This window comes from Wyeomyia smithii, chromosome 3 (genome assembly GCF_029784165.1).
Source record: "Wyeomyia smithii strain HCP4-BCI-WySm-NY-G18 chromosome 3, ASM2978416v1, whole genome shotgun sequence".
Classification (NCBI taxonomy): domain Eukaryota; kingdom Metazoa; phylum Arthropoda; class Insecta; order Diptera; family Culicidae; genus Wyeomyia; species Wyeomyia smithii.
In genome coordinates, this window is record NC_073696.1 from 171,056,035 (window position 1) to 171,128,123 (window position 72,089).

The 72,089-nt window shown below is 38.4% G+C and overlaps 2 protein-coding genes and 1 long non-coding RNA gene across 3 annotated transcripts; all 3 read right to left on the reverse strand.

Moving 5' to 3' along the window:
• Window positions 1–2,619: 2,619 nt before the first annotated feature.
• LOC129728842 (ras guanine nucleotide exchange factor R-like) lies at window positions 2,620–4,743 on the reverse strand. The gene is made up of 2 exons (XM_055687307.1): window positions 3,860–4,743; window positions 2,620–3,820 (listed from the first exon to the last, which is right to left on the reverse strand). The coding sequence occupies exons 1-2, from the start codon at window positions 4,741–4,743 to the stop codon at window positions 2,620–2,622; spliced, it is 2,085 nt and encodes a 694-aa protein (XP_055543282.1).
• A 6,499-nt stretch (window positions 4,744–11,242) lies between these two features.
• LOC129732181 (uncharacterized) lies at window positions 11,243–16,040 on the reverse strand. Its single transcript, XR_008729197.1, has 2 exons — window positions 12,068–16,040; window positions 11,243–12,009 (listed from the first exon to the last, which is right to left on the reverse strand). It is a non-coding gene; the product is annotated as an uncharacterized LOC129732181 (long non-coding RNA).
• Window positions 16,041–26,504: 10,464 nt separating this feature from the next.
• On the reverse strand, window positions 26,505–60,438 carry LOC129732180 (dolichol kinase). Its single transcript, XM_055692767.1, has 4 exons — window positions 60,256–60,438; window positions 27,648–28,134; window positions 27,197–27,586; window positions 26,505–27,143 (listed from the first exon to the last, which is right to left on the reverse strand). Exons 1-4 carry the CDS (start codon window positions 60,318–60,320, stop codon window positions 26,649–26,651), a joined length of 1,437 nt encoding a protein of 478 aa, XP_055548742.1. The 5' UTR covers window positions 60,321–60,438; the 3' UTR covers window positions 26,505–26,648.
• Between the last annotated feature and the right edge of the window lie 11,651 nt (window positions 60,439–72,089).

Genomic DNA, 72,089 nt, shown 5'->3' on the forward strand with positions numbered 1-72,089 from the left:
AGTCTCTTTGGTCCTCATCTAAGAGCGATCTAACACACGTAATCAGCGTGCGATTCGTTCTCTCTGCAGCATTACACATCGGTGTGTAGAATGCTGTTCTCATGCGGATAATGTTGTACCTCTTTAGCAGTGACTGAAATACATGAGAGAGGAACTGTGAGCCTGAATCGGAGACTATGATCCTTGGCGTTGAGAAGCGATGAAATACGTACTGTTCCAGGAAAGTAGACATCTGCTGTGCATTCGCTGAGCGAAAAGGCTCCGTGATGACAAACTTAGTCACCCAATCGACGATGACCAGGAGAACGGTATTTCCCCTTTTCGAGCGAGTCAGAGGGCCGATGTAATCAATCGAGATCAGTTCCCATGGTAGTTGTGCTGGTTTTGTGCTTCCTAAGGTTGGTGTTAGCGTGGCATTAGAAGCTTTGCTGGCTTTACATACCTCGCAAGATTGCACGTATTTACGCACGTCTTTCGCCATCTGAGGCCAGTAACAATCTCGCTGTATGCGATTGAGTGTGCGTTCTGCACCAAGATGCGCTGCTGTCGGGATGTCATGATTGCGATGCATTATGTCTCGCCGTTGATGCGTTGGGATCACTTTTTTCCATCGATGACATTTACCTCCCGATTCGTCCTTTGCCGTGCAGTTTTTATAGAGTTGCTCTCTTATCACCTTGAAATCTGGAAAACTATCGGGGTTCGCCTTGACATCTTCCGCCAGTTTATTATACCATACATCTGAATGGGCTGGAATTGATGAATCGATCATATCTATTATCTCCACTCGACTCAGACAATCCGGTACGACGTTTGAACTTCCTTTGCGATATTTTATGTCGAATGAATAAGCGTTCAAGCGAAGAATCCATCTAGCTAGAAGCGGCGTAGGATTTTTCATGGTTTTCAAATACGTTAGACTCGAGTGGTCGCAGTAAACAGTGAAGTGCGTGCCCTCTAAGTATCCTCGAAACTTTTCGATTGATCGAATGACTGCGAGACACTCTCGTTGCGTTACAGAATATTTTCGTTCGGACGAAGAGAGCTTCTGCGAAAAGTAGCAGATTACTTTCTCATCTCCTTCGACGTCTTGGGTGAGTACGCCTCCAATCGCAACGTCACTTGCGTCGCACGCAATCGCGAAGGGTTTCGAATAGTCCGGGGTCGCCAGGACCGGCGCCGAGATGAGATGGCTCTTTAGTGTCTGAAATGCCTTTTCGCATTCTTGTGTCCATCGGAATTTGATCTTGGCTTTCGTGAGTTCTGTGAGTGGTGCTGCGATTCGCGAGAAGTCCTTAATGAAACGGCGGTACCAGCCACACATGCCGATAAAACGTTGGACTTCTTTCTTTGTTGTAGGGGACGGAAACTTGCTGATTGCTTCTATCTTCTCCTCGTCCACGTGCCAACCTGTCTCGTCCAGAACGTAACCCAAATATTTCAGGCTTTTTCTGCCGAACACGGATTTTTCCGCATTGATTGTCAGCCCTGCCCTCTCCAACCGTTTTGCAATTTCCTCCAGAAGATCCAAATGTTCCTGTAGTGTTTTGGTAGCAAGCACCAGGTCGTCAAGGTACACGAAAACCTTCGGTTCGAGGTCAATGAAAAGGTGACTCATGACCCGCGAAAGAGCTTGACTGGCCGTTGATAGTCCAAATGGGACCACGGTGAATTGAAAATGTCCACGTTGCGGAATTGTGAAAGCGGTTTTCTGTTTAGATCCTTCTTCTAACGGTATTGGCCAAAACGCAGACTCCAAATCAATTGAGGATAGAAAGGTCGATCCACTTAGATTATTCATAATAGAGGCTATATGTGGAATCGGATAAGCCTCCTGCACTATGACTGAATTTAATTTTCTTGCGTCTAAGCATAGTCGCATGGAGCCATCCTTTTTCTTGACTGCCACTGTAGCACTATTCCACGGACAGCAAACCGCATTTTCGATGACGCCTAACTCTAACATCCTGTCCACTTCTTTGATCAAATTGTCCAACACGAATTTGGACATCGGGTAATGTTTCTGCTTGAACGGGGTCGCGCTTCCTGTGTCAATTTTGTGGTAGTACAGGCTCGTCCTTCCTAATTTGCCTTTTCGCTGTGAAGTCGGAAACTTCTGAATTACTTCCTTTAACCGCTGCTTTTCATGCTCTGACAAGGACTCTTTGATCGATTGCTCGGAATTTAAGTTTGCCGTAACACCGCACACGGTTGCTTTTACGCCGAAGTGCGACCAGAAGTCCATCCCTAAAATGCAGATGGAAGGCATCGTTTCAACAAAAAGCACGGGTAGAACACGGCTCCTGTTATTGTAGAAAATGGGCACTTGGGCGAAAAACGATACTGAGTGGGCTGAGTCGTCTGCTGTTTTTACTTCCCCCTTGACGGGAAATTGCTTCAATCCTAATTCGTCTGCTATTTTGCACATTGCACCTCCCATCAGACTGCAGGTAGCGCCGCTGTCCAGGAGCCCACGTATCTGTCGACCTAAGATGCTGATGAATGCGTATGGACGATTGTCGCTGTTGTGCGGATTTATTACGATCGATTCTACTTTACTGAAAGCTGGTATACTTAAGAGTGAAGGGATGTCGGTTTGGATGGAAGAGACCCCGCCCTTCATTGAGGGTTCTCCCAACTGCGGTTTCCCGGATGCTGCGGACCATTTGTCGAATCTAGCTGTCTCCATCTCGAGATACATGCTTCGCAATTGCGAGTAGTGCAACCTTTTCTTCCACAACTGTAGCAGAAAAGGTAATGTTTCGGGTTGGGACAATTTGGATAAGTGTGACCAGGTTTTTCACACTGCCAACATATGATGCTTGGTGTCCATTCCCTTGTACGTTGCTCTCCACTAGTTGGTGGATGTGGATTCATTGCGGGCCTTTCTCTAGAGTTATTCTGTAAACGCAGTGCGTTCACTTCCTCCACATTGTTAGAATCTACCTCATTACGTAGAGCAATATCGTGTTGAAGCATTTCGCGTTCTAGAATGTCCTGCGGGCTCAAATTTTCTTCTAGTTCCGAGCTGAGTTCCATTGAGTTGATTTGTGCTGTGTAATGCGGTTGCCGGTTGAACGATGGCCGGTTAGGAATGTCCATCCTGTTTGTCCCCGGACGCTGTTCTGGTTTGTTCCAAAGTGAACGATAAGTTGTAGCAGATCTACCTCGCATGGAGTAAGATCGCGACACTTCGAAGTCTTTACAGACTGTGACCAATTCTCTAACTGTGCTAACTCTGGAGGCTGCTGCTATGGGGGTGTAGTCTGAATTTAGGTGAGATTTTACGATAAATAGTCTTTCTGTCTCTGAAATTGCTGGCTCTACAATTTCGAAGGCGGCTACTAGGTCCCTGTAAAACGTGGTGAATGATTCGTTTGGGCCTTGAAACCGCAGATATAAGTCTTGCTTGATGATCTCGGAATAATTTGGTGGTAGAAATTCCTGTTTAATTTCCGATTTGAACACCTCCCAATTGGTTAGGTGCAAGTAAGATCGTGTGTACCATTGAAGAGCTCTCCCCTTCAGCAAATGCTTGATAGAACGCAGGAGGGTTTGCTCCTCAATTCCTTCGGTGTCCGCGTATGTGTTTACTTGGTTTAGGAATTCGCCCAATTGTATGATATTGGGTTGACCCGCATATTCGAAAGGCCATTTGTGTACTGGTTGTGTAAACCTATCCGAACTTTGTGCTTGTCCACTAGAGCGTGGTGTGTTTGGTCTATGTTGTGTTCGCAAGAAACGCATAAAATCATTCCTGAGATCATGAGGTAGCTGATCTACTCCTGGAATTGAATGCAATAGCCCTGGTTCCTGTTGCCTATTCAAATCTAACGAATGATTCGCTGTATCGCCTAACTGACTGAAATTTTGCTGCTGTTGTTGTAGATGTCCCATCTGGTTTTCCAGCTGTTGCCGCTTTGCTCTTTCTTGTTGCAAAAGATGCTGCAGCTCCTGTTGCTGCAGTTGCAACTGTTGTACTTGCTGTTGATGCATCTGCTCCTGTTGATTCTGCCACTGTTCCCACTGATGACTATCGTGCTGTTGTTGCTGTTGCCGTGAGAGCAACTGTTGCTCTTGTTGCAATTGCAACTGCAATTGGTGCAGTTTTCGCCTTTCGTCTTCGAGTTGATGCTGAAGCTGTTGGTTTGCCTCACGCTGTTGCTGCATCAGAATTTGTTCTGCCGTTTGCTGCTGCGGTGGCTCCTGATTTTGAATCTGTTCCTTCGTTTGTTGGGATTCCTTCATACTTGATTGCAGTTGAGGATTCTCCAGTTTTTGTAACGTTTCCGCGTCACCCGCAACGTCACCCGCATCGCCTTTTACCTCTGAGTTTGTGGTTGGCTGATTCATCAAAAAGTCTTGAATTCTTGCTAACGTTTGCTTGATTTTAGCCAACGATTTGTTTGCATTTGCTACGATCAAGCTATCGGTAATTAGGGAGAGACGAAGCTGATAGTGCATTAATCTCGATCGGCACATCTTCAATTGTTCTGCATTGTTTTGCCTGATGGCCATTTCGACGTTTAACAGAATATTTTGTAACCTTGCTTGGCATTGGTAAATATTATCTACGTCGGACATAATGTGACTAGAAGTTGTCGGCAAGGAAACCGACTTGTTTTTCAAAACTTGACGCAGCCGTGTTAGTTTTCCTAATTTGTCCTGTCCTTTTGTCTCCTTTAATCCTCGTATCCTCCACTCAAAGTCCAGCTCATCGTCTGCCAAGTGCTCGAGCTCCATGGCTAACTAGCGATTGCTATTTCGAGTCTTTACTCACTAATCACTTCCTCGATCACTTGCTACCCCCTAACGCATTTACCGTTATGTCATATAGTCTTCAACTTATGTGGGTTTTTAGGTTGGGCGCCAATGTTGCTCTCTCTATCTAACGTTACATTAAAATCAGTTGGCCCTCTGGCAATCTGTCCAACTACGCAGGGGCTATTCCGTGCCAGGATACAATAGTAGATTTCGGTAAGGGAACTAGGAGGAATTAACGAACTCAACTGAATTAAAACGATAAGACTCACAAAACAATGCGATAAGGGAGTGAAGCATAACATAAGAAAATCAAGTTACATTGCTAACTTAACTCTATTGGCATACATACATTTTGCCACCCTTTACAAAGCTCACATCTTTAACTTATTCATATCGGTGGGGGCCCCTTGATGTTGACTTTACTGTACTTCACATGCTGCCACCGGTGCGCTAGATCCCTTTCTGTCTTGCCTAATCGGCAAGCATTGCGACGATCGTGTAGTCTGCTCCTTCGTGTCCTTGCGGTCTCGCTATCGCACGTATGGTTGGCGGGAACGAAATGCAGTAAATTCGGCTCAATCGGTCTTGCCTTTGCCGTCCCTAGATGCTATCACTACGCTCAGAGAGTCTCGTTGCTGTGGCACGACCGAAGCACCTAAGCCTGTAAATCAAAGGCCCTCTAGGAGGCCATGTGACGTCATTCATTTGCTACAGAAACGCTGCAATTTATATGATGTACCTTTCGAAGGCCTTTGGGTGTCTTGTGTTTACTCTTTCGATACTTAAATCCAACGCAGCCGAGTCTCGTTGTGGCTTAATCTGTCGTCGGAGATCACTAGCTTATGCCGTATAACTCTACACGAAAGAATTGAGGTTATGTTCTCGCCTAGGTCGTAGTTATGAGAGTTTCCTTGTTTCTTGGAATTCGCAACTCTCGTAGCAAATCTATCTCTCCAAACTATACGGATGTTACGTGCAAGTCTTGCGATAGCTCATAGGGAACTTGGTGTATTGATTGGAATGAAGTCAAACGTGCTCGCGTTGCATGCGGTTATCCGAGAACAGATCGGGTGGTCCCTTTGCGATTAAAAGGCACCAAATTAGCTTCTATTGCATGGGCATTTGAGTGTTTTACCTTTTGTTTGCGGGCTTTTGGTGTAACCTGCCAAATCGTGATATGCGATGCGACAAACCTTCTATCTCGAGCACTTCAGATCGGCTTCTTAAGGACGACCATAAACCACCTTCACTCTATGACTGTACCGTGCAATTGTCTGAGCCAAGCTTTGTTCCCGAGGATTATCGTTGCAGAGCGAGAGCGGGCAAGCGGGATTCATGTTGTGTTTAGAGACTTCTAGCGAGAGACTGGTCATTATACTCGCTTCGATTTGGTAGCGATGTGAGTGCATGCAATTCGTAGAGCTTGCACTCGAAGAAAATTTACGGTATTTTAGTCGGCAAAATCTCGAAGTTGTAACATAGTTTCGACTGTATGGGGTATCGTTAAACCATATGGATTATCATCCGTTTATGGTTATTGATTATGCGGGATGGAGATTGAAAAAAACCGCACATACCTGCGAATCAAAACAAATCATCGTTTTGCTGACAAATCTGGTATCTTTGCTGACAACCGAAAGTGACAACCTTACAGAACACTAAAAAAGGATCCCAAGAGGTTCGTTTCTAGGGGTTTCGAAATGCGTCGTAACCTGAGAATACTCCGAAGTAATCAATGTCATTTTTTTCGAGTAATCAAAGATAACCAACAACAATCAACGACAAATAAACTCAAGTACGAGTAGTAAAAATTTATTTTATTTTTTAATCATTTTTCGGGTTTCTTGCATGCATTTGAATGTCGTTCCATTATGACATAAGAGCGCTTTTTAGATGGATTAGGGCCCAACTAACAAACCCCCGACTAAGGAGCAACCGGTAAGCGAATCACCATTGTATATCAATAGTGCCTTACCTCTAGCGTTCGTTCATATATGGAAACATTTGTATAATACATAACGCGCTCAGGGGAGAGGTGGAGGAAAGGTATCCAGCGAAGTGTTACACTGCATAAGACCACCATGCAAATTTGCGTTACTTATTTGATGGGGGTTTTGAAAATTGCCAAATTTCACGTTACGTAATATACGAATATTCTTTAAGAGGACTCTTAACGAGATGGTAATTAGAGACTTGAAACAAAAGATGCGACGCTCACTTTATGTAACTCGTGTTAATAATCTGATTATTTTCACAGTTAAAAGGAGTAGATTACTGAAAAACAATAAAGGAACAGTTCTACAATCATCTATGCCGGTATCTGAGTCAGCTGTTTTGAAGAATGCTAGGGGCAAGACACTGCGTAACCCAATAGGTGATTAGTAATCCTAACAAAAAGAAACAACCGGTGTCATCTTGCAACCTGGATAGCTCAACCCAACGCGTGAAAGTCCTTCACTAGTTGGGCTACGAATTTAGTGCAACGAGCAAAATTTGATTGTATTATTGTTTCTAAGTGTTTATCGTTGCATTTTCAGACACTCCTCTAGTTACATCAAAACTCTTTGAAGTCATATTATCGTTGTTGTGATGTTGGTGTATAGAAACATAGTAAAATGGTATGTCAAAAGTACAACCGGCTATATTGCAAAAAAAAATGCCAAAGACTAAAGTTGTTTATTAAAACAACCGATGACCAAAATTCATCGCATCTTATAATATACTATTTCGATGCATTCAAATTAGAAAAATCCTGTCACAGATATCACAGAACGGAAGGTCATCTGTGATACGAAAACTGCTAAGTGCTCAGTGAATTTTGCAGCGCTCCCTAGGGGTGGAAAGAACGCTTTTTACACGGAAAATAAACAAAATTTATACTACTTTTATCGAAATCAATCAAACACACTGGTATAAATCTGTCGGCGAAAACACTACAGGTTAACCCTGCTAAGCATCTGTAAGAAGAAAAACACATTATTTCTAGGGGCTTGACAACTTTATTTCATGAAAAATATTTCGGTAATGGTTGATATATATATTAATATCTATCATTTATTTATCACATTAACTTCCCAACCATAGCGTATAGGACATGGTGAAACAGTTTGATCAACAAGTAGGCACGAGCGGGGAAGCGTTTTTTTATTTTGTACGGTTGAAGACGAGGCATCACCAAGCGACAGCAAATAACTTTTTCTACTTGTTAATAGATTCTTACTAACTAAGCAAATGAATCGCAAATTCATGTGTTTCAAGTTGTGAACTGCTTCTAAAATGAATGAATATCAGTAGCAAGGTATGTAGCTTTACCGGATTTTTCTAATTTGAATGCATCGAAATAGTATATTATAAGATGCGATGAATTTTGGTCATCGGTTGTTTTAATAAACAACTTTAGTCTTTGGCATTTTTTTTTTGCAATATAGCCGGTTGTACTTTTGACATACCATTTTACTATGTTTCTATACACCAACATCACAACAACGATAATATGACTTCAAAGAGTTTTGATGTAACTAGAGGAGTGTCTGAAAATGCAACGATAAACACTTAGAAACAATAATACAATCAAATTTTGCTCGTTGCACTAAATTCGTAGCCCAACTAGTGAAGGACTTTCACGCGTTGGGTTGAGCTATTCAGGTTGCAAGATGACACCGGTTGTTTCTTTTTGTTAGGATTACTAATCACCTATTGGGTTACGCAGTGTCTTGCCCCTAGCATTCTTCAAAACAGCTGACTCAGATACCGGCATAGATGATTGTAGAACTGTTCCTTTATTGTTTTTCAGTAATCTACTCCTTTTAACTGTGAAAATAATCAGATTATTAACACGAGTTACATAAAGTGAGCGTCGCATCTTTTGTTTCAAGTCTCTAATTACCATCTCGTTAAGAGTCCTCTTAAAGAATATTCGTATATTACGTAACGTGAAATTTGGCAATTTTCAAAACCCCCATCAAATAAGTAACGCAAATTTGCATGGTGGTCTTATGCAGTGTAACACTTCGCTGGATACCTTTTCTCCACCTCTCCCCTGAGCGCGTTATGTATTATACAAATGTTTCCATATATGAACGAACGCTAGAGGTAAGGCACTATTGATATACAATGGTGATTCGCTTACCGGTTGCTCCTTAGTCGGGGGTTTGTTAGTTGGGCCCTAATCCATCTAAAAAGCGCTCTTATGTTATAATGGAACGACATTCAAATGCATGCAAGAAACCCGAAAAATGATTAAAAAATAAAATAAATTTTTACTACTCGTACTTGAGTTTATTTGTCATTGATTGTTGGTGGTTATCTTTGATTACTCGAAAAAAATGACATTGATTACTTCGGAGTATTCTCAGGTTACGACGCATTTCGAAACCCCTAGAAACGAACCTCTTGGGATCCTTTTTTAGTGTTCTGTAAGGTTGTCACTTTCGGTTGTCAGCAAAGATACCAGATTTGTCAGCAAAACGATGATTTGTTTTGATTCGCAGGTATGTGCGGTTTTTTTCAATCTCCATCCCGCATAATCAATAACCATAAACGGATGATAATCCATATGGTTTAACGATACCCCATACAGTCGAAACTATATCCCGAACTAGTTGTTAGGCACGTTTTATGGTTATTGATTATGCGGAAGGTTAACTACACTTTTTTTTCCTATGACTTTCTCAAAATGTGTGCAGTTTTTACAGATTTCTGCCTGCTCGAGCGCATTTTTTCGAATCACGATTAGATTTTTATCAGATTTAAAAAAAGGACTGCACAATGAAACCGGTACCTCTTACAATCGCATTATTCGTTGCTCTAGAAGCTAACCTGATTTTAATTAACCTTATTCAGCTTATTTTTGTTTAAATGGCATGTCGTATGTCCCATCAATGAGAAGAAAATCTATATTCTCCAGAATGGACTAGAGTCAATCGACAAAACATTTAATATAATCTTATAAGAGGATGAAAATAGTTTATAAATTTCATTTTCGAATAAAAATGTGATTCATTTATCATAAATATTCTGGAAATTTGCGTTAAAAAATCCATCTGTGCCATGATTTTTAAAAACTCAAAGTACTTTCTTTAGTTGAAAAAAAAAATACTCACGAGCTGCATTTTAAATTTTAACAATTTTCAAAAATAGCTGTCTATGACACATGGTACAATTGTAAATGGAATTGCAACATTAACGTTTTAAAACGCACGATTTTTCAATAACATTGATTGTTGTTCGTGTTTCAAATCAACATTTGTCGATTACAATACCTTCGTTACACTATTGTAATATGACAAACTCCACAAATGTGAATAATTGCGAATTTTCACCCAAAACGTTTTTGCATCGAACGTAATAGATTGTATTAAACGGGTTAAACTGTTGAAATAACCGTCAATTCAAAACATCGAATAAATTATGCCACATTATACCACTGGCAAAGCGGCATAAACGTACACGACAAATATATATTGCCCGAGAGCACAGAAAATTCAATTGTCATTTTTCAGTCCTTTTTGTGTGCACTTTCTGTTCGATCATATACCTGAAGTTGACCTTCCGTTCTGTGATATTGACCTAAATTTGTTTGCTTGATCCAGTTGAGTGTATAAACTCGTTACGACAAGTTACTCCTGATGCGAATCCTACTGACACCGGTGCATTGGTAATGTTGGCAGAAAACAAGATTTTTTGCATTTAAATCGACATACTCAACTTTGAACAGCTATAGCTCTTTTTAGGGACATCCTAGCTCTTCAGTGTCTTCTGCAAAGTTGTTCGGCATCTAAAATACTATACTTTAACATAATTAGAGCATTTTTAAAAAGTGGGTTTTCCCATATAAATTTTCATACAAATTTGAAATGCAAAGCGCCAAGCGGAGACAAAACCAATCGACTCCCGGTAAGTTTAGGATTGTGTGGGGCCCCAAAAGGACCAAAAAAACTTGGTTCTGGAAAATCGAACATTTTTCTCCACCTTAAATCCTCTCATTAACAGGAATTCTAAACTTTGTTTAAAGAACAAACTTTTGATTTACAAACAAATTTTTAGACCAGTAATGCTTTATGCTGTACCGATCTGGTCAAGTTGCTGTTCAACAAGGAAGAAAACGCTCCAAGGATTCAGAATAAAATTCTGAAAATGATTTTGAAGCGTCCTCCTTGGTTTGGTACACTCGAATTACATAGACTTACTGGTGTTGAACCATTAGAAGCTATGTCAAATAAAATTATTAACAATTTTCGACAAAAATCGTTGCAATCCTCAATTGCTACGATAAGCTCTCTTCATAGCCAATAAGTTAGCATTTAAGTTAGTTGTAAGTTTACTTCCCCTTTTCTGACAAGTAGGTTTAAATCCCTACGAATGATAAGTCCTAATTGTGAAAGCAAACAAATCCTAACAATTAAAATTACAAATTCCTAACAGTGTTGAGAAGACACCATTTGTGATTGGACACACATACTCATTAATTTTTATTCCGTTTTCGTTTTTAATTTTTATTCCGAAATTTTACTGGCATATTTGTGACCATTATTTATGTCACTCACTGCATGTTTGGGACATGTTCGAATTGAGTGAAAATAATCAATGTCCAATTTATTTTCGCTTCTCAAGATTTTACCCCTTTTCGCCACAGAAATAATTTCTGGTTATACAAGTAAAATAAATGAAAGAAAATATTTATTTTATGTTCGTTAATATCAAATTGAGTATTTTTTCTGTGATTCGATTATCCGGAAAACTCGATTATCTGGAATGAAAACTTGTTTGATGTTCCGGATGATCGAGTCCGACCTGTATTGCTATCATTATTATAATCATTAACATTATTATTATTATTATTATTATTATTATTATTATTATTATTATTATTATTATTATTATCGTTATTATTATTATTATTATTATTATTATTATTATTATTAACCCTTAAATTAGGACGCACGGTGATTTCATTTGATGACAGTGACAAAGATTAATGAAATTCTACCTCCAAGATGAAACATAAAAAAATATATAGCTTGGCCAAATTTAATATCTCATGTAAAAACCAAAAAAAAAATTACAAACAGAAAAAGCAAAAAATACACACACAATATGATTTGTATCATAGTAGTCTTAACGACTGCCGAACGAACTTGGCCATTTGTAGACATTTTGGCCGACAGACATCATGCGGCCTTTGGAACAACAGTTCCTTGGCAAATTCGGATCCACTATTATTACAATTCCTCTTACAGATATTGTCTGCAATGGATAGAACCCCTTAGTGCGACGGGTTATAGGAAGATATTCCGCTACCCACCGTTTCCACTATAGATTAGCAGGAGCCTGCGCGGTGACCTGTAACGATACTGGGCATCGTGGTTTCGAACCATCTGACGCATCCAATCAAAATGATTTGGGGTAAGCGCTGAGCAAGTAGGGGAGAACCGTACAAGACGCACCAGTTGGGTAAGATGGCCCATGCTATTAATTCCCCAAAATACTTACACATGTGGCTTTTTATGACAAAATTCTTCGCTTTTCTCATAAAAACCCAGCTTCTCTACAAATCTCATATAAAAAAGTGTGCCATAATGTCTAAAACTCAAAAAAACTACTGGACCAACTATAGTGCTGTCAAATTTTTTCTATTCGTTGTTCTCGTTCTGGTTGTCAAGTCACATTCTCGGTTCCGTTTGAAGACTAAGTTCCTACGAAAACATGGAGGACTTTCTCCAACAACTTCGTAAGTATATAACAAAATTTGTAAATATTTTAGGCATCAAACCATCACATAATTTGCCTCTACTTCCGAGCATCTGTTGCATGCTACGTAAATAGTTTACACCGCCTTGTTAATGGACACACCCGGAAGATCTTCGGCTTTGAAACTTTGAGCACAACTGACATGAAGGTTAATTGATTTTCACCCTGACAAATTCGGTGCGGCGAGCGTCGATTTTTGATTTTTTTTTTATATTTAATAGGTAAAATTTTTAATAACATTTGAATAAAAATATTTTTTTATCAAAACAATGTTACATCATATTTCTGGTTTACTTAAAGTAATTAAAAGTGAACAAAAACAATTATCACAGATCTTTCGGTATTGTCTTACACAACTTACAGATTTGATCGGTGGTTTTGGCAATTAATTGCATTTGCCGTTTTCACAAACTAGGTCGGTAATAATGACAGAAAGCAACAAAAATTTGATTACTGATCGATCGGTAGTGGTTTATTTTACCGAACGTTTTACCGAGCGCTCAGCTGTTGAAAAGTCGGTGGAAAAAAGATGAATTCGGTGATTCAAAATAAGTGTGTACAATAAATAGATCCTACAACCATCCTACACGTTCAACACACTCAATCAGGTAATAAATGTTCGGTACTTATTATCACAATTTCGATCGGTAAGTTTGAGAAAATAAAGAGTTGTTTGTAAAATTGATATAACACGGACCTGAAAGCTGCTTTTGATCGTGTTGATCATGGATTACTTTGTGCAAAATGCGACAAGCTTGGAGCTTCAACTGGACTGGTAAAATGGCTCAGTTCTTATCTACGCAACCGACAGATCGCGGTACAGTTGGGAACGTCGCAATCCGCTTGGTTCAGCAACAATTCTGGTGTTCCTCAAGGCAGCATTCTTGGGCCGCTGCTTTTCTCTTTGTACATTAATGATGTAACTAAAGTTCTACCACCTGGCACACGACTATTGTACGCTGATGATACTAAAATATTTCAAATTGTTGAGAATTATGATGATTGCTGTAGACTTCAAACGTTACTCGATGCTTTCAACGACTGGTGCCTACGCAACTATATGATGCTGAGCATTCCCAAATGTACCGTGATCAGCTTCCAGCGCAAAAAACAGCCGTTGCTTTTTGACTATCGTATCGCTGGCACTTATTTACATCGTAGCGACGTTGTCACTGATTTGGGTGTTTTTTTTGGACACCAGTATGTCATTTAGGCAGCATTATTCTGCGATCATCAATAAAGCCAATCGTCAACTTGGTTTAATATTTAGGATTGGAAAGGAGTTTCACGATCCTGGTACTATGCGCACACTCTACTGCTCTCTGGTACGCTCAGTTTTAGAAACTGCCTGCGTTGTTTGGGACCCGTACAACGATTTTCGGATACAGCGAATCGAGCGCATTCAAAAGCTCTTTATCCGAAGGATTTGTCGCAGATTGCCATGGAGGAACCCTGATAATTTGCCGCCATACGAAAACCTTTGCCTGCTGGTGGGGATAAAACCCCTTGAAGAACGTCGTAAGGACATACTGGCCAGAAATGTGCACAAAATCCTCACTGGTTGCTATGACTGCCCCGCTATCTTGACAATGCTTCAGCTGCAATGCCCTCTTCGTCCACAACGTCATCAGCGATTACTGCAGACCAACGCACACCGCACGAATTATGGCCAGCATGAACCTGTTCGTCGGATGGCTTTGGTTTATAATCGTCAAAATGTTAATTTTAATTTCTAGTATAGTTAATTAATGTGCATTGTTTGTTTCGACTTTATCTATGTTATCTGTATCAAATTTTTGTAATATCTCTGTAGATGTTTTTGTTTTTTAAAAAAGATGCTGGGTTTTTATGCCGCCTTAATAGTCGCCTACCAGTGACTTTCAAGGTGGCTTTTCCCAGCCATACACTCGATTATTCATTAAGACTGCTAGTCGGATGGATTTATTTCAATAAATAAATAAATAAAAAACTTTACATATTTTCTGTATTCAGCAAATGATTTTACCGAAAACTGTTATATTTTCTACTGAACTTCGGTAAATTAAACTTTTACCGAATATTTGTAAAAAACTACTGGACCAACTATAGAGCTGTCGAATTTTTTTATTCGTTCTCGTTCTGGTTGTCAAATCACATTCTCGGTTCCGTTTGAACATTGAAGTTCCTACGAAAACATGGAGGACTTTCTCCAACAACTTCAGCTAAAAGATGTTCGCATAGTACAAATTTTTCGTAAGTTTGTAAATATTTTAGGCATCAAACCATCACATAATATGCCTCTACTTCCGAGCATCTGTCGCATGCTACGTAAATAGTTTACACCGCCTTGTTAATGGACACACCCGGAAGATTTTCGGTTTTGAAACTATGAGCACAACTGGCATGAAGGTTAATTGATTTTCACCCTGACAAATTCGGTGCGGCGAGCGTCGATTTCTGATTTTTTTTTATTTTTAATAGGTAAAATTTTTGATATTTGAATAAAAATATTTTTTTATCAAAACAATGTTACATCATATTTCTGGTTTACCTAAATAATTAAAAGTGAACAGATATCACAGATCTTTCGGTATTGTCTTACACAACTTACAGATTTGATCGGTGGTTTTGGCAACTAATTGCATTTGCCGTTTTCACAAATTAGGTCGGTAATAATGACAGAAAGCAACAAAAAATTTATTACTGATCGATCGGTAGTGGTTTATATTACCGAACGTTTTACCGAGCGCTCAGCTGTTGAAAAGTCGGTGAAAAAAAGACGAATTCGGTGATTTGATATAAGTGTGAATGTCGCTTTGAAATGATTTGAAGCGCTGTAAATCGCGAAAATGCTTAACTGGTGCGTTTTGTACATTCCTCCCCTAACATCGATCGCACTAACCTATAGGGATGGGCGATACTTGTATCGACAAAGTATCGAGTATTTCGGCATCGATACTCGTTGCCAGCGATGAGTAGCGGTATCGATACTTTGCCAACGATACTTTGAAACGATACCGATACCACGAATGCCTTCTATTGGGGAAAGGCGACACCAATATCGATACCAATAGTATCGATACTTCGGCCAAAAGCATCGAGTATTTAGGAATACTTTCTATACCGATACCACGATACTTGGTACCGTTTTGTGCAAAAGTATTCGAGTACTCAGGTATCGATACTCAGACAGTATCGCCCATCCCTACTAACCTAGCTGCTAAAAAACTACACAAAACATTCGCCGATCTGAGATCGCCTGCAGCATCTCACCACACAAATGAAAAAGCATTCGTGCATCTAGAATTGAAGGACTGCAGGCATGTCGCGTAGACGCTGTCAAAAAGCCACTCCAGCAACCCTACAAGGTGATAGCGAGGAATGACAAATGTTTCGATGTTTTGATTTCGTATTTGTATTTGTGAGGTATAGAAGGGGGCCAAGGGCCGGGTCACTGGTGTTATGAGGCACCATTTATGCTATACCAGTGATAAGAGGATTGGCATCCCAGCCTCAGTAACCAGCTGGTCAATTAAATTCTGTGTAATTAACTAGAATAACCCTGGGTCTTTCTCATCAACAAAACTCTTTACGACTTGTTCCAATATTCCATAAATTGGCCTTAATTCTATAATTCGTGCTGTCTATAAAAAAAAAATACAATCAAGAATAATTTCAAATCATTTTATACTAGTACCTCTAATAGCAACAGCAATGCCAGCATGAAGGCAACGTAAAGCAAAGTGCATTGGTACCACAATCCGGGTAAGTATACAAAAAGAACGAGGAAATGAAAGAGTTTTCTTAACATTGTGTTTGCGGTACAGTCACGATGGAGTTGCCATATTACGAAAATGCTCGTTATTATTAGCAATAACAGGTATATCATCACAGTTGTGATGCGTTTGAGGTCGCTGAATATAAATTCGAATAATTTGAAAAACACCGGGTAACCCGCAATGGGCAGTAAAGCGGTACCACTAGCAACCAGAAGAAACAGTATCCAAAAACATATAGTATTACGAAGTATAGGTAGGAAATGACATAGGACTATAACCAAACTGCTAGCCAGAAGACTAATCTGTAAAAAAGTGCGCAGATTACTAATTTTTTGCATTATTACAAATAGATATATAACACACCTGAACGATTAGCTGCATCTGTCCGACTGTGTTGTACTTGAGCTTGTCATAAATAAACGTCTCAGGAATCTGAATAAAAGCAGTATATAGAAAAGCGACCAATCCCTGGCAAACTAGCGATGCTTCACCTAGTGTGAATGACTTGGGCATTTTTATTAAAATGTAAAATAAAATCCTGTCAGATAACACACAGCTGAAAAAACCACTCAAAGAACTAAAAATCACGTTCTCATTTAAAGTCATCCAGAAAAGAAAGCTAGTAATGCATGTTGTCAACGTAGTGTAAAGCACTTTACCACTACCTCGCACAGGTTCTTTCGTGCAGAACGAAACAAATATACGCGTCGATTGTAAACACATTCCAGAGCAGAGGATCGTTGTTCGTTTATAAATAAGGCTGATAGGTTGTCGATCACGATTCACTACATTGAGCAATAGGGCGAAAGTAAGCAATAGTGACAACCAAAAGCCATTATCGGCATCCGGTCTGTAAAATAAATAAATAAATTAATATCAATAATTAATAACAAATTGAAGACGCTGCAACATTTTTTGTAGTTATTATAGTTTAAAGTTTTTGAATCGAAAACAACTTTGATTATGATAATCAATGATTTTATTTCTACACAAACTATTATTAACCCATTCCCCGCGGGTGATGGCATCACCTGACATATAAACTTTGATAACAGTTTAACAACTATACAGTAACGGCATCCATAATTGGCACAAACTATATTGCATGTTGAAGATCTGTTCTCTAACTGCTTAGAATATTTTCACCGTTAGAAATTTCTGTGCCAATTATGGATGCGGTTACTGAGTAATAAGAGTTTGAATGTCATTTTTCGATTAAAAACTGATTTCTCTACGCGGGAATACGGTTAAGGAATCGAGGAGAGCGTGAAGAAACTATGAAACGGTCGGGGTAGAACCAAAACGAACCAAGCGCCAAAAAACATTATTTCGAGTAAACTAAAGACGCTTTTTACGCGGGGGATACATGCCGCGTAAAAAACCGCGTAAATTCCGGAATCCGCGTAAAAAACCGCATTAATTCCGGAATCCGCGTAAAAAAAACTGCGTTTATTTTGCAATCCGAGTGAAGAGGAACCGAAATCCGTGCAAAAAAATACCGCGTAAATTCCGGAATCCGCCTTAAAAAAACCGCGTAAATTCCGGAATCCGCGTAAAAAAAACGCGTAAATTCCAGAATCCGCGTAGAAAAAGCCGCGTAAAAAGAAACCCGCGTAAAAAACCGCATAAAAAGCGACCTTAGTGTAATTGGCATTGAAAGTTTAAGCCCAATCGTATATTTTTTGCTACAGAGATTATTTGTTATTATATCGTTCAGTGGCGTAGCCAGGACTTCCGTTTTCGTGGATTTTGATAAAAAATGTAATTTTTGAGAATATTCAAGAAAGAGGCAGGTTGAGAAAGGGTAACCTAAATTATTGACCATAATGCAGCAAAACGGGATTTAGAAACAATAGTAGCTATCGCTGTCAAATCTCATATATTTGCTGCGTACCCAACATCTCAACGGTTCGCGGTTCCCCTGACAGATACGAAAAAAGTCCAGCAAAAATTTCATTTAACTTCAAATGGTTGCAAATGATCTTCAGCAAATCAGTTCGGCAAAAGCAGCTACATCATTCAATGTCTCGTATTATTAGGGTTCCACTAACACAAAACTAGTTATTGGGGTGTAATGGAATGCGAATGCATGGAAAAATTTCAACCTTCAAATTTCACTTAGTGCTAAGGCTCAGAAATTTCGTCTTCTCGTGAAAAATCCCCATGCAAAAGTTCAGCTCAATCGAACTCAAAGCGGTCAGAGTACCACTGTTTTGACCAATGGAAAAAGCACGGGTAGGTAGTTAGTGAAGTTTTCAATATCGAAATATTTTTTGTCATTGTCATTGTTAAGTGTATAACCCGTGCTTTCCGCTAAGTCAGCATATCTAGGGACTAACCCCCTGGTCTATACACCTATTGTAATCCTTCCTGTTGCACGTAAAAAAACAAAATGAAAAAAATAAAATCAAAATTAAAAAAAATAAAAAATTAAAAAAAATTAATAAAAAAAAATAAAATAAAAAAAATAAAACCAGCTGGTCAATTAAATTCTGTGTAATTAACTAGAATAACCCTGGGCAAGTTGCAAAAATACTGTCTTGTTAGGGTACCATCTTGGCAAGACCCCTGAGTTATAACTAGTCAATTAACTGCCGAAGGATAAGGAAAGGCAAGGATCTCTGAAGGTTATTAAGTGTGAGTGCGTGTGTGTGTAAATGTATGTAGATAGGGATACCATCTAGTCGGAGGTAGAAATTAGGACACCCTTTTTTCGGCACAAATTTGATCCAAGCCTAAGACATCCTAGCTTGTTTCAAGGTACGATGCTGGACTAAGAAGTCAGTTGTCATAGCTTCAAAACCCACCCTTGGAGAGATTTTTATGAAAAAATCGGTGCGCTAGTCCCGCAATCGTTCTGTATTCTAATAGTTGGCCGCAAAGTATGTGTCCAATAAACAGAAAGGTCAAGTTTCTTTGATTTAACTGTCCTAGATGTGAAGGGGGAAATAAATGAGTAGAATGATTGTAGAATTACTGTCGCAGTGTAAAATATGTAATCGGGTGGTTCTATTTTGTTGAAACCGCGGGGCATTTCAAAGGCGCGTGACACGTTCCGCAGGACGTTTTTCTAAATGGGACATTTTGTTGAAACGCGAGACTGCCTCGTTAATTCACAATTACTAGATGTTTAACGATTTAAACACCTAGAAGATTTCTCTCGTCACTTAACTGAGATTCAACAGAATAGAAAATTCGTTCGCAGTGAGCGTTGTGTCCCGAAATCGTAAAAGTTACGCTACAAAATTGACTTTTTCAAGAAAATCAGGACAAATGCCAGAATATGAAAAATAAATCAGGACGCTCAAATAGGATCTCAAAATCAGGACATGTCCTGCTAAATCAGGACGGATGGTATCCCTATATGTAGATCTATTTGTTTGTTGAGTTTACTATGCTGAAAAATAATGATGATAATAATAAATATAACGATAATACCAATAATAATCGTAACAATTATAATAACAATAATAAAAATAAAAACAGAACATAATAATAACAACATATGCTAATCAATAAACAAAAACAAACATGATAAAATAATACTTAGCTTTGAAAACGAAGAACTGTGGTTTCCTTGTGTATTTGTATTTGTGAGGTATAGAAGGGGGCCAAGGGCCGGGTCACTGGTGTTATGAGGCACCATTCATGCTATTCCAGTGAAAACGAAGAACTCTGGAGTATTTTGTGATAAGGTCGTATATCTAAACGTAAACAAAACGAGTGAGAGATGATTTGTGTTTGTGAAGTACAAGGGATATAACTCTCACGCGTTTTGTTTACGTTTAGACATACGACCTTATCACAAAGTAGTCGAGAACTGTGGTTCCTTGATCAAATTTCGCTGTATTGGTGAATTCAACAATATCAAATAAAATCGTGAGTTATTAAAAAAAACAAAAAGGGAAAGAGAAAAAGAATGTATATATGAACGATGTACAGTAACTATTCGCTAACTGGGCACGCTTTAACTGGGCTTCTTTTTAACTGGGCGCTGGCTAACTGGGAGGATTCCCAGTTAAAAAGACAACAAACGTCAAATATCAAAACGAACGGGGGGCATGTGGATTGGGAACGAAAACTGAAAAATTTAAGTGTTTCTAATCGAGAATATTTAAAATACAAAAAAAAAAAATCATTCCGCGTCGAACACTCGACAAAAACGGACGTGCAAAGTGGTCGTTCTATTACAATCCGGTCCGTGTGTACGAATAGCCAAACAAAAGAGTGTATTATTCGCGCTAAATGCCAACTAGATTGTGAGTTGTGTCGCTACGTTCTGTACCCGGCTCGCAACTTTGGCTGTATTGGTGCAAAATACCAGCTGCAGTTTTGATCTGTGCACAGTGAATAGATCTTTCTAATTCAAGGCCATCAGTTGACAGTCGAGTGTGCTGAGTGATCTCACACCAGGCTCACTGCTGCTGGCTGTATTGGTGCTGCTGTACTGGTGCTGCTTTGGGTGCAGCTTCGAACGATCGGACAACCACTGCTGGAAGGAAGAAGTAAATAGGTACGTGTTCTTGTCGGCGCTAGTGCGCTACATTTAGCGCGATGGATATAGATCCCTCGCCTCCCGTGCCACCATCCCCGAACCCCCCTGACCCTGACCCTTCTGTTCCCCCTCCCCTGTTCATTCTCCAGTCCCCCCTCGCCCCAGGCTTTACCCGGACGGATCTCAACAGGGCAGCTATACTGTTTATTTTCGTCCAAAGGCAGGAGTGAATTCAACGCGATTAAACATACTGCAAATTTCTGAAGACCTGACGAAGGGGTACAGGGCCGTGACCGAAATTTCCAAGGTCCGACCTAACAAGCTCCGTGTCGTGGTCAGTGATCTGGCACAGGCCAATGCTATCGCTTGCTCTGAGCTCTTCACACGCGAGTATCGCGTTTACATACCCGCACGAGACGTGGAGATCGACGGTGTCATAACCGATTCGAGTCTGTCTGTCGAGTGTATCCTAAAAAGCGCAACCGGTTGTTTCAAAAATACCGAAACACAGGCGAAGATTTTGGATTGTAAGCAATTGCGGTCCATGTCTCTCGTCGGCGGTAAAAAAGTTTACACTCCGTCAGACTCGTTTCGCGTTACGTTTGCCGGATCTGCACTCCCTAGCCACGTCTCGATCGACCGGGTTTGTCTGCCTGTGCGATTGTGGGTACCCCGTGTTATGAATTGCACCAATTGCAAGCAGTTAGGCCACACAGCCGCCTACTGCTGCAATAAGGCACGATGTAGCAAGTGTGGGGAGACTCATGCGGAAGATTCTTGCAGTGTTAATGCTGAAAAATGTATTCACTGTGGGGAAAACCAGCATGAGCTCTCCACATGCCCGGTGTACATGCAGCGCAGAGATAAAATCAAGCGGTCACTTAAGGAGCGTTCAAAGCGTTCTTATGCTGAGATGCTGAAGAAGACCGTGACCACTTCTACCATAACATCGAACCCCTTTGATCTGTTGTCCTCTGATGAAACCGATTCTGACGATTCATCAGCGGGAACATCTTATGCCAATCCTGGGGAGTCTAGGAAGAGGAAAAATGTTTCTTCTCCTAAACTTCCCCGTAAAGGTCCTAAGATTTCCCAAAGTGTAATGAAAAGTACGAACAAACCAAACAGTGCTGCGGAAAAACCGAAGCAAACTCCTCCTGGGCTTGCAAATTTAAAGTCCCAGAAGGAGTTCCCAGCACTGCCAGGAACATCTAAAACCCCAGTTGTTCCTTTTGCACATCCAGTTGATGAAACAAACTCTGGATTAGTGAAATTTTCTGACATTGTGGACTGGATTTTTGAAAATTTCAATGTACCCGATCCAATTAAAATTTTTTTTACAGCATTCCTCCCAACAGTTAGATCATTTTTGAAGCAGTTGACTGCCCAATGGCCCCTCCTTGCAGCGATTGTATCCTTCGATGCCTAAGGTAAAGAGCTTTGTATTGCCTCAATATATATTCCTCCCAGAGCACAGGTTGGGCAACGGCTGCTCTTTGATTTAATAGAACTTCTTCCCTCGCCACGTTTGATTTTGGGAGACTTCAACTCTCATGGTGTGGCTTGGGGTTCCCCTTACAATGATAACCGCTCCTCTTTAATCTATAACCTTTGCGATGACTTCGACATGACTATTTTAAACAACGGTGAAATGACACGTATCCCGAAACCTCCAGCGCGCCCAAGCGCTTTGGATCTATCCTTATGGTCGACGTCGCTACGGTTGGATTGCACATGGAAGGTAATCCTCGATCCTCACGGTAGCGACCATCTGCCTATTCTTATTTCAATTACAAACGGGTCAACTCGCATGCGACCAATTGACATTCCGTATGACCTCACACGGAATCTCGATTGGAAGTTATACGAGGAAATGATTTCAAAAGCGGTCTAGTCGATTCAACATCAGCCACCACTTGAAGAATACAACCTCCTCGCGGGCTTGATTCTCGACGCCGCGTTGCAAGCCCAAACGAAGAAATATCCCGGCGTAACGATCAAAGAACGGCCTCCCACTCCGTGGTGGGACCAAGTGTGCTCCGATGTCTACACGCAAAGATCCGACTCGTTTAAGGCCTACCAGAAGGGAGGTATACCTGGCGACTATATACGGTATTCGGAGCTTAATACCAAGCTTAAAAGCCTGGCTAAAGCAAAGAAACGCGGATATTGGCGTCGGTTCGTGAACGAGACGTCGAGGGAGACATCGATGAGCACTCTTTGGAACACTGCCCGAAGAATGCGGAATCGCGTAACGGTCAACGAAAGCGAGGAGTCTTCAAGTCGGTGGATATTTGATTTTGCCAGAAAAGTATGTCCGGACTCTGTTCCTGCGCAAAACTTTGTTCGCGATACGTCTCCGGGTCACGACGCGATAGAATCACCTTTTACGATGGCAGAATTTTCAGTTGCCCTCCTGTCCTGTAACAATAACGCGCCTGAGTTAGATAGAATCAAATTCAACTTGTTGAAGAATCTACCCGGCAATGCCAAGAGGCGCTTGTTGAACTTGTTCAATAAGTTCCTGGAGCAAAACATTGTACCGCAGGATTGGAGGCAAGTGAAGGTGATCGCCATCCAAAAACCAGGGAATCCAGCTTCTGATCACAACTCTTATAGGCCGATTGCAATGCTATCCTGTATCCGGAAATTGATGGAAAAAATGATACTCCGTCGTTTAGACCATTGGGTCGAATCAAATGGTCTACTATCGGATACTCAATTTGGCTTCCGCCGCGCCAAAGGGACGAATGATTGTCTTGCGTTGCTTTCAACAGATATTCAGCTGGCGTATGCTCGCAAAGAACAAATGGCGTCTGCGTTCTTGGACATTAAGGGGGCTTTTGATTCCGTTTCTATTGACATTCTTTCGGGCAAACTTCACCGACAAGGATTTTCTCCAATTTTGAACAATTTTTTGCACAATTTGTTGTCCGAAAAGCACATGCAAACACACATTTGATCAAACTGGAGCGAATACAATATCGTTGTTTGCGTATCGCCTTGGGTTGCAAGCAATCGACCCATACGATGAGTTTGGAGATCTTAGCTGGAGTACTACCATTGAAAAACCGCTTCTGGAGCCTGTCTTCTCGTATTCTAATCAAATGTGAGGTCTTGAACCGTCCCGTGATTGAAAATTTTGAAAGGTTAATCGAACTTAATTCTCAAACCCGTTTATGACATTGTATTTCAATCACATGTCCCAAAATATTAACCCTTCTTCGAATATTCCAAATCGTGTCGACTTATCAAATACTTCTGATTCTACTGTGTTTTTCGATACATCCATGATAGAAGAAACTCGTGGAATCCCGGATCATTTACGCGTGCAGCAGATCCCTAAAATTTTTTCCAATAAATATCGAAACATCAACTGCGACAATATGTACTACACTGACGGATCACTTCTTGATGGGTCCACTGGCTTCGGTATCTTCAATAACAATTTAACCGTCTCCCATAAGCTCGATAATCCTGCTTCTGTTTACGTCGCAGAATTAGCTGCAATTCAGTACACCCTAGGGATTATCGAAAAAATGCCCACGGACCATTATTTCATCTTTACGGACAGTCTCAGTTCCATTGAGGCTCTCCGATCGATGAAAGATGTTAAGCACTCTCCGTATTTCCTGGGGAAAATACGGGAACATCTGAGTGCTTTATCCGAAAAATCTACTCAGATTACCTTAGCGTGGGTCCCTTCTCACTGCTCGATACCGGGTAATGAGAAAGCGGACTCTTTGGCTAAGGTGGGTGCAACAAACGGTGATATTTATGAAAGACCAATTGCCTTTAATGAATTTTTCGCATTTGTACGTCAGAATACGATCATCAGTTGGCAAAATTCTTGGACCAAGGGGGAACTGGGAAGGTGGTTACATTCCATAATCCCCAAGGTGTCGACGAACCCGTGGTTCAAGGGGTTGGATGTAGGTCGGGATTTCATTTGCGTGATGTCCCGGCTTATGTCCAATCACTATAGATTTGACGCGCATCTCCGTCGTGTTGGGCTCGGGGAAGGTGGTATCTGTGCCTGTGGTGAAGGTTATCACGACATAGAGCACGTTGTTTGGTCATGCCCTGTACACCGTGACGCCAGGTCTAGATTAATAGCTTCCCTGCAGGCCGAAGGTAGGCAGCCGGCTGTTCCTGTTCGTGATGTCTTGGCGAGCCGTGACCTATCCTACATGTCCCTTATATACGTTTTCCTGAAATCCATCCACGCCCCAGTTTAGTCCTATCCCCTTCCGCCTACATCCAACCAAACGACAAGAACACGTTAAGACCCCGGATCCGGAAACAGCAATCGGACCCGCACGATACTCTCAAGGCCCGATGGAAACAACCCAATATGCCAGTCCGTAATATCTTGGCCCAGCAGCGGAACAAATTTAATATGCTGCTTACCTATGGCAATGAAAATCATCAAACAGCAAACCTGTGCTTTTAATGCAAAATATTCTAGCTTTAAGTTAGATTTAGTTTCAGCTCGTAGTCGGCAGCGAGGATAAAAAATTTGCTTTTAGTTATTAAGATACTTTAGAAAGTAAGCTACCAGATATAATTGGCGCCGTTAAACATTGAATTGTATTTGTGCCGTGTCAAATAAACTATAGATGAAGAAAAAAAAATACAAAAATAATAATACAGCTGATAAATGTACTCGCTTTATAAAACTAAAGTTTAAAAGCTTTATTTGAGAGACAAGTTTGTAGTTGTGGCTTCCCTATTTGGTGATCAACTTGAGAACGAAAGCCTTTTATGAAATTGTCGCGAAGCAGCGTTATCCATCGAATTCCCCCTCGGCGTTGAGATGATATCCCAGTTAGCGAGCTGATTTCAATAAGTGGGAAGTGCTCGTCGCCCAGTTAGCGAACAGTTGCTGTAGTCTATAAAGAAACCACGTACACGTTTACTAAATAATACTTCATACAACAATACAACTTTGCACATAGAACTAACAGTAAAAAGTGAAGAATTTAAGTTCACGTTTAACTACAGTCCATCCATGAATGCATAAGAGTCACACTGCCAGAAAAAAGTAAAAACATTTATTCATTTTATCTAATAAGTAACGAAGTATCATGTGGGACTCTAATGCATTCATGGATTCATGGATAGACAAGAAAAGAGCTTGCACTAAGTGGTCTGGTCCACGTGTAGATAAATTCTTTAGTGTTAATTGATATTGTTAAGAAACTTTCTCGCATAGGAGATTGCCGCGATCAGAGTAGGAAAGACTACAACATAGGTATCTGACTCTCACCATCTCCCTTAGCTCCCATCCGCCACCCGGGAGCACGCGCCCTTGGGCTGTCAAAACTCTCATACAATAGTTTTGTGACTTCATATTAAGATTCCGTAGAGCTATAAGAACCCGAGATAGGAGCTCAACCACCAAGCCCAGGGACAAATGTTTCGATATTTCGATTTCAGGAAACAAGGTGGCTGATTCAATAGTTGGAATAAGCCAGCTCACTTATGCACTAAAAACTTTTCAGAACATTCGCAGGACGATTGAAGTGCATTAGTCACACCAAGTGGACATCGTGTTCGTTTCTTGGTGTAGCTGGGGAGGGGGCGGGGGGTCACATGTGGCGATAAATTTTCCTCAGTCTATGAATTCAACTGTCACTAACGTTTCTCTCTACAAGAAAGAGAGAGCAGGAGTCTTTGGATTACGGACGCGAGCTTGATTGCTTAAAATAAACGCTGTAGTTTTTCATTCGTCACAGTTCGCATTTCCACAAAAGTATTTTAAACTGTTCTTATTGTGCATTCATATCATATCACAACACTTTTCTATGGAATATTTTACTACTGATTATTTGCGATCGTATTCTTAAAATTTATATAAATTTATATATATAGTTTTTCGATTATACTGTACACAATACAATGTAGGTAACTAATGGTAAAATTAAATTGTCTACTTGATTTGTTTTTGCTTCGATCAACGCGTTAGTAATAATCGCACATCCTGCAGTGGCTGCTTTCAAAGTATTCAGTTGAATAATCCCCATTTCATGTATTATAAAAACTACAACAATTTGGCCCATCGTACTTGCTAGTGTTCCTTCTACTGATTTATTCGAACCATTCCACTTATGTTTACCCAGGTAATATCCACAAACACTCGCTAATGTATCACCGATGCCCACAGATAAAATCCCAGCCATCATTTTCAAAAAATCATGTCCGGCCGAGTCGGTCAAATCACACGGAGCGGGATGAAGCCACAGCGGTAGGGAGCAACCAGCTAGTAAATATATAGGTGTAAGAGCTACTGAGCCAGCGTCTTTCTCATCAACAAAACTCTTTACGACTTGTTCCAATATTCCATGAATTGGCCTTAATTCTATGATTCGTGCTGTCTATAAAAAAAAAATACAATCAAGAATAATTTCAAATCATTTTATACTAGTACCTCTAATAGCAACAGCAATGCCAGCATGAAGGCAGAGGCAACGTAAAGCAAAGTGCATTGGTACCACAATCCGGGTAAGTATACAAAAAGAACGAGGAAATGAAAGATTTTTCTTAACATTGTGTTTGCGGTACAGTCACGATGGAGTTGCCATATTACAAAAATGCTCGTTATTATTAGCAATAACAGGTATATCATCACAGTTGTGATGCGTTTGAGGTCGCTGAATATAAATTCGAATAATTTGAAAAACACCGGGTAACCCGCAATGGGCAGTAAAGCGGTACCACTAGCAACCAGAAGAAACAGTATCCAAAAACATATAGTATTACGGAGTATAGGTAGGAAATGACATAGGATTATAACCAAACTGCTAGCCAGAAGACTAATCTGTAAAAAAGTGCGCAGATTACTAATTTTTTGCATTATTACAAATAGATATATAGCACACCTGAACGATTAGCTGCATCTGTCCGGCTGTGTTGTACTTGAGCTTGTCATAAATAAACGTCTCAGGAATCTGAATAAAAGCAGTATATAGAAAAGCGACCAATCCCTGGCAAACTAGCGATGCTTCACCTAGTGTGAATGACTTGGGCATTTTTATTAAAATGTAAAATAAAATCCTGTCATATAACACACAGCTGAAAAAACCACTCAAAGAACTAAAAATCACGTTCTCATTTAAAGTCATCCAGAAAAGAAAGCTAGTAATGCATGTTGTCAACGTAGTGTAAAGCACTTTACCACTACCTCGCACAGGTTCTTTCGTGCAGAACGAAACAAATATACACGTCGATTGTAAAAACATTCCAGAGCAGAGGATCGTTGTTCGTTTATAAATAAGGCTGATAGGTTGTCGATCACGATTCACTACATTGAGCAATAGGGCGAAAGTAAGCAATAGTGACAACCAAAAGCCATTATCGGCATCCGGTCTGTAAAATAAATAAATAAATTAATATCAATAATTAATAACAAATTGAAGACGCTGCAACATTTTTTGTAGTTATTATAGTTTAAAGTTTTTGAATCGAAAACAACTTTGATTATGATAATCAATGATTTTATTTCTACACAAACTATTATTAACCCATTCCCCGCGGGTGATGGCATCACCTGACATATAAACTTTGATAACAGTTTAACAACTATACAGTAACCGCATCCATAATTGGCACAAACTATATTGCATGTTGAAGATCTGTTCTCTAACTGCTTAGAATATTTTCATCGTTAGAAATTTCTGTGCCAATTATGGATGCGGTTACTGAGTAATAAGAGTTTGAATGTCATTTTTCGATAAAAAACTGATTTCTCTACGCGGGAATACGGTTAAGGAATCGAGGAGAGCGTGAAGAAACTATGAAACGGTCGGGGTAGAACCAAAACGAGCCAAGCGCCAAAAAACATTATTTCGAGTAAACTAAAGACGCTTTTTACGCGGGGGATACATGCCGCGTAAAAAAAACCGCGTAAATTCCGGAATCCGCGTAAAAAAAACCGCGTAAATTCCGGAATCCGCGTAAAAAAAACTGCGTTTATTTTGCAATCCGAGTGAAGAGGAACCGAAATCCGCGCAAAAAAAATACCGCGTAAATTCCGGAATCCGCGTAAAAAAAACCGCGTAAATTCCAGAATCCGCGTAGAAAAAGCCGCGTAAAAAGAAACCCGCGTAAAAAACCGCATAAAAAGCGACCTTAGTGTAATTGGCATTGAAAGTTTAAGCCCAATCGTATATTTTCTGCTACAGAGATTATTTGTTATTATATCGTTCAGTGGCGTAGCCAGGACTTCCGTTTTCGTGGATTTTGATAAAAAATGTAAATTTTGAGAATATTCAAGAAAGAGGCAGGTTGAGAAAGGGTAACCTAAATTATTGACCATAATGCAGCAAAACGGGATTTAGAAACAATAGTAGTTAGGTCGTGGTTACGTTGTACTTACTTAGAATCTACTGTCGAGTCTCGATAATTTCAGGACTATGCTATCGCTGTCAAATCCCATATATTTGCTGCGTACCCAACATCTCAACGGTTCGCGGTTCCCCTGACAGATATGAAAAAAGTCCAGCAAAAATTTCATTTAACTTCAAATGGTTGCAAATGATCTTCAGCAAATCAGTTCGGCAAAAGCAGCTACATCATTCAATGTCTTGTATTATTGGGGTTCCACTAACACAAAACTAGTTATTGGGGTGTAATGGAATGCGAATGCATGGAAAAATTTCAACCTTCAAATTTCACTTAGTGCTAAGGCTCAGAAATTTCGTCTTCTCGTGAAAAATCCCCATGCAAAAGTTCAGCTCAATCGAACTCAAAGCGGTCAGAGTACCACTGTTTTGACCAATGGAAAAAGCACGGGTAGGTAGTTTGTGAAGTTTTCAATATCGAAATATTTTTTGTCATTGTCATTGTTAAGTGTATAACCCGTGCTTTCCGCTAAGTCAGCATATCTAGGGACTAACCCCCTGGTCTATACACCTATTGTAATCCTTCCCGTTGCACGTAAAAAAACAAAATGAAAAAAATAAAATCAAAATTAAAAAATAAAAAAAAATAAAATAAAATAAAATAAAATAAACAAAAAAAATAATAAAAAAAAATAAAAAAAAAATAAAAAAAAGGTTGGTTAATTTGATGATCGATTTGTGAAGAAGCAGAAGAGTATCCCCAATTCAGCGGAAGAGTCCGGTGAGGCTCCCCTGGCACACCTTTCCGTCATCGTTTGGCGCGACCCAGGGGGGACTTGGCCCTGTACCCAATGCACTCAATATCTCTCCATCGCCCATCTATTCGCAATTGCTTGTGATACAGTGGACGAAATATCATTATTAGAGATAGTTTGCAGACGTCTTCCAGTTAGGAAGATCGACAGGTAATTGGTGGGTGTTCACCTGGCTCTCCGTAGTATGTGCTACGGAGAGGGCCGGAAGTTATGACGAGCTTTCCCCCCCCCAATATCGAAATATTTTTTTTTTTTTTTGAAAATAAAAAATAGACTTTCCGGGAGGCCGATAAAATGCATGAAATACATGCTCAAAAGCTTTATCTGTTCGAAAAAAGTGCCAACGTTAAATTTTAGCTCAATCGGACTTTAGGATGTAAAAAACGAAAGTGCTCAAAATTTCACTTTTTTGACCGATGGAAGATGCATAGGTAGTTAGATCAAGAAATGGATGGCATTCAACCAAACTTGCAAAAATTGGACAGAGTCATCATATCCGAACCCATCGGCCTTTTTCGAGTCAGCCTAACTCTGGGACATATTCCGTTCAGATGGTGGAACGTCAAGGTGGTGTTTATACCAAAGCCGGGCAAAAAATCACAATGGTTGCATGCAAAGCCACGACCGCAAGGTTGACGTAGAAGTACACGAGGTTGTTAGTTATATTAGTTGGATTGAGTATGTTTAGAATGTTGTGCAAAAGAGTTGAATTTCTATCAAATTTTAGTTTGCACATATGACATCATTGAACAGGAATGAAGCAAACACTATATAGCGCAAACAAGTTTCAACAGTCAGAGTGCAAGAAGATTAAAATGATATTTTACTTTCAAATCTAGCGATATGTAGAAGATTTTCCAATCAATTGCTGTAGGAACGAAAAAAATCCATTGTAAACTTCAAATGCTAATAAATCATATTTGAAATTGAACATATTTTACAAAATTCCTTAGTTCTACGTCAAAAAAGTAAGAGAGTGGTATCCAAGACACGACCGCATGGTTGACGTAGGACTACAATAGTTTTATATTTCCTTTTGGAGCTCTGTTTGATTTGAGCTCGTTTTACTTTAGGCACGGTTCGATTTTGGCACACATGTGCCAAAAACGAGCGATTATGTTTAATCACATTTTTTTAGTTTTCTTTATTTTTGTAACCAATTCAAGCTCAACGTCTAAAAGAAAGGTATTTTGGTTCTTTATGTTGCCGAAGCGGATGACCGTTAAAACGGTTCATGAGAAATAACCGGAACATGTTCCGGTAACACAATGATCATGATCAAAGCAGTTGTATGCCTGTAATTACTCGGATGGTAATATCGATATCTAGGTCGTCAGCCTTAATTCATCAAGCGACACCTCAAACGACTTGGAACTATAACTAGTTTATCGTTGGCCATATCTACTGTTAATGTCGTCCTCGGCCGCTTAAGGTAAAAAAGTCATGAAAAGAGAACCGTTCATTTTGGGCATGGTTCGATTTTCGCTACAGAAAAAAATCTGGCGTGTTTTTAAAATCGAACGGGGTCTGTATTTTTATTATTAATTTGCAGCATTCTATTTTATAAGAAAAAATATTCTCTTTAATATTGATGAATCATTCACTTCTCAGCTATCGTTGCGAAAGGAAGCATTTGAACACAGTTCCGTTCCGTTATTCTTTGCTCGTTCGAACAATACCGTTTGGTGTGCGCGTCACTTGTTTTTTTCGGTATAGTGCTAACTATACAAGCCCAGCAGTCGGAGCAAATCTTCGCGCCGCCGGGCGCTGGTTACCCCTTGCCGCACAGGAGACTGTGCATTGTCTCCAGTCGATACACGTACTACTTCACTTGTGTTTTCGGTACTGGTACTGTGAGCAGCGTTGCCATTGTGCCAGATAAATCTGGAATTTGCCAGATTTCTGTTTGCGCGCCAGAGAAACAGATAAACCTCAGAATCTGCCAGATATTTGTAAATGAGCCAGATATTTGCCAGATTTCATCCGCGTCGTCTCGCAAAAAGGTCATTAATGCGAGATGGGCCGTGCCTGGCCTTTACCTACCTACACCCGGCGAGAGCAAAAAAAAGGTCATCACTTTCAATTCTGCCAGGAATTTTATCCAAAAATGAGTGACAGGTTTTTGCCTGACTTTTTATTTTCGTTTTGCCAGATTTTATTCAAAACTTAGTGGCAACACTGACTGTGAGCCAAATCAAAAGCCGTTCAGTAGTTGGAGCAAACTCCCCGCGCCGCTGGGCGCTGGCTATCCCCTAGCGGTGTGGTTACTGTAGAGACTGTGCATTGTGTGTAGACGGTCACATGTTGTTTGTGCTACCAGTGCAGTACTATATAAACCGTTCAGCTGCCGAAGGAAACTTCCTGCACCACCAACCGCTGGTTAGCCCCTAGTGCTGGCTCAGCTGAAGGAGACTGATTGCTATTCCTGCCAGGCCACCTACTGGATCAACCCAACTATTAGCCAGTGGGGCGCGTAAAACTAAAATTAATGAAATTGCGCTGTCATTCATAAACGAACATGCACGGTAAAACAGAATTAACGAACATTATGCTTTTTAACGTGAAAAAAAATTGTCATTTATTTTATCTAAAGCAAATCCTAAGCAAAGGGATCGTAGAACTATAAATGAATAGGCGGGGGCCTAGCGTGGTTGGTAACGTCTCCGCCAACTACGCCCGACGCCTGGGTTCGAATCCCAACGCCGACATAGGTGTTGATGGTTGTGGGGTGGAGTGATCCACTCACAACCAACCCAACTAGTCTAGATTCAATTCTAGCCGACACCGGGAGATTTTATAAGGCGAAAAATCTCTGGGATCACGCCTTCCATCGCATGAGGAAGTAAAGCCGTTGGCGCCGGTCCGTTAATCAACGCACAGTGGGGAATCGCTGGCCATCGACCCAAAAATGAAAATGCGAATTTCATTTCAATTATTTTTTTCCTATAGTTGTATACTATTGAAGTGTCAGAATCCAAATTTTTAGAGCATTACGACAAAATTTGAATTTTCTATGATTTTTCAAAGTGTAATCAATGTCTTGATGACGTCTATGGAAAAGTTGTCTGTAAAATAGTGGAGAATATATCCTCATCATTGGATGATGTATCATATCATTGCAATACTAAAAAAAATTAGGCGGAATCAAAAAATTACGTTTTTTTTTAAATCAAACACCGTTTTAAATTTAGACGGCAGGGTTTGGCACTATTGGCACTAGTTTTAAAAGATAGCTTGGTAAAAAATGCTTTCAAAAACATCAGTATCAAAAACTAAACATTGTTTATGTTTCGTATCACCTGCACAGAGTACCAAAATCATAATTTAAGTTTGTATCATACCAGTCACATGTAAAAACAATCGTGTAAACACAAACCATGAAATAATCAATCGGCTGCTAATTTCTAAAGAACGAATTGTGAATTATTATTCTGACGTTAGAAACTGCATTTTGAAAGCTCTCCTTGAAGATATTAAAACTATATTAAAAATGAGCACAAAAATGAAAATAAAGGTGGAAGAGAATAAAAAGAAGAATTCGATAAAAAGACGCAATGTAATATAGTCACTTTGAAAAAAACCAAGTCATAAGTAATTTTTATCACGAAGCATATTTGGTCAATGTTAAGTCAGACCGGACCAAGTGACATTTTGATCATTTCGAGAAAAACGAGTTTGAAGTTTGTTGCTCTGGGAATTTTGAAGTTTTCAATATTTTTGCGCAGTTTTGATGTTATAAGTTGGAGTAACTCTCTAACTGTATCATGCAATGTGACAATTGAAAAAAGGAGTGCCGTGAGCTCAAAAAGGACAGGTTTATAACTGATTAAATGTACTTGGTCCACTCTGATTGAATCAAAGAAGAATCATTAATGATTTGGTCCATTATGACTGAACAATTGAACAAATAATTTGGACTAAAATTATTTGATCGTCGAACAGTCAAAAAGTTTTTAATCTACATGGTTAGCTTCTGCGACATCAACAATTATTGAAAATAGTTTGATTAAACTTTAAACTGTGTTTGTTTCAACAAATCAATGGTAGGAGCTGAATGTTTTAATGGAACAAAAATATGGTTTATTCACTCAATTAAGTTATTCGTAATCATCCACTTTCTCTGCAACTTTGGCCAAAATTGCCGTAGCTTTGATAATGGACTGGATTGGATGTGTTTTGGTTCTGGAGTTTCTGTCACGTTTGGATGTAGTGCTTCAAAGACAGCTTCATGACAAGTTGGCACAGGTTCTCCATTATTGATTAGAAAATAATATTGAATAGATATTGACAGCATGCTTTACACACTTAAATGTTAATCGAATCAGCTTCTTCTTGTATTAATATTAAAGGTCTTCTCCAAACAATCGCTTGTGTTGCCTTTAGCTTCGTAATTTCATTACGGGCATAAATCTAATTAGCTTGCATAAAACAGTAACAAACATACACTTACCACTTATTTCAACCTCCTGAGGATATAATTCATTGGTAAAATCATCAAGTTTTAAGTCAGTATTACTACTGTAACTTGAACTTCTTCCTGAAACAGTAGAATGTTGTGTCATCCACACAAATGACTAACGTTTCTCATTTACGTGTCCAATCAGAGTGGACCATGTACATCTTCCTCATTTACTGGTAAAGTATACTTTTTTGGCTAACGGGCAAAGAAACATTCCGATAAGTTGCCCGATAGTGTTGAAATTCATTTATGTTGACTTCAAACCGATGCTGTAAATTCCGATAATTTCAACTTTTTCTGCTTAATACATGGTTCACTTTGTCTGCACACTATAAGGCATGATATCAGGTCATGTTAGTGACAGCAATAAACGGTCCAAAAACACATTCAAAACTATGGCAGTGCGTGAAACTTTACAGATTCCGATGGGGGGTGGGTGGAAGAGTTCTCTGATACAAAGAAATCAGGAAAAACGCTTGGAAATTTTTCCGTTCGTTCGCTTTTATCAATAGCTGACCGAAGGCAGTCTCCTTGAAAATAAACACTTGGTCCATTCTGACTGAACACTGGAATCGCATTTCATTGGTCATGCAGACAAAAATCATGCTGTTATTTCTGCTGTTTTAGAGATAAATAAAATCTGATTGTTGTGTGATGTAGCTTAAGAAAATCTTCATCCAATACTATCGTTAACTCGTTTTTTCCAATTTTGCGACTTGGTCCGGTCTGACTTAACACCGACCATTTTTCAATTGATATTTTTTTATTTTCTCAATAACTGAATAATATTTTTATATTTTTTCATGGCATACGAAAGTCTTTCAAGCATCATGCATTTTGTTTTCCAAAAAATTGAAACCGACGTAAAATTTTCCTCATATAATATATATAAAAACATAAAAATTCCCCTAGCGTCAAAAATATACATTTTCATGCAAAAATAACATTAAATTCGGACTCAGCTTCCCAAAATTATATAAAAACTATGTATTTTCCATGATATGAAGACATTTTTTCGCCCCACTGTGCAACGGGTCGTAAGTTAGGGTCCTGAAAGGAGCCGCCACCCTGGGCGTCGATGATTGGGGCAACAAAAAGTGGCGGAACTAGACCGACGGAAAATGAGCGAGAATAAAAAAACAATAAATGAATGATGCAAATAACATAAATAGTCCTGAGTTGAACTCTGTGGTTAGGTAAGTGACTTTTTTATTTATTTTTTTTTTTTTGAGTTTAAATGTGATGTCACACTCAAGATAACCCCCCCTCCCCCATATGTCACAAAATGTCGCAATAATTGAAACCCCCTCCCCCCCTAAACGCGTGACATCATTAATGGATGGTCCCTTTTTTATTATTCAAAACATTTTATATCGGAAAATTGTTTTCCCATTTTACAAAAATTATTTGATCCCCCCCTATATACGCATATTTATAGTCTGCGTGCGGTAGAGCAGAACGCTCCCGCAAAAATGGACAACATGCAGGTGGAACTATTCCTAGATGTGGAAACAAATGGGGAAGAGATTGAAATCTCCCCCATCAGTTCCCCCCTGCCTTCCCCTGTACCATCTCCGCTACCTATCCCTGTGCCAAGGGTACCGAAAATACGGGTAAAAGCTTACATAGGTCCGTCTTGACCCACTACATGCTCGAAGGAATACAGCTCGGGCTTTAGTAGTATCCGATCTCTTGGCAGGACGTTGTGATGCTCCATCTCTACTAGGGCGCATCAACATCCAAGCAAGGCTGCGTAGTTTAAGAGGCAGTTCATTTCTCCGATTAACCCATAGCAGAACAAACGTTGCCGCAAATGCCGCCATAACAGGGCTTCAAAGACTGTTTAATCGTGTGTCGCATATTTTCGACTTAAATGTTCCTAGGATTAGGTTGAGACAACTATTTTTAGATTATTTTAAAAATGTTTAGTGTTTGTTAAACTTTAAGTTTTATCATTGGGGCCGTTTGAGGCCTGCTGATAAATAAAGAAATAAATAAATATAATATAAATAGGTGCCGCTAGCGGTCCCTACGTTGTTTACTTCCGACCCATAAAGAAACCTTTGAATATAATTCAAATTGGCAAAAACCTGGCAAAACAGTTTCCGGCCGTAACCGAGATTACGAAGGTGAGGCCGAACAAACTGCGAGTTGTCGTGAGTAGCTTGAAGTAAGCAAACGCAATTGCTGGCTACGAGCTCTTCACGAGAGAGTACCGCGTGTACATCCCTGCCAAGGATGAGAAGATCGACGGTGTGGTTACCGAAGGAAACCTCACGGTCGATGACATTTTGCGTCACGGGGTTGGTTGGAACCCCCTGATTAAAAATGTAATGATACTGGATGTCAAGCAATTGCATTCAGTATCCATCGAAGAAGGGAAGAAGAAATTCCTTCCGGGTAACATTCGCCGGATTCGCACTGCCGAGCTACATCTCTTTGGACAGGGTTCGTCTACCTGTACGCCTGTTTGTACCGCGGGTCATACATTGCCAAAACTGCAAGCAGTTAGGTCATACAGCCACCTACTGCTGCAACAAGGCACGCTGCAGCAAGTGCGGATGTCCCGCGTACAAACAGCGCGAGGAAAAAATTAAGCGTTCCCTCAAGAAACGATCAAAGCGCTCTTTTGCAGAAATACTTAAGAGGGCTGAGCCACCCTCGACAGGAAACACCTTTTCCTTTTTGCCAACCGATGAGGGTACATCTGACGATCCCGTCGAAGGGTGTTCTTATGCCATGCCAGAAGCATCTAGAAAGAGGAAAATTTTTAACTATCCTAATCTTTCTCGCAAAGGTCGTAAGATAACCCCTAGCGGAATGACCAATAAGCCAACACAAAAAGGAAGCGTGAAGAAAAACCGAAGCAAGTACCTCCCGGGTTTAATTTCAAATCAAACCAGGAGTACCCACCGCTTCCTGGGGCACCCAAAACCTCTCGTGCACCCATTTCTCGATCAGAAAATAGAAAAAAAACTAGGTTCATAAAATTATCTAATATTGTGAATTGGATATTTAAAACTTTCAACATACCAGATCCCCTTCAAAATATTCTTCTTGCCCTTTTCGCTACAGTGAAAACCTTTTTGGAGCAACTCGCAGCAAGTTGGCCCCTCATTTTAGCTGTAGTATCTTTCGATGACTAATACGTCGAAAGAGGTTAAAAATTTTATCACTGTATTACAGTGAAACTGCAGAAGTATCATCCCCAAATTCGATCTATTTTCTCATTTGATAAACACATACAATTGTGATGCGTTTGCGCTCTGTGGAACTTTTCTCAATTCAAACGATCAGCTCAATTTCCATGATTTTAACATTATTCGAGATCGAGACTCCCACGGTGCACAGTGGTCGGAAAAGGCAATTCCACGAACTTAAATCATTTGTGCTTAAACGGTTGATGTAAGCCAAAGACAATGTTCTAAAGAATTGTTCACAAAAATATAACGGAAATGTTAATAAGAAAATTTTTTGATCATGGCCTACTATCACAAAAATAAAAAATCTAACTTTTGATACAGCGAAGATACATAAATAGTTTCTTCAGCAAAGTTGTAGAACTTTTCAAAATATGCAGAAGACATCAAATTTCTATGACGTCTATTTATTGAGATACGAAGGATTTCCTCTGTCAACCCCCTCAAATTTAGTTTTTCTAGTAAAACTTTTGAAATATTTTTTTTTCATGCACATAATGTTCTAGGCAAATATGACCAACATAAAAATACAGGTTTCTTTCGAAGACAGCATGAAGCTACAATCGTTCTATACCAAGTTAGAGCGGTTTTTCGTTAAATTATTTCGCATATTCAAATGCATATAGGGGAGAAAGAGGCAAACCGGTACAAATCATCAAATACTTTTTTCTAAAGCTTAGACATTGTACTATAAGCTTGTTAAACTTTGATACTTGACAATTCATAAATGAATGAGTAAAGTGATGTTTTATGTATGTATGTTTCTAGGGTTTTCTAGGACTTGTTGACATGCCACGTGGTAATGAAGCCGGATAAATTCACAAATCATCGTTCAAATTGGTGCGTTTTTGTATAGAAAACCCTAGAAACATAGATACATAAAACATCACTTTACTCAATCATTTATGAATTGTCAAGTATCAAAGTTTAACTAGCTTATAGTACAAGGTCTAAGCTTTAAAAAAAGTATTTGATGATGTGTACCGGTTTGCCTCTTTCTCCCCTATGTGCATTTGAATATGCGAAATAATTTAATGAAAAAACGCTCTAACTTAGTGTAGAACGAGTGTAGCTTCATGCTGTCTTCGAAAGAAACCTGTATTTTAATGTTGGTCATATTTGCCTAGAACATTATGTGCATGAAAAAAAAAAAATTTCAAAAGTTATACTAGAAAAACTAAATTTGAGGGGGTTGACAGAGGAAATGCTTCGTATCTCAATAGATAGACGTCATAGAAATTTGGTGTCTTCTGCAAAGTTTCATATTTTGAAAAGTTCTAAAACTTTGCTGAAGAAATTATTTATGTATCTTCGCTGTATCAAAAGTTAGATTTTTTATTTTTATGATTATTATCATATTGGCCATGATCAAAAATTTTTCTTATCAACATTACCGTTATATTTTTCCGAACAATTCTTTAGAACATTGTCTTTGTCTTACATCAACCGTTTAAGCACAAATGAATTAAGTTAGTGAAATTGCCTTTTCCGACCACTGTGCGTTGGAGGGGTACTTTTAGGGATCAAAAAGTGCTACTCTTTTTTCAGAATCGACCTCCCCTCGATCTCGAATATTGAAGTCATCATTCAAACGAATATGAATGGAAAAGACCTTTGCCTTGTTTCGTTATATATTCCCCCATCCGCGTGGAACTTACTGATATAGCAGAGTTGCTTCCCGCGCCTTTTTTGATATTGTAAGATTTTGACTCTCACTGTTCGCTTAGGGGTCACTGTACGACGACAGCCGATCTTCTTTAATTTGCAACTTGATTGACGACTTCAATATAACACTTTTGAATATTGGGGAAGCGACACGTGTACACACTTAACTGCGTAATGTTCTCTCGGTATAGTAAAATACCGAACTACCTGAAAACATTCTAGTTTACCGTTGTACAGTAAGAAAATTACTGAGAAATCGGATACCGTAAGTGTTTTTCGGAATTCCGTAAATTTTTTTACAGAAAAATCCGTAAAACCGAAAATTTCCGAGTTCAGTAAACTAAAATACCGAATCTCGGAACCCTGACATCATTTAACCGAGATTTCGTCGAACATAAAAAACTCTTACCGTGTTTCCGAAAAACTTAACTGTCAAAATAACGAATGCTTCACTAGCGGTTTTTTTTCGTGTTTCGGTGTAGAAAGAAAAGGAGCAGGTTTTGCGGCTGATTATTATTGTGGAGAAATCTGTGAAGTTCAGATTAACTAAAATATTGATTGAGTATACACCATTTTTTCTCAGATCTCGTTTTTTTGTTGCAAAGAATGTTTGACGAAAACGATTAATTCTTTTTCCAAAAAAATTTGTAGGTTACCAACTCGCTCGCAGGATGGAAGTTGCAGAGTGATAGATGTTACTTTATCTCCTGGAAGCAATACAACACTCCAGTTTTTACCAAAGCTGTATTTAGTTGATCAGTTGACTTAGTAATAAATAAATTAATTTGTATATTTAATCGTTTTAATCATATTATGGGTTATCTGACGAACAAATATTGCGAAATACGTACCTCTGTAAATTTAACCGAAGTTCTCGTAATACTTTGACAGTTGAACATTACCGAGAATCTCGTTTAAGTTGACAGGTTTTTGGTTATTGCTTTTACAGAATCTCGGTGTTTTGATGTATTTTTGCTGTTGTGTAGATTTTGCTGTTGAAATCTCGGTAATTTATTTTACCGTACTCGGTGATAAAATCTAATTGTTTACCTAATCCTCCAGCACGTGAAAGCGTGCTTGAACTATCTCTTTGCTCGACATCACTAGCGTTAGATTGCCAGTGGAAAGTAATCAATGATTCCCACGGTAGTGATCATCTTCCAATCGTTATCTCAATTGCTAATGGTTCAACTCACTAGGATCCAATCAATATTTCATACGACCTTACTTGTAATATTGATTGGAAGTCTTATGAGACGATTATTGCGGAATCCATCGATCCCTCCGGAGAAAGAATACGCGTTCCTTTCTGGCTTGATCATCGACGCCGCGACTCGAGCTCAGACGAAACCGATACCCGGGGTAAAGGTTAGACAGCGTCCTCCTACCAAGTGGTGGGACAAAGAGTGCCGCTGAACTGTACGCGCAAAGGTCCTCCGCGTATAAGGACTACCGAAAGTACGGCTCTGTTATTCTGCTTCGAAGGTACGAGGTACTGAACAGGCAGATGAAGAACCTAATGAAAGCGAAAAAACGCGGATACTGGCGGCGGTTTGTAAACGCGTTGTCTAGGGAAATAGCGATGAGCACTCTTTGGGATACCGCCAGGCGCATGCGGAATCGTGACGTTTCGAATGAGATTGAGGAGTATTCAGACCGCTGGATACTAGATTTTGCCAAAAAGGTCTGTCCGGACTCTGTTCCGGAACAGAAAAACTTTCGCGATGCGTTATTAGTAGCTACGGAAAAGCCTCCATTTTCGATGTTGGAATTTTTAATGGCTCTCCTCTCGTGCAACAATAAAGCTCCAGGGTTGGATAGAATTAAATTCAACATGTTGAAAAATCTACCCGTTTCTGCAGAAAGACGCTTGTTGAACTTGTTCAACAAGCTTCTTGAGCTAAACATTGTCCCGACATTATAGACCGATTGCTATGCTCTCTTGCCTCCGGAAATTAATGGAGAAAATGGTCCTCTTACGGTTAGAAAAATGGGTCGAAACAAACGGTTTACTTTCCGATACTCAATTTGGCTTTCGCCGGGACAAAGGGACGAACGATTGCCTAGCGTTGCTTTCTACTGAAATTCAACTCGCGTTTGCTCGAAAAGAGCAAATGGCTTCTGCATTCTTGGACATTCAGGGGGCTTTTGATTCTGTCTCTGTAGAAGTTTTAACCGAGAAATTTTATTCGCAGGAACTTTCACCAAATTTGAATAATTTTTTGCTCAATTTGTTGTCAAAAAAGCATATGTATTTCTCACATGGTGATTCGACAACTTCCCAGGGCTCATGTTTAAGCCCTCTCTTATATAATTTTTATGTTAATGACATCGATGAATGTCTTGCAAATTCATGCACGCTAAGACAACTTGCGGACGATAGCGTTGTATCCATTACTGGAATCGAAGTTAACGATCTGCAAGGACCATTGCAAGATACCTTAGACAATTTGTCTGAAAGGGCTCTTAAGCTGTATCGAATTCTCTACGGAAATAAACTGAGCTGGTCGTTTTTTCTAGGAAGCATAACCCAGCTCAGCTGCAGCTCATACAAACGGGTAAAACGATCTCTCAGGTTTTAATCGCCAAATATCTCGGTGTCTGGTTCGACTCTTAATGCACCTAGGCTTGTCATATTAGGTATCTGGCACGAACATGCCAACAGAGGATTAATTTTCTTCGTACGATTACTGGAACTTAATGGGGTTCTCACCCAGGAGACCTTCTAAGGTTATACCAAATAACGATATTGTCAGTTCTTTAATACGGTTGTTTGGGGCCATCCACAAACCACGTGGACAGATTTTTAACGATTTTGACCCCCCCCCAAAGCTGTCCACGTGGTATGTGGATGCCCCCTTTTTGCTTTCGCTCCGCCGCGAACACGCACATTATGAAATTAGAAAGAATACAATATCGTTATTTGCGTATTGCCTTGGTCTGCATGCAGTCGACCCATACGATGAGTCTTGAAGTGCTAGCGGGTATTCTTCCGTTGAAACATCGTTTCTGGAATCTCTCTTACCGGTTGTTAATTCGATGCACAGTTATGAACCCATTACCCGAGAAAAATTACATCAAAAAAACCATAAAAGTTACTGTAATTGTACATAGTTTTACCATGATTTAACTATATTTTTTATGATAAATACATCAATTTTACATTAAACATCATTGTCCAGAACAATAAAAAACATTGGTGGTAGATTAAAAACAAAAAACGTTGGTTAAACATGGTAATAACAAAAAACGTGTGCAAGCTTACAGTAAAGATACCATGTTTTTTAGGGTTACAATTAAAAACATTGTCCATTTACTGTTCTTACCGCAAAATATATTGTAAAGTTTTTTTCGGGTAGTAATTTAAAATTTCGAGAGGTTGGTCGATCTTCAATCTCAATCCAGATTTATGACTTTATATTTTGACTATATGGCTCAAGATATTAACCTTTCTTCATATGTTCCTTTCAATGTCGCACTTTTAGATACTTCTGACAATGCTGTATTCTTCGATACCACCATGAAAGAAGACATTACTGGTATTCCGGATCAATTGCGACTCCAAGAGATCTCTAAGATTTTTTTCCAATTAGTTTGAACATGTTAGTTGTGATAAAAGGTTTAACACTGACAGATCTAATCTAGATGAGTCCACTGGCTCGGTGTTTTTTACGAAAATTTTACCGCCTCCTACAAACTCGATGCTCCTGCTTCCGTGTACGTCGCAGAACTAGCTGCTATTCAGTACTCCCTTGGGATCATCGAAACCCTACCCATAGATCACTACTTCATCTTCACAGACAGTCTCAGTGCCATTGAGGCTCTTCGATCGATGAAGACTGTGAAGCACACCCCGTATTTTCGGGTTACCTTAGCGTGGGTCTCTTCTCATTGTTCCATTCCGGGCAATGAAAAGGCTGACGCTTTAGCTAAGGTGGGTGCTATTGATGGCGATATTTATGTAAGACCAATTGCTTATGATGAGTTTTATAAAATTTTGCGTCAGAGAACACTCATCAGTTGGCAATCATCATGGAACTCAGATGAACTGGGACGGTGGATACGTTCCATTTTTCCTAAGGTATCGACGAAAGCATGGTTCAAGGGGTTGGATGTAGGTCGGGATTTCATTCGCGTGATGTCAAGATTTATGTCCAATCACTACACGTTAAACACGCATCACTTTCGTATAGAGCTTGTAGACAGTAATCACTGCGTTTGTGGCGATGGCTACCATGATATCAAGCATGTTGTTTGGTCGTGTACCGAATTCTTTGGTGTCAGGTCCGAGTTTATAGATTCCCTTCGGGCCCGAGGAAAACAACCGAACGTTCCCGTTAGAGACATCCTGGGAAGCGGTGATCTCCAGTACATGACACGGTTGTACTGTTTTTTGAAGAATGCTGACATTAAAATTTTAAATTCTTTTGTCTGTCAGAATACCCGTACACTACACTGAAGACACGGAAACGATGAGCGATGAAATGATGAGCATTTATGTTAACGCAAGCACAAAACGGGTATGAATCCCAATAGATTTGCTCAATAGATTGATTCTATATTTTTCTAATTAGTTTTAAGTAAAAATTATATCTCCCCTCCTCTCACCTTAAATCCCCACTAGCTCGTAGTCGACCGCGAGAAATAAAAAAGTGCCTCCCTCTTTTTCCTGTTAACTTAGAAATAAAAAGAATTGTATCTGGCTCAGTAAAACATAAGATGTATCGTGCCATGTCAAATAAACTATCTAAACTATAAAAAATATTGATGAATACCTTTCATTATAATACAGTCAGTTTTCTGCAATACGCGAAAAGACAAATTGAATCCGATTTAGTAGACATTGAACTTCCTTCTATATTTATTTGTCTTGTGAAAGATGGCTCACTCACCGATCGTCAAGTGGCAACGATGTATGAAAAAATTCCTGCAGTTACAAGTTCGTGGAAAAAACAACGGAAAAAATTCCAGTTTTTAGACAAAAATGTATATTCACTGTAAATTTCAAATTGACATAGAATTTTGTAAACACGTTAACATTCAATTCAGGTCATTTTAAACATTTTATCAGTGAACAGAATGAGGAAAAAGTGAATCAGTTTCAAGATACCAAAAACAACCAAGATGCCAAAGAAACCGGGCTAGAATGATAAACAACATTAGCCTCAGCAATTAATGTTTGCATTAGTTTTTTAATTGAAAAATACAAATACAAAAGTGGGAACTCTAATACCAAAATGAAATGAATTTAGTTTTCCTCTATACCGCCACCGTTGTCATATTGAACTTCATTCATTTGGCTAGCAAAATATAATCATCAGTACAGCTCAGTAATTTACCCTTTCAAAGATCTGTACGGAGCATTTTGGTTCTCTATTGTCTTTTAAATACTCTATATTTAGTTATTTTGATGAATATGAGAAAAACAGAGTGTAGAGTTCAAAAATAAACAACACATTCTATCTATACAATGCACCAAATTTATATACTCTGCTGTCTGCCTCTACCTACACGCACAAAATTCTGTTGTCCCCGGTGGCGCAGCGTATTTTGCGTACCCGAATAATCATATTGAATACTAATACTTGCTACTATACGAAACAAGAAGAAGACAATTCAAACGGCATTTCGATTTTGTTTCAGATCGCAAAACGGCACCTACGTGTTAACTCAACACGCCTCACTGTGCGTCGACAGCGGCAATGTAGTCTTTTGGTTGGCTGCACACAAACGAATATCGAGTTCTTTCGCACTGATAGATGACGAGTGACCAGCGCTCTATTCATACATTGCTCGGTGCAGTACTAGTGCCGTTGCCAGCATGTTTTCCTTCGAGACATCAGTTTTAATAGCATTCGATAGAGTACTTTTCTGACTAACAGAAAAACACAAAACTACAGTGGGTTATTTGTAGTTTTGAATATATGGCCAACTGAAGTTACCGATTTTTACATGCATTTGAACGCTCTTTATAGCACAAAGGCCGGCGCGTACACTACGTTTCTGTTTCTTTGCCCAACGAACAGACACCACAATGGGGCTAAATCTAGAAACGAACGGAAATGGGAAATTTTGAAGTCCAATGTTATTAGTATCTTCTAGAAAGTTGATTCGTTTACTGTTGTCCTTTATATGCTTCAATGCAACCCGCTTCAATTTTCACCATATAGGGGGCGCCACACCTAACTTTTGAACGTGACTTGATAGAAGAATAGTTTCTTCTGCAAAGTTGTGCAGAATTTTATTACAAAACTGTTTGCTGAGTAACTAGAACCTAACGTAGTGTATGCGCCGGCCTTTGTGCTATAAAGAGCGCACAAATGCATGTAAAAATCGGTAACTTCAGTTGGCCATATATTCAAAACTACAAATAACCCACTGTAGTTTTGTGTTTTTCTGTAAGTCAGAAAGGTACTCTATCGAATGGCTTCATATAAGCTTGGATTCGTTTGTGCCTTTTCGAGTTTCAACTCAAATAAAAAAAGCCTTTAAAAACACTTTTTCCAGGTTTTATTCATGAATACTGTATATAATAACCAATATATCACTAGAAATTTTTCATCTTGATTTACCACGTCACTCTCAATTATAAACAGTCATGTTTTAGGCCTTAGAGTTGAACATATGGATGAAAAACTGCTTTTAAAAAGCCTTTTTAGAAAACGTCTTGTAGCTCTGAAATCTCAATTTCTAGAGGTTTGATGTGTTCAGCAAACAGTTTTGTAATCAAATTTTACACAACTTCGCAGAAGAAACTATTCGTCTAGCAAGTCACGTTCAAAAGTTAGGTATGGCGCCCTCTATACGGCGAAATTTGTAACTAATTCCATTAAAGCATATGAAGGACAGCAGTAAACGAAGCAACTTTTTAGAAGATATGGATAACATAGGACTTGAAAAAATAGTTTTGCCGTCCGTTTCTCGATTTGGACACACTGTGGGACGGGGAAATTGTTCATCATTCTATCAATCCAACGACATATTGATTATTGTGATCCATCATGTTACACAGTATTACCGTTTGAAATCTTTCATTCCAACGTTACACCTTGGTTTTAGTTTCCGTAGAATCAAAGATTACTAGAACAAGATACCTGACTCTTGCAGAATCCATCGGACATGAAAGTCGCTACGCATGAGCAAAAGTCGAACTAATTTATACACTGTTTATATGATGTATACTTAACGTTAAAATCAACTGACGGCAAGGCAAAGACATGACTGCTGAAAGGTGAAACAATTTTTTCAGTATCCATGTGGACGAGTGTACGGTGTTGCCATCCGAAAAATGATAATAATGTGTACGAATGTTTAGTTCTCAAACATGAAACTTTCCGGAAGAATTAAGAGTAATCGGCGCATCATTTAAAATTGAGCGTACCATCAGAAATTTCTGATAACCGTTATTAGCACGCTCTACAGCCAAGTTTTTTATTATTACCGAGGTTAATAAAGTAAAAATCGGGTGCCCCGATGAACCTGACCATATGCACAATGGTGCTGAAACCTGGCTTGCGACATATCAAACTTTAAGTAGAATGGGACCTGAAAAAAGTATAACCCCTTAATATAAACCCCCACTCTGACAGTCAATTTCACACTTTTCTTTCGAACTTTGAATGTCCAAAAAATTAATCCACCTAGCGGTCAGACCCAGCCTTTCTTCCCTTATTATTTGTTTCAATAGATTCACACGAACACTTCAATTTTCAGAAAAAAATACACCTTGATAATATTTGCTGGATTTATTTATCACTCTAAATAACAAATTTTCAGTAGCCAACAGTGTAACTATACCGAACATTTGAAACATAACATTCAAACAGATATAAACATACATTAACACATGCAAATAACATGAATTGAATATGTTTCAGATATATATTTTTTTTATCGTGGTATAATCGAAACGTCACTGTATTCATATTTAGATTGGACTCGATTATATATCATATGATAAAATATCATTTTAGATTCGATTATTTATAGTAGGATTTTTTTATATTTTAAATATGATTGAATAAATGAACACGTGGTTCAAAAGTTGTGAAAAGAAACGCAACTTTTGAACCACGTATTCATTTATTCAATCATAATAAGTCATCAGTTAACTCTTACCTAGCCCGTTCATTTGATACCAGTATTATTCAAATCGGTTGTGTAGTTTCTGTAATATTGAAGTTTCGTGATTTCCACATTTTGATACATTACAGACGACGTTACAGTCCGATTACAGTAAATTCAATAGGGTGTTATGAGGCAGCTAGACCTTTTATTTGACACTAATTTTGTGGAAATCGGTTCAGCCATCTCCAAAGTGAGTGAGTTTAGATAGTCTTCGGAATATTTTTCTTTTCAAGGCTGGATTTCACATTTTTAAACATAACAGACAAAGTAAAAGTCCGATTGCAAAAAATCAATAGGGTCTTTTTGGGCAACTAAACCTTCCATATGGAACTGATTTTATGAAAATCGATCCAGGCATTTCTGAGAAACATGAGTAAGATTAAACAGTCTCCAAAACACAAATTTGAAAGTTAAAAGTATATTAGGTAGCCCGTTCACTTAAACCCAATTTTGTTCAAATCGGTTCGGTTTTTGAGATAATGATGTTTCGTGATTTTCACATTTCGAAACATTACAGACAAAGTTGCAGTCCGATTAAAATGAAATTCGATAGGGTAATAAGAGGCAGTTAGACTTTTCATTTGACACTAATTTTGTGAAAATCGGTTCAGCGATTTCTCAGAAAATTGAGTGAGTTCAAGTAGTCCTCGGAATGTTTTTTTTTTCATAGCTGGATTTCACATTTTTAAACATAACAGACAAAGTATTAGTCCGATTATAAAAAAAAATAGTAGGGTCTTAAGGGGTAACTAGACCTTCCATACACTGATTTTATGAAAATCGGTCCAGTCATCTCTGAGAAACATGAATGAGATTAAACAGTCTTCATAACACGTTTTTGCCTATCTCATATTGCCTTTCTCATAGAAAGGTATAGCAATCACTGGAAAAACCAAAGGAATAAAAGTGGTCCCAATGGCCGAATGTCATATACCACTGTATGTATGTATGTATGTATGTATGTGTGTATGTGTGTTTGTTTGTGTGTGTATGTGTATGTGCAACTTTTTTTTCTCACTCACTTTTCTCAGAGATGGCTGGACCAATTTGCATAAAATTAATTGCAAATGAAAGGCCTAGTTGCGCCATAGGTTGCTATTGAATTTCATTGTAATCGGATTTTTAGTTTAGAGGTTATGTATCAAAATGTAAAAATCACGAAACATCAATATCTCAGAAACCACATAACCGATTTCAATAACACTGGTTTAAATGATCGGGCTGTCTCCAAATCCTTAACTTTTAAACTTCGTTATGATTGAACATATGGTTCAAAAGTTATGTAAAGAAAAGTTATCCTGAGGTTGTTTAAACTCACTCATTTTTCTCAGAAATGACTGAACCGATTTTCACATAATTAGTGTCAAATAAAAGGTCTAGTTGCCTCATAGGTTGCTATTGAGTTTCATTGTAATCGGATTGTAACTTTGTCCGTTGTTCATAAAAATGTGAAATCACATAATGAAAATAAGCGTATTGACTTTCTCCTAATGATCATTGTCTAATTAATAGGTAGAAAAGTGATCCAAATGGCCGAATATCATATACTACTCGACTCAGCTCGACGAATCCCGGGCGTGAGAGGATAACAAAATCATAACTCATCAATAACATATTTAGTTATGAGGACTCATCGTGTTATTCGAAAGATATTCACGTTTCAATCGTGCATATGAAAATATCATAAAATTTTGATATCATTTCTCGCTATGCCTTCAATGAGATGTTTGAGATGATTTCAAAATATCTGATTAAAAGTAAGTTTTTAAGTGAAAATAATCAATTATAAAGTATCAGTTATGCATTCAGTGTTCAATAAGTTGAAAAGTTATTGAAATATCAAGCTTTGTTATTCATATATTCTTGAAGGAACAATATTTTGGTATTATTTTTTGTTATTTTACCAACTATGTAAACCATATTAAGATCAAAATGAGGTGCATTTTCAATATCTGGTTGTGATATTATTATGATATTTTCTCCTGCTCGGGATCAAGCATTTTCTGCATGTATGTGCACCTTTTTTCGCACTCACTTTACTCAGAGATGGTCTGACCGATTCTTTCTATCGTGGTGTCAAATGAAGGGTCTATTTGCCGCTTAGGTTGATATTGAATTCCATTGTAATCAAACTTCTAGTTTTGGCGCTGCGTCAGAATGTGAAATTCGCTCTTATATCTCAGGAGCTATGGACATAATTGAATTCAAACTAATGGGCTTTTAAACCCTAAAACAATGAATTTCATAATGTTTAAACATGTGGTTTGGAGGTTATAGAAAGAAACGTAGCCCGCAGACTGTTTAAAACTATAGCTACGATCAAAATATGTGACCTCAACATCATATAAATTTGATATTGTACTATTTCAATGAGCAAGGCCGCAAGCTCGGGATTGAAGTTGAAATCAAAGTCATTTTTATCATTTCACTTTTTGCCTTTCTCCTAGAAAGGTATAGCAATCACTGCAAAAACTAATGGTATAAAAGTGCTCAAAAGGGCCGGATGTCGTATATCACTCGACTCAGTTCGACGAGCTGAGCATTTTCTGTATGTGTGTGTGTGTAACGCTCTCACAACCTCACTCGATTTTCTGAGATGGCTGAACCGATTTCAATGAAATTAATTACAAATGAAAGGTCAAGTTGCCCTATAAGACCCTATTGAATTTTATTGTAATCTGATTTCTAGTTTAGAGGTTATGTATCAAAATGTAAAAATCACGAAACATCAATATTCCAGAAACTACAAAACCGATTTGAACAAAATTGGTTTCGAATGAACGGGATATCTAAAAAACCCTTAACTTTTAAATTTTATGAAGATTGAACTTGTGGTTCAGAAGTTATGAAAAGAAACGTGTCTTGTTGCCCCATTAGACCCTATTGATTTTTTTTTGCAGACGGATTATTACTTTGCCTGTTATGTTTAAAAATGTGAAATCCAGCTATGAAAAGAAACATATTCTGAAAACTACTTGGACTCACTCACTTTTCTCAGAGATGGTTGACCCAATTTCCACAAAATTAGTATCAAATGAAAGGTCTAGCTGCCTCATAACACCCTATTGAATTTTGCTGTAATCGGACTGTAACTTCGTTTGTAATGTATCGAAATGTGAAAATCACGAAACTTCATTATCTTAGAAACTACACAACCGATTTGAACAATATTGATATCAGATGGACGGGCTAGTTGAGGGTTAACTGATGAATTATGATTGAACACGTGGTTTCAAAGTTTGGCTGCCCTACACGTTTCCTTTTCATTTGATTGTAATCAAACTTAAGCAACCGTTATGTTTTAATTTGTAAAACAACGAAAGTCTATTATCTCGAGTATTAAACGACTTATTTGAACATAACTAGTGTCATACAAACGAGTCATCTCTCAAACTTACAAATAACAAACTTTATAACAATTTGATATGCTGTTCAAAAGTTATGGAAAGAAAAGAAATTCAAAGACTATTCATCACTATACCTGCTTTGATCAAAATATATGACCTCAACATGATTTAAATGTGGTATCGTACTATTTGAACGTTCCCGGTATCGCTCATGATTAAATTGTTCGAAATTAAGAGTCATTTCTTTTATTTCGCTATTTCTTAAGCATTACGTCAAATTTCATATTTAATACTTGAATTACAACATCAATATTTTAGAACCCAAAGAGTGAATATACCTTTATTGGATTTAAGCATTCATGTAAATCTATTTTTATTAGTTTGAATGAGAAAGGCTGAGTCTGACCGCTAGGTGGATTAATTTAGGTTTTTCAAATAACTTTTGAGCTACAAGTTCAATCTTTATGAAATTCAAAATTTAAGGGTTTTTTAGGTAGTCCGTTCATTAAAAAACAATTTTGTTCAAATCGGTTGTATAGTTTCTGAGATAATGTTTCGTGATTTTTACCTTTTTAATACATAACCTCTAAACTAAAAATCCGATTGCAATAAAATTCAATAGGATCTTATGGGGCAACTAGACCTTTCATTTGCAATTAATTTCATGAAAATCGGTCCAGCCATCTCTGAGAAAATCGAGTGAGATTGGGAGAGCGTTACACACACATATACACACACATATACAGAAAGTGCTGAGCTCGTCGAACTGAGTCGAGTGATATACGACATTCGGCCCTTTTGAGCACTTTTATACCTTTAGTTTTTGTAGTGATTGCTATACCTTTCTAGGAGAAAGGCAAAAATATGGCAATAGCATTAAGTGCAAAAAATGACAATATCATTAATCTGCATGTTTCCTAAGCGTCGAGCTGACCAAACTGCTACACCTTTTTCATATAGAGCAAGATCGCGCGAAATGACCTATGGTCGAATATCGACCATTTTTGAATGAAACTTTGCACACGTATTTGGCTTAGCAAACTGAGCATTTTTCACAGATGGAGAGATGTTTTACACCCATGAGTTACATTCTAAAAGGGCGTATGCCTTTTGGCATGGGTTTTATTCGAAGCATTGTAGCCCAGAAACCGTTGGTTGTATAGAAAAACTGTCTGAGAATGAGTTGTAGGGAATTAAAAATGCACCATAAAAAAATATACACTGTACAAAAAAAATTTTTTTTGACCAAAAAAAATTAATAATAAACATTAAATTTCAATTTAAAAAAAAAAGTTGAATTTTTTTTCTATTTTTTTTTAAGAAACTTGACGTTAATACGCAACTTTTTAAAAAAAGTCCAGGATGGAAAAACGAAAAATATTTTTTTTATGGTAGATTAATTATAAAATTCTAATTTAAACATTTTACAAAATATTCGTATTCTGATTATTTTAAAAGATGCAGAGAGTCATTTTGAATCAAAAAGCTCTTGGTAGTAAACATTCTAAAGGCATCGGTTTTCGAGTTATTTCAAATTTAAGCTCAAAAAATAATTATATTTAGGAAAATACACGTTTTTATTAATTTGTCCATGCTTCTCCAGCAAAAACCATACGTTCATTGGAATGCTTGATCAAAAATATACAATTCATTCTTTGACAACAAAACGATTGGATAAATAACTCAAGCGCTAAACCTTAGCCTACCTACACGTTCCCCCTTGCCGAATGTTTTATAAAAAAATATGTTTGTCGTGCAACACTACCTACTTGTTTACCAATAATAACTGTTTGTAAAATACGCAACCAATAACTACTGGGTTACCTATAATATCTGTTTTCGTATATAAATACGATTGCACTACTCCAGATGTGTTAGTAACAGTTTGCATTTTGTGAAGATGAATAAAGTGAAAATGGAATATGTACACCAAGCCCAAATGCTGTAAACCCTTTCCTGATCATCGGTGCTCATCAAGCTTACGCAAATTAAACGAAAACGTTATTGCAAAATTAAAAATATTGACTCATTTTAATACGTCTTTATCAATTTGTGATTCGTGTAGTTATTGGAGTAATAGGTGCTTATTACGGGAGCCACGTCACGGTGAAATATATTTCACTCTCACGCTCACTTCACTTTTTTAGACCTATTCCCCATTCCACCTCAAGTGAGGTGACAAAAATCACCTCCGTGGAGTGAGATTGACGGTGAAGTGAAATTGAGAATAGGACAAGTGAAATGAGATTGTTTCCCAGCTCAAAAATCTCTAAGTCCCAGAAAGTCGTTTTTCCCGTTTTTTTAGATAACACCAGATCATGACGTGTTCTGCATTTCTAAGACATTCGGCATAAAAAAAATGTTTTTTTCGGTATCATAAATTTTCTGAACTAGTTTGCTTTTTTTTTTCATCGGGCAAAAAATGAAAAATTGACCGCTTTAAGGCACGGATCAAACTCTGATTCGCTTCGTTACTGAAGAATAAATCCAATATTTACCATTAGATCACAAATCAATCAACTTTAAGACTTATGGCAGCTTCGTGGAATCATTTCACCGTTCAAAATGGTCGTGAAATAATTCCACGCGAAACGTCGCTTTTTCCGTTCTCACTTCACTGATATGACACTCATAATAATTCCAGATTCCACGGCAGATGTCACTTCGCGACGTTTTTCTCACTTACGTGAGTTCCGTAATAGGATTTTGTTCACTTCACTCTGATTTCACCGTGAAGTGACTCCCATAATAAGCACCATAGTCAAGCCACCATTCATCCCTTCCTTGTTTACTATTCAGAATCTGGAACACTCAAGAATATCAGCTTCATCATAATATCGGAAGTAATCCATCATGATACTGTTGCGGTTCAGGTGTTCATTGCCAAATTAATGAGTTATTTGAAAACAACAATAGAGTTGAAAAAAGCGATATTAATGTCTGATGGAGCTGCCTCACAATATAAAAATAGAAAAAACTTTGCAAGTCTTTGCAAGTTCAAAACAAAATATAACGTCGATGCAGAGTGGCATTTTTTGCGACTTCTCATGTTGAAGGCCCATGCGATGCGATTGGTGGCATATTAAAACGAATGGCAGGAAATGCAAGTTTAGCTAAAGAACATGAACATCCCATTACAAGCACAAATGAATTGTATGATTGGTCTAATCAGAAAAGTAATAAAAATTCATCAAAAATGTCATTTAGTTGGGTATAAAATGAAGAATATGAACAAGGAGTAACAGAATGGAGCAATATTTTCCAAAAATCTACAATAATAGCTGCCACACAAAAGTATTACTCTTTTGTTCCGATTTCAGAAAATAAGATACAGACGAAGCTGTTTTCAAAAGATGAAGAATCATTTACTTATGATGTATATAAAATATAAGGTGGAACTAGTTCTGCAAAGTATCTATGTCATAAAAAAATATGTTCTTAAGATAATAAAACTCGAAAATAAATATTTGATTCTTATATATATTTATATCACTTAAAACATTTAACTCTTTTCTTGAGAACCGTTCGCCCAATCGTTTTGTTGTCAAAGAATGAATTGTATATTTTTTATCAAGCATTCCAATGAACGTATGGCTTTTGCTGGAGAACCATGGACAAATTAAGAAAAACGTGTATTTTTCTAAATAATTATAATTTTTCGAGCTTTAATTAGAAATAACTCGAAAACCAATGCCTTTAGAATGTTTACTACCAAGAGCTTTTTGATTTAAAATGACTCTCTGCATCTTTTAAAATCATCAGAATACAAATATTTTGAAAAATGTTTGAATTAGAATTTTCATAAAAAAATTAATCTACCATAAAAAAAATATTTTTCATTTTTCCATCCTGCACTTTTTTTAAAAAGTTGCGTATTAACGTCAAGTTTCTTTAAAAAAAATACATAAAAAAAATTCAACTTTTTTTTTTAAATTGAAATTGAAATTTAATGTTTATTTTTAATTTTTTTTTGGTCAAAAAAAAAAATTTTTGTAGTGTATATTTTTTTATGGTGCATTTTTATTTCCCTACAACTCATTCTCAGACAGTTTTTCTGTAGAACCAACGGTTTCTGGGCTACAATGCTTCGAATAAAACCTATGCCAAAAGGCATACGTCCTTTCATAATTTAACTCATGGGTGTAAAAAATCTCTACACCTGTGAAAAATGCTCAGTTTGCTAAGCCAAATACGTGTGCAAGTTTCATTCAAATCAAAAATGGTCGATTTAATTTTCGCGTATTTCCAGGCGATTTGAAATGATTCTGCTCTATACAATCTTGAACAGCTCAACGATCGATGACGGACTATGCACGATAAATTGGTTTTGCTCATAGTGACAATTTTATGACAATTTAAGTCATCAGATGGCAGCACTAACCGTCGGAAATCGGTCGTATTCAAAATGTATGAAAAATATGGAAGTTAGGTATCTTGTTCTAGTTATCTTTGGTACTATGTATCTCAATATAGTGCGGTTAGACGTTGTCCTCCGTCAAAAAAAAAAACATTGAAATCCTTGATTCACTCGGCAACACTACTGAGATTTAGTATATTTTGTGCCGATATTAGTTAGGCTGAACCGAGATATACGAAAAAATGTGATAGCTGTCATTTTTCCCGATCACTCAGTGGTAAATTAGCCATGGGGAGGACATCATGCTGTCTCTTTCTAATGTGAGTGAACCAGAAAAAATGGAAGATTATAACCACAGATAACAGACTAACAAGCAAACGATAAAAAGTGTGTAAAAAAGTTTGTGTGCGCAAAAATATATTCTCCGAATTATACCCCTCGTCATGCTGAATGGTAAAGTAAATTATGATGTCGCTACCGTCGCACAGTGCGTTGAATATATGGGAACGCGGGACAAAAATCAAAACAGCCATTCTAGTTTTTTTTTTCAATTGGTGTGACACGAAAAATGTTTAGTACTGATGAGAGCTACTATTTGCATAATTGGCGAATGTCAAATACGTTATCGCAAAAACGTCTCAAGCGCCATTTTTTTGTACATAGGCATGAAATGATAATTTTCCAAGAATATTATCCATCACGAGATAAAAGGCTTGAAAAGCATATTCAAATAATTTAAAGGCGATGAAAAAGTGACCTAAATGCCATCACAATTAGTTTTTATTATTATTTTTATTTAATACCCGTTTGATTATGTTTATATACGGTTTAATGTTGCAAAAAATTTAGACAGCATTAATCCAGGAATCTTTCATGTGTTTGACACATAAATCACGTGTTATACATGAAAATAAGGGACATATGTACGATAAACTGCTCACTCTTGGTACCAGTGGTATCATTCGAAAATGCGAATTCCGGTTGAAAGAGCAAACTTGAGCAATGGGAATCACTTCCAAAGTTTGAAGGATATTCCAAATAAGGGGAAAAAGTGAAATTCAGAGAGATACTTTGGGGTACTTGTTTAGACGATCGATTTTAAATCGAAAGTGTCTTTTTTCTTCAAGCATAAAGGAGCATAACCAAGAAGCCTTTAACTTCCAAGTGCGCTACGTTGTGTCTCAATAGTAACATGTAAAATGTAGTAGTTACATGCCTCTACCGTTACCATATTGGTTTTAACTTGAAAAGATATAAAGTATATTCAAAAATCAATTTGAAAACTATGAGAATTTTTCAAAAATAACGTATCTTTTGAATAGTTGAAACCACTTCACAGTAGATGCGTTTCATAATCGTATGGGTGAACTTACCAGGTTAATAATATCATTACAGTACGTCTCAAACATGTATAAAACATATCAGCATATAGAATTGGTTCAAGAAATCAACTTTTTTGATTTTTGTCTATGGAACGTTGCACTGTGCGTCGCCGTGGAGCGAACGGCATAGCAAATATATTTCAACGTCAGTACCATAGGGAGTGAAAAGTACATACGCTGATGCACATGCTTCAGCAGGGGATATTTCGTGCAGCCAGATGGCATCGCGCCATGTTTCAAGGGCGAACATCTCAACGTATGTGTAAACGTGATAGCTTATCACCGCCACTTTTCATACACCTTTTTCTGACAGCTGACAGTGGGCACAAATGAGTTTGAGCCCAGGACATGAGTTCATTGTCATTCACTGTTACTCGGTATAGGGATGCCAATGGCTCGATTTCGTGGCACACATGAACAATTTTACACACTTTTTTCAAACTGTTTGTTCGTCGCTTGTTAGTCTGTTCTCTGTGGTATAACTATTTAACCATTTCTATGAATTTTGGTGTCCCTAGCCATTGCCAAAACGCGTTAACTTACGTGAGAGCTCAACTTCAAGAAAAAGTATTGACAACAGGATTCCACTTGCCCCTTTTTAAGCTATACACTCTTGAAGTTGTCGAAAAAATAAGCTAGAATATGATATAACTTTGTAAGGAAAAGTCCTGGAAATGTGTGTTTTGTATGCCCTTAGAATTCCGTCGAACAGCATTTTCGTGTAACATGCCACTAACAAAAGTTAAGTACAAACAACTAAATTTCGAGTAAGTTTTATATAGGGGAAAGTAGGTAAAGACGGACACTGCGGGTAAGATGGACACTTTTAATATTTCACAAACTAGAATGTATTACGATAGTTGAGTGATGCGAATACCTTTTTTATAGTGTGTTAATGCTTTTGAGTTGCATTATCGGTTTTCAGCAAGCAAACTGTCAAATTTGTAAGAAAAACAAAGAATATTTTCGTGAACGCGCAATTTGATGTAATTTTTATTCCACGGAAATTAGTGAAAAACTCGTGAAACTTACGTGTTTTCATTTGTTCACAATAGTAAAGTGATTAATTAGTCTTTCCTCGGTTTTCTAGTGAAAATCCAGCAGATTTTCGATGTTCCGATGAAGAGCTACGATCGTTTGAAAAATTTACAACCAGGTCGGGCAAGACGGACACACTAAGGTAGGAAAAGATGGACACACGGATTTTCCAAGAACTTTCACATGTAGCATCTGTTGTGTACTACAGATATTCACAAAGTACACCCGCGAGAGAAACCAGCAGATATTAATCACTTAGCAGTTAGAACAGGCCATATAGGCGGAGAATTTTCGCCTTCATCGAAACCCATCCTCTTAAACTGTTCACTTGATGTATAGATGGACTCTAATAACGTAGAGTAATGTATGGCCATCACTTAACACATAAATCAAAAGAATACTTAACGTACTACATCTTTTTTGTGAGTGTCCACCTTTACCTTCGTAGTGTCCATCTTACCCACCCCAAGTGTCCGTCTTTCCCAACCATGTCAAAAAACAGCAATTTGTAGTCTTATTTTTGAAGACCCAAAACACATAAAACTTGGAGGAAGTTCACTAATACCAAAATGATTATGAAAACGAATGACCTTAAGTTTCAATTTGTATGACTACTGCGATCTAAATAGCAATACCTAAGTAATTATTTAGATTAAACCTTAGGATGTGTTAGCAAGTACCTTCATAGTGATCTGCTGCACAATTTTCGCCCTCTTTATCTTCAAATCGTTGACAATCGCCTTCTCGCGCTTTCTTCTGCTTCTTTCTCTGTCAAGCTACTCTCGAGATTGCAGTGCTTCTGTATCAGGATGCCAATGAAATGCATGGGATAAAATTAGGAGTTGGGGCATTGAGATTTTGTCTTTTCGAAAATTGTCCTTAGGCAAATTTCAAGCGGACTTTGGGAAGAAGAGCCTCAGAGTGACCAATGAAAAAATGCACATAACACCGTCAAAATGCATTTTGCAAAATGCATGAAACGTTGAGATCTGTTCTTTTAAAACAATTTTTATTTCGAAAAACTTCGGCCCTGGGACTTACAAAATTTTCAAGCTGGGGCCAATGGAATGTATAAGAAATTTTATCATGGCCCGTAAAATAAATTCAACTGACACTCTGAATAAACAATTTGAAAAAAAGAATATTTTTAGCTACTGTTTGTTTTTGTTATAGAAAAAATCCGAGAAATCTTTAACAAATAGCTCCTCAAGGTCATCTTTCCCCAACAAAATCCAGTAGTCAAAAGGTCGAACACAGAATAAAAAAAAACTTTTTTTTTTCTGCGAAGCACTTATTGTGGAGAATGTTGAAAATAACAGTCTTGATTATTTATATTATTAACGAAATTTTAACAGATATTGACCTAGTTTCCGAAACATGACAGACGAACACAGTTTGTTAAAAATATATTATATATATTCTCTTTAAAGTATGTCACTTGCAAATTCAATTAAAATGATCCGCAATATTAATATGCTGCTTGTGATTAAAATCATATCAAAAAGCGAGAAGTACAAACCGGGTAGCTCCGTTCCGGTCCGGTTCGAAATAAAATCGAGACTCGAAGTTTCCGGTCCTATCTGATTTATGACCGGATTCTACCCGATGCGATGTCGACCACTATTCACAAGAAGTTTCAATACGCCTCCCGCGATGCTGATTATTTTTTAACTTCTTTAAAAATCTGACAATATATGTTACGGAACAGTAAATTTCTCCACCTGACCAAGCCTGAATCTATTTGAAGCAGATCTTGGTGCGAAGCCGCTGTCGACTTTGGCTAAAACCAACAACCAGCTTTCCCCTAACCGGCAGAATCTTATAAGTTAGGTTTTCGTGCAAAAAACAGGTTTTAATGTTGACATTTCCTTAGAAACTGTTGAACAAATAAAACGGCGGACATGAAGGAAGATGGTTTTCCCGGCGTAAAGCCAAATTCCCCGGTTTTCCCGTATTTTTTTCCCTGTGATTTGAAATTCCCGGCCTTTTCTCGCTTTTTTTACATAAAAAAGTAAAAATTTTTCATAATTTTTTACAATTTGCGATTATGCGGGTCATTCATACAAACAATTGTTCCGAAGGCCCTATTAAGCTGGGATGAAGGTGAAAGGCGCTATGGAATTAAGTTCCACTTTTTGCTTTATTGGACCACTGTGTGAAAACAATAACTAAACGATGATTTTGTTAACTGTTCAAACAAAAGATAAGGGTAATTATTCAAATTAGTTCTATATTAACGGCTCTTTAGATTGTGCTGATATGCTGCAACCGAGTTTTTCAAGTGCTCTCTCTAGACAGCTTGATGCCAATGGATCTAGAAAGCAGCAAGCACATCCGTGTTGATATTGAAACCGAATTAGCGGATATCGGTTGCTCCCTAGTAGCAGGTGCAAAAAAGTAGATTTTCCCATATGAAATACAACACGAAATACAATATCCTGCCGTGTCAAATAAACTATCTAAACTAAAAACAATGCGCCAAGCGAGGCAAAACCAATCGACTTTCGGTACGTTTAGGATTATTTGGGTTCCCAAATGGAACCAAAAAACTTGGCTCTAGAAAACAGTTCACTGCCTCACGGTAATGTACTAACATTTCTGTTGTAACCTAAATGTGAGAGATATGAAACTGATTTGAATAAATAATGCATGTTTTAGCTGAAGCAGATATTATGCGCCACAACCCGAGACTTAGGATAAACTTCATCGGTATATTGCAACATCTGCTTGTATCAAAAACAGGTTAGTTTTCCTTACCGTACTAGTATTCCATTTGATCTGCATCGTGCGACAATGCACTTGCGTCTCACTGCTTTGTCCATTCATGTATAATAATTGTTTTGGTATAATATTTATAATTTTAATTTGATGAAATAAATCAACAACAAAACTGATTACAGTAGATCATGCGATCATGCACGCTTATTTTTTTAATTTAAAGTGAGTATCATTCACTTTCGTTAAAAGTGGATTTAACGTATTTACCACAATGAAATATATACAGGTACGGCTACGGATGGCTTATAGCATAGACTAAAGAAACATAGATATCCAAGTTGGGCTTCATCGATATAATCGTAAGGCAACACTATGAAGTTCGTTCTCTGTAGGCCGTTGGGTGAACTAAAACATGTCCACACTAGCATTGGCCAATATCGTATCGATACTTGCGGTATCGATACCTTGGGTACTAAATATCGTTATTTTTTATCGATGCAAGCGACTTCGATGTTAAGCTGGATCGATACTTTCACCCCGATATTTTTTCGATACTGAAGAGAAACTATAAAATCGGAAAATATTGTTGTTGCTACAAATTGTCCAACGGAAAAGCCTTGTAGAAGTGCGCGGATATGATCCATCGCGTTAAAGTCTTCTACAAACAGTGCAGAAATTTGGTTTGTGCTCTTTTTGTAAAAGACACCAACAGGATTGAATATACCCGCTCATTTCTAAGGGGGTTTTTCATGCAGAGCAAAATCGTAAGCGCAATTAAGAATAACAAGCCAGGAATATCGTGCTGCCCTATATTTCAAATAAGGCCGCAGACGCGCGTATGCTATTGCATTGATTTGTGTGTGTGATATAATTCTGTCACCACTGTCCCATTCTGGTACCATTGGTCTATTGACCGCAGGGATACAAAATATGCAGATTCGTCTTCAAAACGCAGATTTTTAGAGTCGGTGTGCAGATTTTTATTGATTCGAAGATAATTATATTTTTTCCAGAGTCTCTGCAGATTTTTGTCAGAGTTTCTTTATATTTACGCAGACTTTCTCAACATCCGTGAAAATTTTTGCAGACTTTTGCCTGCGCGAACGCATTTTTTCAAATCACAGACAAATTTTTTTCAGGCTTCAGGCAGAATTTGTCGGTTTTTCGAATTGTTGCTTACATTTTGCAAGAACACCTGGCATCTCTGATTTTCCGTATTAATGATCAAGAAAAAATGGTAGCTTTTCATAGACATGTTTCAAGTAGCAGGCAGGGTATCGATACAGCTGGTATCGATGCTCCTCCCTCGATATCAACTTGGCATCGATACCACCAGGGAAGAATTATCGATCCTCGAGTATCGATACTTCTGCAATTTTTGGCCAATGCTAGTCCACACGGAAAAATATCATGATACTTTCTACCATTTTGGGGTTTATTTTGGCCAGATTTGTTCACACAGAAAAATAGCACGGAACTTTCTACGGTGGTTTTCAACCGAGTTTTCTATATGGTCATATTCGCACTGAAATAGTATTTCCAATATATAATCATTTTTACAGATCTTCAGTTACCGAATCGCTAATAGCCCAGTCGAATTATTAGGAAATAAAAACGAATCGGGCGCGTCCGTGAAGTCGGAGACAAAAGTGATGGACTAATCGATAAATTCCATAGGCACCTCCGCATTCAGAAACCTTGGAATCGCACCGAAATAGTATTTTCCTTATTTTTTTACATGTATCTAGTTTAGAAGAGTTAGGAGGCCTTACTAAATGACTAGCTACGCCGAGATGAAATGGACCGCTTGGTACATGAAATTTCAACAACAATCCAAAAATAGTACATAGAAAAATATTTCTATCCTATGACAAATGGGTAAAAGTAAGGCAAAAGGCAAGCTGAAGAAAACTTCATGGAAAGTTAACTAACCTGACTGGAGGTACTATCAGAAGGGAATTCACCCGGAACAGTCATAGATCGACTCGTCTAATTACAGCGTCTGATTTGGTCTGTAAATCACGACTAGAAAGCGTATATATGTATAAAGACCAGAAACAACAATTTGCAACTGAAATGTAAAACATGGCTAAGCCAAATTATTAGCATGACCAGTGCCGCGATGGGTTTGTTAGTCTATTTAGATATTTTTAGTTACTGAGCATAAGATTTTATTTCTTGCAAAGTTAGCTATTTCATTCATATGTTATTCTGACAGTTTCGTCTGATTTTCGCTTCGCTCCAAGCGCAAACTCGATAATTTCGCTTTACATGGAACTGCAGTACACAACCAGGTTTTCACGATTGATTTGCTAGAGAAAATTTTTAGCTGGTTCACTTGTCTGATTCTTACTTCGATTGGAACTAAAAACTATGCTTGAAATGACGGAAAATACCATGATATTTTCCTAGATGTGCTCATGAAATGGAGTTCATCCAACCGCCATTAATTTCGGAGGGGCGCCACTTTTTTGTTGCTCGTATTGTTGTTTAAGTTGGATATCTATGTTTCAATCATCTAAGCTTATAGCTACATGCTACACTAAAATAAAATGAGACCAAATGCTCTTTACCCATGAATACCAATAGAACAACCCAATCATTCTAGCATCACGCAGAAAAAAATTCAATCCATTCAAATAAGTTTTGGTTTGTTTCAATACAAAGTTTGGATTGTTTTCTGACCTACAAAATGGGCCGTTTATTTCTATAAAAGCATCTTATTAAGGGGTAATATCTACCAAAAAAATTTTTTTCTTGTCATTTTTTATTGGCTTAAATCGTGCTAAAACTATCCTAGAATCAAAATCTACATCGCCCAAGTACTGATCTAAACTCAAAATTCGTTTAAATCAATTTTTATCGAACAACTTCCATGCTCCAAAGTCAAATTTTTCGATTATTTTGGCGATGCTCGTTTTTGGAGGCTTTGTAAACTAAGTTAGCTCTGATCGTTATCGTGTTTCAAATTTGAAGTATAAGGGTCGCTGCATCGAATTTCGATCGTTATGGCGTCTCTACAGCACGTGTTTGCTCACAATTTCCGTTTGTTACGTCGATAAGACGTTCTCGTTGTGTACGTTCTTTGTTTGAGTTTTTCTATACTTTTTAATTGTGAGTTATGTTCAAAAGTACTCAAATATGAGTGACATGTTTGAGTTTTGCGTGGGATTGGACGCCAACCTCGTCAAAGTCGCTAAGCATCGCATGTCTGATATCGCGAAAGAGGCTAGGCGCAGCCTAACATGTAACCTGTGCGGTTGAAATTTCAGCATTGAGTGGGAAATTTATCTAATTTTGGGTAACGCTGCAAGAGGGTGTTCACGTAAAAATAACCCTTATTTTGGGTACTTTTGCGAGGGAGTGTATTAGTGAAAATTACCCGCACTTGAACACCCCCGCAGCAGCGTGTACCCAGAATGACAGTTCTCACCACTTGCGCTGAATATCGTTCACGTAAATTTGTTCAAATTCGTTCGTTTCTTCGTTTGTGAACGATATTGTCGCGTTTAGTAGGGCCTATAATTTTTTATTTATATTTGTGAATTAATGTTTAGGGTTAGATAGGCCGGAATTTCCCTCTAGCTGTGGAAAAGTGGTGTGCTGAGTGCTGACTTCGACGTCACGGCGGGTTTGTTGTATAGACACTACATATATAGACCTGCGTAGTGAATGACAGCCGCACTGGAATCGATGGTTTTTTATATTCTTGTTATTTGTTTGATACAAATTTTTCGTTATGTTCATTTTGGCTCGCACGTTTGACAGTTATTTGGGCTCGCTGCGATTCAGTCCGCAGGTCTATATATATAGTGTCTATAGTTTGTTGTGGTCGGCGACAGAAGCAGGGTTGCCAATGTTCCAGTTTAAACTGGATTCCTCCAGTTTTTTTCAAGTGATCCAGTCAAACAGTTTATTCCCAAAATCTTCCAGTTTTTTCAGATATTTGCCAGTTTTATCCAGTTTTTTATTCACTCAAGCTCCAAATGGTTTTTTAAAACGTAAATTTTGTAGATTGATAAATTGTTATGACAATTCTTAACAGCATTTTCAGTATTCTATCTTCTCGCACGAAACACGGTCAAATAAAAGACTGCATGACATAGTTAAGATTAAACCAAACAAAAAGATTTTACCAGACCATAAAAAAATCTTCTATTTATTTTCTGTTGCGTAGCAGTTTAAAAATTGTTAGAAGAATTAGATACCAAAAGATAGCGAAGTCAGAAATAATTGAAATTTAAACTTCACTGATGTAACGGAAGGGAATGTTGCGTTGATACTTTTGTTAAAAATAAAAGTAAATGGAAAAGCTCTATTTTCTCAATTTTGAGATAGATTGATTGCGTAATTTTAAATTTTGCTGTTAGGGGAAATTTTACAGTCCATAATTTTAACAAAATGTAAGCCCGAAACGAAACAGTTCTGATTAAAATGAGTATTTTTTTGTTAAGAGTTATCTCTTTAGTTGCTGTATTCAAAACTGAAATTGGATTTAATCCCCATAACAGAAAAGCGCTCTCAAAATCATTTATTTTGCTTTTTGTTAAATTTATTTGGAATCCAGTTTTTTCCAGTTTTTTCTTTAGCCGTTTTCCAGTTAAATAAAAAAAATTATTGGCAACTCTGAACAGAAGCATCCATCGCGGGAAGAGAGCAGTTTAGCCTCGATCACGGTACGAGTGACACGCGTCGTTTGTTTTCGTTGTAAAAGTGCGCGTTTTAACTGTTTTATTTTACAGTTTGAGTCCCGTAGCAGCGAAGATTGTTCCGCTTAGATAAGACCAACGAAGGTTGTTCCGTTGGCCCGTGCGTTGAGTGCTGTGTACAGGTGTTTTGCTCGCCGGATAGGGTAAGCTGCGCTATTGGCTACCCCCGGCTAAGTGCCAAGGAGCAGAAGAACACCACCCGCCGAGGATTGTCGCAGCAGCTGGGAGTCCGGGAGCTGCAGAAGCAGCTGGAAAGCCGCCCTAGACGATCATTCCGGATATCGACACCAACGACAGCTGAGGGAAAATCAGGAATAAACGCGATAAGTTTTGTTTTGTTTATTTTGTTTGTTTTTTTCTTTAGTGTTCTAGCAAAAGTCCGAAACCCGATAGAGGTACACGCCGCCCTGTAAGGGTCTGCCGGGCAAATTAAAATACGCAACCCGAAGAGTAGCTAGCTGCCCTCTGTAGTTAGCTATTTTATTAGTGTTTAGGGTAACCCCCACTAATAAACATCAGATAACAAAAAGGAAGAAGAGGAAAATGAAGCCCAGGGAGGACAACTTTACGGCGCAGGGATAGCTGACTGAAGGTAAAAAAAATATTAGGGGCTTTGTTATTGCGATTCTAAAGATTTATAGCATATTAAAACTTTTAACGCGTTTTTCGCAAAACCATGTTTTCAAAATCGGCGAGCAGTAGAACTGAAAAAGTTTACATCCGATTGACTTGAAATTTTAACTGTAACTTCTCCATTAGATTATCTAGTGGAGTACACACGATTTAAGCGATTGATTAACAACAACTAAAGTTATAAATAACCAAAGTCGTTTTTTTTTTGTCGAAACAGAACTTTTTTTTCAACCGTTGCCATTTTGCGAAGAAAAATTCTAAAAATATAATCATGTGTACTTCACTAGCGACACTTATGTTGATAATGAAAAAAATTTTGTTTTGGTTATAGGTGGCGTTGGGCACGACTTCTACTGCTCGCCGCGGAAGAACTTTAAAAAAAAACACAATCTCACAGCAATCTCTGCACAACCGCCATTTTGTAAAAAAATAGCAATATTTTTTTTCTATTCTCCAAAAGTTGCTTAATCCAATGATATATTATTTATATACCTCAAATCTCAAATGTTCTTTAAAAAAATCATGAAAAAAGCCTTGTTTTTTTTTAGAATTTGGAAGATAATACCCCTTAATTCAATAAAATCGTTTGCTTGAAACAAATGAACAGATTTTATTGAAACAATACGACATTTTATTGAATCCAATAAAAGCTTTTATTACATTAAACAGGGTCATCTGTTTAATCGAACCAAACCTTTTTTCCAATCAAATAATTTTCGTTGTTGTTTTTGTGATGATAATGAATTTGCAGGATCAAATGCCTAATTTGAATAAAAGCTCAACTTAAAAAAATCATTACAGTAGTTAAAAAGATGATCAGTACTCTACCTGGCTATTATATTGATTTTCGGAATTGATATCAAATTCGCGGAAATCATCGATTTAAGTGCACTGACATCAAACGACACTAGTATTTCCCCCATTCGCAACTCTATACACCTTTTAGTTGTTCAACCAAGTCGACCGAGTTTTTCACGCTAGCACCATGGGAAATGGGGTAATGTTTCATTTCGTTTATCACCCACGCTGCCATTTTTTCCATCGGTGTGGAGACATTTGATGAAATTGGTCTCATTGCTAACGGGTTTTTGTGTATTTTTGGTAAGCAGTATAACGAAGCAACCTTTGGGTTGGATACGAGTAATCGTCTTTCTAATTTTTCTTCCCCCATCAGGTGAGCAGTTTTTTGGCGAGTGGTGTTTGCCCCTTCGATCATCGCATTAAGTGGATCTTTTGATTTTTCATTTTTATACAGGTATTCCTCATACGGACCAGAAGCAATCATTTCATACACGCAAAAGTTGAAGTCTTGTACAATCATTGTGTCTTCCCGATTCGCACAAATGTTGCACAGAAATCGCACAATAAATGTGTGAAACGCATAACGCAACACTTGTACTGCGAATACATTGACAAAGAATGAAATCAGAATATGTATCATATACCGACACTTTATTTCTCACGTCGAGTGTATTAGTGATTGTTACTCATGGAGCAGTGCAAGCGGCAAACAACTACTTGTGAACTCACTAGATTTAAATAGCTATAATATTCGAACGAGAAAAAGATGGATTTGGTCATTAAAAAGTACCATTGAATGATTTGCAAAAAAAATGAAACAAAATTCTGTTCACACCATTTTGTAATCAACGCTAGCTTCACCGCAAAATTAGCAAAACCCTCCATTCCACAAAGCCACAAAAGCGTTCCCGATTTTTTATGGCAACACTTGTAAATTGTGAATAATTATTATTTGTCATCCTTTGCACGCGCTTTTTTCTCAAGCGACGAGAGAAATTTCTCTCTCGCTCGTAGAATTTCCATTTACGTGCGACAAGACTAGACACGTCACATACAATTTGCTGGTTGCTCTTTCGCTTCTCTTTCGGTTCGTATTGCGACGCGCAAGGTCTCGTCGCTTTACGAACTGAGCAAGATACCCGTGCTGTACATACTGGCGGTGCGTGCTTGCTGCGGGGAATGCATGAAGAAGAAAGAGTATCTCGAAAGCGTGTGTGCAAAAGACTTGAGAAGCGTAGCATATGTCTCGTTCTCAAGCAGAAATAAGGAGAAAGGTTTTGCTTCTCGCTCGCTTTGCAATGCTGCTTGATACCAGTTGAAACTGTTTAAGTGTAGTAGTTAGGAGCTGCCAGATACATTGAAAAAAAAAAAAAAAACGCTAGAGCAGTAATTGCGTTATGCCCAACACGCAATCATTGTACTGGTTCCAAATTACATCAACTTTTGCGCTGAAAGTGCACAATTTTGTACTGGTTTTACATCATCCAATTTTTACGTGTAGACACGCGTATCATAATCTCCTTTATCCATAATTACATTACCTTTATCTGCTCGAGAGTAGATCACATCTCTCTCTTTAAGTTGTCGAACCGTACACAACTCATCGGGCTCAGCGCGTTTTTTGCCGTTCTGTTTGCTTACTGAGCGTAAGATACAATGTTTCATATCGTGGCGCACTGCTGCCTTGTATGAGTGATCTTTATACTGTACAGCAGTTTCTACACTGTTTACTATGTCGGCAAGCGGCGCGTAACGAGGGGAGATAGCAAAATTCAAACCTTTATTCAGTAGATCTAATTCTGCTTGCGAGAATCGCGTGGTGGAGAGATTTATCACAAAATTCTCGATTGGTTTGGGGGAGCATCTTGTTTTTATCGGTTTTTGCGCGTGCGCAAGTGAAAGTAATTTCTTGTGGTGTTTTTGCTTCGTTTCTCGTACTCTCTTCGATACTCTGTGGTAAACCTTACACGGCTCCTCTTGCCAGCAGAACTTCTTCTTTGCAGCACATCCTCGTACAACACACTCTGCAGCGTCATGGTATTCAACTTGCATCAGCAAGTTACAATTCTTCTTCTATTTTAGACAGCAGCCTGTGTTTATACCTGATTTCTTCCACTAACCAAATCTTTTTTGCTTTTTAACTAACTTGACTTTTCGCTGCTGATTGATTTGATAGAAAATAAATCAATCAATAGGATCGTAGCGCTAGCCCCGGAATTGTCCTGTACATCAAACAGTTGGCTGCGAAGTCTGTGTATAAATAAACAAAAGGTCGAGTTCCGAATCGGAATGTAGCACCAAGGCTTTGCTTTTTCTAAATCAATAACATTTTAACGATTCTTTTTATGTTGTTTGAAAATTTGAATTTCCGAAATTCTAATTGTTTTCTTTTGCGTAGTGTTACGTTTTGAGTAACGTCTACTACAATTTCTCGTTCACTTTCGTGACTCAAATACTTGCCCGCTCTGGGTCGTTACTTGGTCTCCTGATGGACAATTCACTGGGCAGACTTTCAACCCACCTATGGTCACTGAGTGAAAATTTAACGAATATTTCAACCAGAAACATGTGATCCCCGTGGTTCTGTGGTTAGCGATGTCGGTCGGCTAGCTCTCCCACACGGTTGTGATATCGGGTTCGATTCGCGATCAGGTCGAGAAACTTCTCGAGCTGGAAATATTCTCGACTCAGCACTGGGGCACGGTGTATCGTTGTACTTATCCTACAACATGCAAAATGTGCCGAAAACAATATCGATAACGAATTCTCTCAACTAATCTAGTTGATCGAGACCGCATTAGCCCCCAGGCTAGCGTGCGATATTGTTTTTTCAACCAGAAACAAGCAAAGAACTTAGAAAAAACAGTTAAATTTCGTTACTAGACCAGACATGTTTATTTTAAACTGTTTGTATTAAACACTATTGTTAGTGAGTGGGGTAAATTTTACTTGCGCATATTGATGAAAAATTGTTGCTTCAGCACACCGCGTGCTGTTGGCTGCTGGGCTGGTTGGTCGACTGAAGGGATGCGAGGGGGCTCCGGAACGATGATCGATGCTCGTCGTTGAAGTTGTCTTCGTGATGTAACGGACGCAGCGGCGTCCCGCTTCAGGTACAGGAAATCTCGGATTTTCAGCCAGTCTTGGCCTGATGACGAACGGCCGATGATTGCTGGATTTACTGGCGAATATTGGCCTAATGACGAGCAGACAACTCACCGGAGGAGTTGCGGGCACGATGAATTTCTTCCCACCGGTTGGTTGCACAGGCTTGATGTCCAAAATGGCGTAAAAGTACCGCCAACGAACGAAATGGCGTTTTCGAGCACACACGACACTAACTTTGTCGAATAACTTGCCTTGGTTGGCCACACACAACTTACACCTCCGGGTGAAATATTATCAAGAGAGCGAGAGTCTGTTGTCCGCCCCCTTTTATCCCTTAACAGTCCGCTTTCCATCGCAGACCCTCCCTGCCTCGCATCGCACCGCCCTGTCCTTCTCGTCGTATCAGAGTTTAAGGGTTAACAACTTTTTTATCGTTTTTGTTTGGGTTGGTGTCAGGGTTGAATATAGAATTTTATTCTAATTTTAGAACACATGCATTTTGTTTTGTATACTAACGCTTGTTTCATTTTACCAATACATATTTTATTTTAAATTTAGTTACATGAAAATTTATTTAATAGATTTTTAACATCATATTATTTTTAAATAACGAGAAACGCAAATTTAAATATATATAATATTAAATAGAAAAAATGACGTTTGACCAAATGAATCGAATATTTACAAACCTTAACACTAATGACACCACCCGTGGCTATTAAGCAAAAATTAAACATCACTCAAACTTAAATCTATGGAGCGTTGACAAATTTTTTTAGCTTAAACATTTACTGACAACAATTTTTACACTTAAACTATTAACAATATAAATCCATGTAACGATATAGCCGACCCAGTGACCAAAGGATTATATTGTGACCGTTGCAAAAATTGCGTCACAGTAGGAACGTCAAATTAACGAAACTGAGTAATAGTTACTCAGTTTGGCTAATTAGGTTGTTTAGTTATTCACGGTTTTCTGATTTTTATATATCATTGAAAGAGTGAAATCATTCCGTCCCGAACGCTCGGCAATAACGGACGCATTAAGTGATTGTCTCGCTATAAAACCGATATTGTGTAGAAAAAATCGAAAAAGGCATTGCTTACCCGGTCGCGTTTCAAAGAGTGCGAAGTGCGGTGTGAAGATAATCTGATAATCCGCAGTGAAGGTCATCCTGCTATTGTGCTTGAGTGGTGTCGCTGCGCAGCTGCCCGTTCCAGCACCGAAAGACTCGGTGATTGTTCTATTGAAGACAACAAAGAAGAAGAGGTACGTGTTTCTTTGCCACTGTACTGTTGCGCTAGTTTGAGCGCAATGGATGTGGATCCCTTAGCCCCCGATCCCCCGTCACCGAACCCACCCGACCCTGTCCTTCCTGTTCAGTCTCCGTCTGTCCCTGCTTTAATCAATCCTCGTCCCAGGCTTTACCCAGACGGATCAACGGGTCCACTGGTCCTTTACATGAGGCCCAAACCAGGAGGTAAATCGCTTAACACGTTGCAAATCGCGAAGGATCTGACGTCACGATACAAGGCCGTGACTGAAATATCAAAAGTCAGACCAAACAAGCTCCGTGTTGTGGTGAATGATCTGGATCAGGCCAACGATATAGCTTGCTCCGAGCTCTTCACACGCGAGTATCGCGTGTATGTACCCGCACGAGACGTGGAGATCGACGGTGTGATAACCGATTCGAGTCTGTCTGTCGAGTGTATCCTGAGTGCAACCGGTTGCTTCAAGAATTCCAATACTGAGGCGAAGATATTGGACTGTAAGCAATTACGGTCTATGTCGCTCGTCAGCGGTAAAAAAGTATACACTCCGTCAGACTCGTTTCGCGTTACGTTTGCCGGATCTGCTCTCCCTAGCCACGTCTCGATTAACCGGGTTCGTCTGCCTGTGCGTCTGTATGTGCCCCGTGTTATGAATTGCACCAATTGCAAGCAGTTAGGTCATACAGCTGTCTACTGCTGCAATAAGGCACGGTGTGGCAAGTGTGGGGAGACTCATGCGGAAGATTCTTGCAGCGTAAACGCTGAAAAGTGTATTCGCTGCGGGGAAAATCTGCATGAGCTTTCCACATGCCCGGTGTACATACAACGCAGAGATAAAATTAAACGGTCTCTTAAGGAGCGCTCAAAGCGTTCTTACGCTGAAATTCTTAAGAAGACCGTGACCACTTCTACCATAACATCGAACCCCTTTGATCTGTTGTCTTCGGATGAAACGGACTTTGACGATCCACCAGCAGAAACGTCCTACGCCAATCCTGGAGAATCTAGAAAGAGGAAAAATATTTCCTCTCCTAAGCTTCCCAGGAAAGATGGAAGATCAAAGATGGATGATGGAATGAATAATACGAACAAATCTAAAAGTGCTGCGGAAAAGCCGAAGCAAACTCCTCCTGGGCTTGCAAATTTAAAGTCTCAGAAGGAGTTCCCAGCACTTCCTGGAACATCTAAAACCCCAGTTGTTCTTTTTGCACATCCAGTTGATAAATCAAATGCTGGACTGGTCAATTTTTCTAACATTGTGGACTGGATTTTTGAAACTTTCAATTTACCCGATCCAATTAAAATTTTTCTCACAGCATTTCTCCCAACAGTTAGAACATTTTT

Bases quoted from the DNA above. Each gene is read 5' to 3' on its own strand.
- LOC129728842 (XM_055687307.1), bottom strand. From the start codon at position 4,743: ATGGAGCTCGAGCACTTGGCAGACGATGAGCTGGACTTTGAGTGGAGG. The intron at 3,821-3,859 runs GTTAGGCGATAC...AGATTTGAATAG, and splicing joins CAGCAGCAAAATTTCAGTCA to GCAACAGGAACCAGGGCTAT.
- LOC129732180 (XM_055692767.1), bottom strand. From the start codon at position 60,320: ATGGACAAAGCAGTGAGACGCAAGTGCATTGTCGCACGATGCAGATCA. The intron at 28,135-60,255 runs GTAAGGAAAACT...TTTATTTTACAG, and splicing joins TCAAATGGAATACTAGTACG to ACCGGATGCCGATAATGGCT. The intron at 27,587-27,647 runs GTGTGCTATATA...ACTTTTTTACAG, and splicing joins AGATGCAGCTAATCGTTCAG to ATTAGTCTTCTGGCTAGCAG.